This window comes from Pristiophorus japonicus, chromosome 4 (assembly GCF_044704955.1).
Source record: "Pristiophorus japonicus isolate sPriJap1 chromosome 4, sPriJap1.hap1, whole genome shotgun sequence".
Lineage (NCBI taxonomy): Eukaryota > Metazoa > Chordata > Chondrichthyes > Pristiophoridae > Pristiophorus > Pristiophorus japonicus.
The window spans coordinates 268,972,276-269,044,364 of NC_091980.1; the positions used below are offsets into that span (position 1 = coordinate 268,972,276).

The 72,089-nt window shown below is 45.8% G+C and overlaps 1 protein-coding gene across 1 annotated transcript; it reads right to left on the bottom strand.

Annotated features, from left to right (window-relative positions):
- Positions 1 to 2,692: 2,692 nt before the first annotated feature.
- Positions 2,693 to 45,520, bottom strand: dhrs7 (dehydrogenase/reductase (SDR family) member 7). Its single transcript, XM_070877546.1, has 6 exons — positions 45,492 to 45,520; positions 38,730 to 38,836; positions 16,056 to 16,295; positions 15,175 to 15,297; positions 14,531 to 14,746; positions 2,693 to 2,813 (listed from the first exon to the last, which is right to left on the bottom strand). The coding sequence occupies exons 2-6, from the start codon at positions 38,826 to 38,828 to the stop codon at positions 2,766 to 2,768; spliced, it is 726 nt and encodes a 241-aa protein (XP_070733647.1). The 5' UTR covers positions 38,829 to 38,836; positions 45,492 to 45,520; the 3' UTR covers positions 2,693 to 2,765.
- Between the last annotated feature and the right edge of the window lie 26,569 nt (positions 45,521 to 72,089).

Sequence of the window (72,089 nt, forward strand, 5' to 3'; positions counted from 1 at the left end):
AGAGAGGAGGGAGGGGGGAGAGAGAGGAGGAGGGAGGGAGGGAGAGGGAGAAGGAGGAGGGAGGGAGGGGAGAGAGAGGAGGAGGGAAGGAGGGGGGAGAGAGGAGAGGGAGGGGGGGGAGGAGGAGGGGAGGGGGGGGAGGAGGAGAGGGAGGGGGGAGGGAGAGGGAGGGAGGGGATTGGGGAGGGAGGGGAGGGGGGAGGGGGAGGGAGGGGGAGGAGAGGGGAGGGAGGGGGAGGGGAGGAGAGAGGAGTGGGGGAGGAGAAAGAGGGGGGGAGGAGAGGGAGGAGAGAGAGGGGGGAGGAGAGAGAGGGGGGAAGGAGAGAGAGGGGGGGAGTGGAGGGGGGGAGCGGGGGAGGGAGGAGGGGTGGGGGGGGAGTGGAGGGGGGGGTGAGAGAGGGGAGGGGGCAGAGGGAGGGAGGAGGAGGGGAGGAGAGGTGGGGGAGGGGAGGAGGAGGGAGGGAGGAGTGGGAGGAGGAGGTGGGGGAGGATGGGGGGAGGGGAGGAGGGGAGGGGAGGGGAGGAGGAGGGAGGGAGGAGGAGAAGGATGGGAGGGAGAAGGAGGGGGGAGAGGGGAGGGGGGAGAGAGGAGGAGGAGGGGGAGCAGGGAGGGAGGGGGGAGCAGGAGGAGGTGGGAGGGAGGGGGGAGAGAGGAGGAGGAGGGAGGAGGAGGGGGAGGGAGGGAGGAGGAGGAAGGGGGGGAGGAGGAGCTGGAGGGAGGAGTAGGAGGGGGGGAGGAGGAGGAGGAAGGGGGGAGGGGATGAAGCTGGAGGGGGGGGGAGGAGGAGGGGAGGAGGAGGAGGAGGAGGAGGAGGAGGAGGGAGGAGGAGAGGGAGGAGGAGGAGGAGGGGGGGAGGAGAGGGAAGAGGAGAGGGAAGAGGAGGGGGAAGAGGGGGAGAGGAGGGGGGGAGGAGAGGGAAGAGGAGGGGGGAGGAAGAGGAGGGGGGAGGAGGAGGAAGGGGGAGGAGGGGATGGGGGGGGAGGAGGAGGTTGGGGGGAGGAGGAGGATGGGGGGGAGGAGGAGGAGGATGGGGGGGAGGGGGAGGAAGGGGGGAGGAGGAGGAGAGGGGAGGAGGAGGAAGGGCGGGAGTGGCGTGAAGCTGGAGAGGGGGGAGGAGGGAGAGGGGGAGGGGGAGGAGCTGGAGGGAGGGAGGGGGAGGAGGAGGAGGGGGAGGAGCTGGAGAGGAGGGAGGAGGAGGAGGGGAGGAGGAGGAGGAGAGGGGAGGAGGAGGAGGGGAGGAGAGGGAGGAGGAGGAGGAGGAGGGGAGGAGAGGGGAAGAGGGGAGGGAGGGAAGAGGAGGAAGGGGGGGAGGAGGAAGGGGGGGGAGGAGGAGGAAGGGGGGAGGAGGAGGAAGGGGGGGAGCGGGAGCTGGGGGGGGGTGTTTGAGAGAGCCAGCTGAAGGGAGGAAGCAGGAGCTGCAGCCTGATCGACGCCGCCCCAGTGAGCCCTTTCGGCCATAGGGCTAGGGGCGGCGTGCTTGGGCCCCTCCCACACAGCTTTGGGTGCCTGGAGCTACTGCACATGCGCGCCCACTATAGCACGCCTGTGCAGAGGTCCCAGCTCTGGAGGACCTGCAGGGAGCCGGAGAATCTGTAAGTATTTTTTAGGCGCACTTTTGACTGCGAAAAACGGGCGCCCAGGTCGGGGCTGCGCCATTCTAGGCGCGGCCCGAAATTTGGGCCCCATAATGTGGATGGGCGATGAATGTAAAGCCAAGTGTGTGGACTGTAAAGTGAGGAAGGAGTGCTGGGAGGGGTTACTGGTTGTGCAAGTGCTAAGAATGAGAGAAGAGAATGCTGTTAGTGTCTGATGTGAAGACAGCAAAAGAAGTGAGTGTGTTTAGATGAAATAATTTGTCCTTGTAACAAGAAAGTATGTAGGAACACAAGGTGAGAATAAACTTGATTGAAATGTTACCCCATCATCATCATCATCATCATCATCATCATCAAATAGCTTGCCAACATTTACTTCATGTGAACAACAGCTACCTGAGCAAGTTACTGGAGGACTGCCGGTGCCTATGAGCCATACCTCGGTATGAGTCGGTGTATTCTGGATAGAACATTTTTTTTTTACCTTGTCTTATCCTGAAGATGGCTGCTCATAGCTCTAAAGAGCAGCAATTCTTTGTTCCGCAGCTTCAGTGGCCCATGAGTTGCAGTATGGGGTTGTCACACCAGCAGTGTATAGTAATGAGAAGTCCTGGCTGATTTTCCCCTCTAGAGCCCAACCAGCCTCCTTCTTCACCCAGGCTGCATTAAGCCTGGGATCAATCTTGTTGGTATCCTTCAATGCCACATGACTTATTTGCCCACTTAGCTACTGGTAGGAGCAAGACTTCTTCTGGTTCAACAGATGCTTGAATTGGCTGAGTCAGAAGACCAACCAATTAATCTTGTTGCTTTATAAATCTTAAGTTGTAGTGGCAATCCTTCTTATCACAAGAATATGTATTGGGAAAATTCTATTTAATAGGGAAAACCAAAAAAAATTGTAGGTAGGATTTTATTCTCAGTAGCTCGATACACAAAACCGTGACAACACTTCAAGTTTAGGTAACAAAGAAATAATTTGCATTTATATAGTGCCTTTGTGTCCCAGAGGACATGAAAGAATATATATATACACCCACGTTCTTTCTTTGTTCCTTAGTTTTATTTGAATTTATGTGGGGAAAAGACTGTGATGGATAGTAAACAATGGTGTATTTTCATTGGGCAAACTTCATTTTCTTTTGCAACAGAGCATAATGGTCACAGCTTCAAGCCGCTTTAACCTTAATTTTTCCAAAATAAGAGGCATCAGCATCCTGAAATACAAAAAAAATTGAATTACCAAATGGAGCAGAAGGCTGGGAAATGAACAAAAATGCTCCTGTGTACAATTATGATATATTTAAATCCCAGCTGTATGGAAGTTTGACATGGAGCTAGCTATCTGTATACATGAAAGGATCTACTTTGAGGTGCTTGGATTATTATGGAGGATGCACTATTTTATGAACATTATAATCATGTAACATATGATCTATTAAGTTGCTAAAGTGGAGTGAAATTCCTTTAGAGCCATGGGTCTATTTGGCATAAATAGACACCTCCTTAGATCAGTTATACGGTACTTGCTCTTGGGTACATCATTAGGTAAATTAGAGAATGATTATTTCTCTGGAGACTGCTTCTCTTGATATATTAATGACTTGGACGTACAGAGCACAATTTAAAAATGTGTAGATGATACAACACTTGGAAATATAGTGAACAGTGAGGAGGATAGTGATGGACTTCAAGAGGACATGCGCTGGTGGAATGGGCAGAAATGTGGCAGATGAAATTTAATGCAGAAAAGTGGAAAGTGATACATTTTTGGTAGGAAGAACAAGGAGAGGCAATATAAACTGAAGGGTACAAAAGCAAGGAAGTTATGATGAACCTTTATAAAACACTAGTTCAGCCTCAACTGGAGTATTGTGTCCAATTTTGTGCACTGCACTTTAGGAAGGATGTTAAGGCCTTAGAGAGGGAGCGGAAAAGATTTACAAGAATGGTTCCAGGGAAGAGGGACTTCAGTTACGTGGATAGACTGAAGAAGCTGAGGTTCTTCTCCGTAGAACAGAGAAGGTTGAGAGGAGATTTGATAGAGGAAAATCATGAGGCGGCGAGACAGTAGATAGAGAGAAACTGTTCCCATTGGCGCAAAGGTTGCGAACCAGAGGACACAGATTTAAGATGATTGGCAGAAGAACCAAGGGCTGGATTTTCAGCTTTCCCGATTTCAGAGCGGTAATGGCGGCGAGGCGATCCCAATACCGCCTGAAAAAGTTTGCACCCTCGACTGGAAATTTCACCAAAAAATGAGGATCCATGAACGAGAGCATTAAATCAGACGTTACACAACGAACATTGTGCGCCTGAGCTGAAAATCGCAGTGTTAAAAAAGGCGGCCATTTTGCGCATGCACAGACGCGTTTTAATTTCCCCAGACGCGGAGGTATTTCAGGGTGTGGCGACTTCCTGCGCAGATAACCCAGCCGACTTGTAAGAACATTAGAAACAGGACGTGGCTAGAGAACTGGTTGGCAGACAGAAAGCAAAGAGTGGGAATAAACGGGTCCTTTTCAGAATGGCAGGCAGTGACTAGTGGGGTACCACAAGGTTCAGTGCTGGGACCCCAGCTATTTACAATATATATTAATGATTTAGATGAAGGAATTGAATGTAATATCTCCAAATTTGCAGATGACACTAAGCTGGGTGGCAGTGTGAGCTGTGAGGAGGATGCTAAGAGGCTGCAGGGTGACTTGGATAGGTTAGGTGAGGGTGAAAATGCATGGCAGATGCAGTATAATGTGGATAAATGTGAGGTTGATCTGATCATGGACTCAGCTCCACCTCCCTGACCGCACCCCATAACCCTTTATTCCCTTATCGTTTAAGAAACTGTCTATTTCTGTCTTCAATTTATTCTATGTCCCAGCTTCCACAGCTCTCTGAGGCAGTGAATTCCACATATTTACAACACTCAGAGAAGAAATTTCTCCTCTTTTAAATGGATGGCCCCTTATTCTAAGATTGTGCCCTCTGGTTCTAGTCTCCTCCAACAGTGGAAACATCCTCTCTACATCCACCTTGTCAAGCCCCCTCATAATCTTATTTCTTATACGTTTCCATAAGATCACACCTCATTCTTCTGAATTCCAATGAGTAGAGGCCCAACCTATTCAACCTTTCCTCATAAGTCAACCCCCTCATCCCCAGAATCAATCTAGTGAACCTTCTCTGAACTACCTCCAAAGCAAGTATATCCTTTCGTAAATATGGAAACCAAAACTGCACGCAGTATTCTAGGTGTGGCCTCACCAATACCTTATATAGCTGTAGCAAGACTTCCCTGCTTTTATCGGGATAGGTGAGTGTGCAGTGAGCCTTCAGTTACCCTCTTCAAGCTCTGCTTGATAGTTTGCACTGCTCTCTCTGCCATTGGATGCTGGTTTGAACGGGGCAGATTTAACATGTTTAAACCCATTACGGGTCATGAACTCTTTGAACTCGGCACTGGTGAAGCATGGCCCGTTGTCACTCACAAGAACATCAGGCAGGCCGTGCATGACAAACATGGCCCGCAGGCTTTCAGTGCTGGCAGTGGACGTGCTTGCCGACATTATCTCACATTCAATCCATTTGGAGTACTCATCTACAACCACTAGGAACAGTTTACCCAAAAACGGGCCTGCATAATCGACATGGACCCTGGACCACGGATTGGTTCACCAGACTGATTTCTGGGATGGCAGGAATGACATATGAGGAGAGACTGGATCAACTGGGCCTGTATTCATTGGAGTTTAGGAGGATGAGAGGGGATCTCTTAGAAACATATACAATTCTGACGGGACTGGACAGGTTAGATGCAGGAAGAATGTTCCCAATGTTGAGGAAGTCCAGAACCAGGGGACACGGTCTAAGGATAAAGGGTTAAGCCATTTAGGACCAAGATGAGGAGAAACTTCTTCACTCAGAGAGTTGTTAACCTGTAGAATTCTCTACCGCAGAGAGTTGTTGATGCCAGTTCGTTGGATATATTCAAGGTGGAGTTAGATATGGCCCTTACGACTAAAGGGATCAAGGGGTATGGAGAGAAAACAGGAAAGGGGTACTGAGGTGAATGATCAGCCATGATCTTATTGAATGGTGGTGCAGGCTCGAAGGACCGAATGCCCTACTCCTGTACCTATTTTCTATGGACAGTTTCCAATTCAAATTTGAGCCCAGACAGATATTGATGCATTTTCTTTACCCCATAAACACATGCTAACACTTCTTTTTCAATCATGCTGTAGGCTCTCTCAGCCTTAGACAGACTTCTGGATGCATAGGCAACTGGTTGCAAAACACACCTGACCCTGTATGACGACGCATCACATGCTTGTACCAAACGCTTACATGGATCATACAACACAAGCAATTTGTTTGAGCATAACAATTTTCTAGTTTTTACAAAGGTATTTGCTTGGCTTTTACCTGATACTGCGTAAAGGAGACGAATGGGTAAGACGTGCAGTGATTCTAGCAGTGTGCTGAGACCCGGTAAGAAGTTACCAAAGTAGTTCCGGAGTCAGAAACGACAGCAGCTCCGTCACGTTCTGTGGCCTCGGTGCGTTCTCAATCACCTCTGTCTTCGAATCGGTGGGCCTGATGCCGTCCGCCACGATTCTTCCCTGGACCTCCACTTCAGGCGCCAGGAAAACGCACTTTGAGCATTTTAACCTGAGCCCCATGCGATTGAGTCGACTAAGAACCTCCTCCAGGTTCTGCAGATGCTTGACTGTGTCCCGACCTGTAACCAAGATGACATCCTGGAAGACCACCGTGCTCGGGACCGACTTCAGTAAGCTTTCCATGTTTCTCTGGAATATTGCAGCGGCTGATCGAATCCCAAACGGGCATCTGTTGTAAATAAAGAGACCTTTGTGCGTGTTGATGCAGGTGAGGCCCTTCGATGATTCCTCCAGCTCCTACGTCATGTAGGCCGAGGTCAAGTCCAGCTTCGTGAACGTCTTTTCTCCCGCCAGCGTCGCAAAAAGGTCGTCTGCCTTTGGTAGTGGATATTGATCCTGCAGGGAGAAACGATTGCTAGTTACTTTGTAATCACCACAGATTCTGATGGTGCCATCTCCCTTGAGGACTGGAACAACAGGACTGACCCACTCGTTGAATTCGATCGGTGAAATGATGCCCTCTCATTGCAGCTGGTCCAGCTCGATCTTCACCCTCTCTCTCATCATGTATAGTACTGCTCTCGCCTTGTGATGGATGGGTCGCGCCTCCGGAATTATGTGGATTTGCACTTTTGCTCCTTGGAACTTCCCGATGCCTGGTTCGAACAGCGAGGGGAACTTGTTTAAGACCTGGGCACACGAAGTGTCGTCAACGGACGAGAGCGCTCGGATGTCGCCCCAGATCCAGCGTATCTTTCCCAGCCAGCTCCTGCCAAGCAGCATGGGACCATCGTCCCGTACCACCCAGAGTGGTAGCTTGTGCACCGCTCCCTCGTAGGAGACCTTTACGGTAGCACTGCCGATTATGGAAATCAGTTCCTTTGTGTACGTTCACAGTTTGGTACGAATGGGAGTCAGGACTGGCCTTGAGGCCTTGCTGCACCATAATTTATCAAAAGTCTTTTTGCTCATAATGGACTAGCTCACGCCCGTGTCCAGCTCCATGGACACCAGGAGTCCATTTAATTCAACCTTCAGCATTATCGGGGGACACTTTGTGGTAAATGTGTGCACCCCATATACCTCTGCCTCCTCGGTCTGAGGCTCTGGTTCGTTGTGATCTGTCCTCCTCTGTAACATGGTGGTTTTCAGGATTAGCAGGGTTTGCAGCTCGCTTGCACATACGTTGGAGGTGTCCCATTGTTCCACAGCCCTTGCAAACGTACCCTTTGAGGCGGCATGAATGGAATCGATAATCACCCCCGCAGCGCCAACAAGGTATTAATGGCCTTGCATTTATCACCCTTGATGGTGGACTCAGACATCTGCGGATGTGCAGCTGCAGGCATGTGGGGTCTGCCCTGTGCGTTGAGATTTGAAAACAACATCACTTTGTTCACAGTACTTGTAGCAGCACTCGTGTGCTGAGAGATTTGCTTGGTATTGTCACTGGTGGCAATGAACGCCTGGGCTATCGCTATGGCTTTACTCAAGGTTGGTGTCTCTACAGTCAAAAGTTTGCAAAGTATCACTTCATGACCAATGCCAAGCACAAAGAAGTCCCTGAGCATGTGCTCCAAATGTCCTTCAAATTCACAATGTCCTGCAAGGCGTCTTGGCTCGGCAACATAGCTCGCCACTTCCTGGCCTTCAGACCTTTTATAGGTGTAGATCCGGTACCTCGCCATCCGAACGCTTTCCTTCGGGTTCAAGTGTACACAAATCATCATACGTTTCTCTGTGGGTTTCGCTGGAGCAAGCAGATTTTTCACGAGGCCATATGTTGGTGCCGTGCAAACAGTGAGGAGAATCGCCCTTTGTTTGGCAGCGTTCGCTTTTCCTTCCAGCTCATTGGCCACGAAGTATTGGTCCAGTCGCTCCACGAAGGTTTCCCAATCATCTCCCTCCAAAAATTTCTCCAGGATGCTCACTGTTCTTTGCATCGTTGGGTTCATCATCTGTATCTCGTCACCAGTTGTTATATATAAATAAAGAGTCTGACTGAATACTGTGAGCTCAAAGTAAAGTGTGACCTTAGTCTTTTATTGCAGGTCTCCAGAGTGCCTCTCCAGCCTGTGAGGCCTCTTTAAGTACTGGTGCTCCCAAGGGATTGTGGGATCTGTTGGGACTCCAGGGGCTGAGCCCTCTGGTGGCTACACGTGGTATTTACAGGTTTACATGTTTAACACTATCCTTTTGTGTTTCATGCACAAGTACCCCCAGGTCCCGCTGTACTGCGGCACTTTGCAATCTTTCTCCATTTAAATAATAACATCCAGGACTTCTGCAGAGATGGCGCAGTAAGAGGGCAGGTAGTGCGCCAGGTATTTTTCAATGGAGGCTGCTGAGGCCTTAGTCCACGCAGCGGAGAGGAAGTGGACATCACTGCATCTGGTAGGGGAGGGAGGCTCCTGCCAAGCATTTTTATGTGGATATGGCATGAAATTGCACAGGAGGTGTCTGCGGCAGGCACGGTGGCCAAAACTGGCACCCAATGCTGCAAAAGGTTCAATGATCCTACAAGGGTCTTCAGGGTGAGTACCCTTCACAATTATGTATGCCTGTTATCCTTCCAACATGAATGTCCGACACTATGGGAAGTCTTTGAAGGAGCTGCCCCTTAATGTCTTGCAGGCTAAGGTGTGGGGTGCATAATGCATCAGAAAGTTGAAGGCTTACTTCTCCAGCCATTGCCTCTTAATTATGTACATACTCTCTTGTTCCCTACTCATTGAGAACCTTCCTCGCAATACACTGCCACTACTGATATAGGTTTCATAAAGATCACCTTGAGCCCCTATGCTACCTCCCTCTCACCTCTGCCCAATCGCTCAAAGCTCATGCAACATTCACACAGATTGATGTGAAGACATTTGCACATCCACACAGTGGCAGCTATTGAACTATGGAAGGCATATGTGGCACAATAGGAGGTGTACCCGTTCTGAACCCTTCCTATTTTTCTCATTGCAGGCGAAGCTCACACAACAGGCGTGAGCAGCGCCGTACAGGCAGGGGTCCACCTCAGCTCCTCGATTTAACGGATGTGGAGGAACGGGTGTCGATGCTCATGGGAGCCCCAGCTCAGACAGTTGCAGGGGGGCGATGCTGAACCCCCTTCGGGTAAGTAAATGACTTCATTGAGACCTAATATGAAGTGGCCTAGGCCCTTTACATGTACATGTCCATGCCACCTTCCTGATATCACCCTGCCCCCTCCCCTGCTGCTCACCAAACATCTGTTGTTTTCTGCTTGCAGGCGACCAGCCACAATGCGACAGGCGTCCAGGGAGCCATCTACATTTGGCCAAGGGGGGAGATGATGAGACGTGCGAGGAGACGGTTTTGCCCGAGCCGCAGAGCCCACCAGTTGCCCCGTCTGGACAAAACACATCTGGGGACGAGCCCGATTTCCCTGGGTTTGAATTGTTGGAGGCTCCTGGCCCCAGTCGCCTACAGCAACGTTCTGCGAGAGGGGAATCTTGGAGGCCAGCTCTCCAGAGGGCGTCAGCAAAGTAGGTGTGCTGAAGAACACGCAGACATGGAACTGGACTTGGTGGAAATGTCTAGGAAAAACAGAGATACACCGTGAGCTCAAGGGTGCATTGGTAGGATCACAGAGAGCATCGCCAAACTTGGTGTGACTGTTGCGGAGGCAGCGTCACCCATTGTCCGTGCAACTCGAGACTCTAGCGAGGCCATCATTGCCCACTCAGAGGCAGGTGTGTGGCGCTTGCCATTGATCACGTCGCAGCATCGATCGAATTGCAGGCACAAGCTACGTTGCAGCTTGGTGATGTCATGCGGTCGATGACTGGTGCCATCCTCTCTGTCTTCGCCACTGTCGAACGGGAAAGTGACGGTGCCAAAGCAGACCAGCAAGTTGTGGAGCCGCATTGTGCTCTGGATGTTGAGGCCCAGCCCCGTCAAGAGTATCAGTGGCTCCCAGGAAATGGAAGGTTCTGTCCTTCCTCAGCATTCCGGCTTCCATTACTGACTCTCCCAACCATACACCCTACGTGGTCCACACCCGAGCCACCAGAGACTGCTTCCGCCGATGCTGAGGCATAGCAGTCTGTAGCCAGGCCTTCCAGGCCCAGATCTGGTCCAGGGCATCATCATATGCCATCTGCACTCTCTGCCCCCTTAACACAGCAGCCTTGCTCTAGGCACTGAAGCCTCATTGAGGAAGAGCAGCAGGCATGGGAGGGGGTAAGTCTTAATAAGGGGTTGCAGAACCAGGTGCAAATGCATTCACATGTAATGAGTGCTCCTGTAGATAGTAATTTTGTTATAATTTACTTTAACTTGCAGCAGGACGCTGTTTATTGTATAGTTTTATTTTGATGGCTTGAAGTTTCGTTTGCTTTTGCTGTTTTATAGCATCATTTGAAATTGTTTGTTAATTGATTTGTTGCGTTTGTTTGAGGGGTCATGTTTGATACTTTCGTTCATTAAATTATTACTTTGAGCCTTTGACGTTGTTCTTGTGTATCATTGCAAAGCTCAGCATAGATGTGCCTTTATGGCGGCACATAGCGTGGCCAGTATTAGATGCACCCCTCGGCTTCCTCCATTCATGCACGCCTCATCATTGAGCTGGCGATGTGCAGCTCTTACTCCGACAGCATCTCTGCACTTCCTCCCCACTGCTTGTGGTGGCTGTGTAATCGGTGCCTCTCCAGGTTTGTTCGTCTTCGTCATCTTCCTCCTCCTGAGGTGGGCCTTAAATGCCCATTGGCAATGCCTGGTCCCTGCTGTGTGTCAAGTTGTGCAGCATGCAGCACACCTCAAAGAACTTGGAGACCTGTTGAGGGGGATTTTGAAGGCTGCCTCCAGAGCCGAAAAGGCATTGGTATGTCTGTAGAATATATATCTCTGTCAGCACTTCCTTTCAGAAACGCAGCCTTCTTACACACTGTTCCTCAGAGAGCGGGAGGTATGAGCGTTGGTGCCTGTAAACCTGTGGGGAGGTAAGCCCTCCTTCCCAAGATGTCTTCGGCCTCTCCTCATCCGTGGCCTGACATGGCCAGCAGCCCTTCTTCTAGCCTGGCAATGGCAACCAGCATGATATGATGGCACACTAGTAATGCCCCCATTAAATTCTCTCACTGACATTGTAACGGCAGATAAAAGTGTCGTTTGCAAGTCTGAGATTCACGCCGTGTTCTATGCCCAACCGTTGCAGTCAATGTGAGCTGCGATGTAGGATCCTCATTCATGTATTTAAAAACGCCTGTAATACCGCTTGCTGCACCCTGGTAACGCCTGGTTTTTCAGACATTTCCTGGGGCGGATGTTAAATGAGGTGTTGGGGCCAAATTTGTTACCTGGGTGCTAGCGCAGCATTGCACGATGATCGACGTCATGATCTTAGTGAAACTGGAGGGCGAGGCGGTAAGTTTTTGCGTCGCCACAAAACAGTAAGCCTAATTTACCGGCTCGCGCTAAAATCTTTGACGCCTGGCATAATGCCCAGAAACACCATTTACCGCCCCTCTGGGATGCAAACAGAGGCTCGATCGAGCTGAAAATCCAGCCCCAAAGTGCTCCTTACTGGCACAATACTACATAGTTATACATTTTGCTGAATCCATTGACCTACATTAGGATTTGCTGTCATTAAAGAAAACTAAAAAAGCCCAAAGTGCCCTACACTGTTTCTCAGCACGGTTCTGAAGGACGTAATTGGCATTCACAAGACCATAAAGACACTGAGATACATCAATAATTGGGATGGGTGCTCCTTGTATCTTCCAGTCAATACCTTTTGAGATTCTCTTTGAACCAGAGGCCATTATATTGCACCAGCTAGCCCATTGTTCAGATAGGGAATAGTGCCCACCAGGTCCCTGGGCGAGTCTGCCAACAATGCATCATCTGTGAAAAGCAATACTGCGATCTTTCAGAAAGAGGCTATCCCTTAGGTTATCTAACACATCATTGAGGAAGATATTGAATAGTAGTGAACTATTGAATAGTACATTGCACAGTTCTTCTCCCAATATTCTTGAAAGAAATATTCAGTTAATCTTCCACCTACCCTCACAATTCTTGGAACTGTACAACTCTTGGAACTGGCCTGATACTGTGACCAGAGAAGGGAGTTGTGGCAGGGATTGAAGATGATAGTCTTCCAAATGTTTAGCTGGAGGGAGTTAAGGCTCATCTAATACTGGACGTTAGAGATGTAGTATAACAGTGAAGAGACAGTGGGGTTGTCAACAGTGGTGGTGACGAGGTAGAGCTAGATGTTCTTGGGGTATGTGAAGTTGACCTCATGTTGCTAAGGGGCAGCATGCAGATGTAGAAAAAGTGGGGGTCAAGGATAGATCCTTTTGGAGAAACTGATAGTAAACTTGCAGGGATGGGAAAAGTAGTAACTGCTAGAGATACTCTGGTTATGATCAAGAAATTAAAAGTTGAGGAGGGATAATGCACCAGTCACAGAGAATGTTGGGGTTGGTTATGACTATTTGGTGCTGTGGGAGGGGTGGAAGCCAGATGGAGGGATTTAGACATGAGTTGTGTGATGTGATGGGTACGGTTCTGGGAGATAACAACACATTCAAGGACCTTGGAGAAGAGAGGTTGGAATTGGGACGATAGTTAGCAAGGACAGCAAAGTCAAGAGATTTTATTTTTAGAAGGATTGATGGTGGTGTTAAAAGGGAGGGGCAGCACCCAAAGAAGGGAACCCGTTATCATAAAGTAGAATGTGATTCAAGAAGGCACAATGGATGCCCAGGAATTTAGTGGGAATAAGGTCAAGGGGGCAACAAACAAGAAAAAGAAAAAAAGCACTAGAGTGGAGAGTGGGAGGAGACCGGAGGTTTTGCTTGGGAAAGAAAGGAAGCAGCTGAATGGATGGTCTTGATCTTGTTGACTAAGAAATACATGAACTCTTCACACTAGGTTGATTATGAAAATCAGTAAAAGGTAATACAAGTAAGATTCCTCCTGAGCCTCACAATGGTCAAGTGGCAATGCACTCACATTTTGGTGAGTTGAGCTCATCATGCTCTCTGTTGTCGCAAAATTGCATTTGCCAATTGGCTGACCATCTACTCCTGGTAAGCAATCTCGAGTTGGCTCCAAAATGATACACTTAGTGATGAAAGATTGCAACCAAATCAACTCTGACTTGCTGTGCGTTTCCAGCATATTCTGGTTTTATTCAGTCAGTATATGTGGAAAAAGGAAGTGATGTTAATGTTTTAGGTCTGCAACCCTCTGGCAGATTTGGTAGTCCTATACCTGATCTAGGCAGAACCCAGTACACTAGGCACTCTGTTGGTAAGTTGCTTAGTTTTAGCTGGTTAAAGTCCAACATAGACTTGGGGATTTCTAAGCCTTCGCTCTTGTCAACCTGCACCCAAGCTTTCTGGTCTTAACTCAATGGGGTGTGTCCCTACTGTGAAGAAGTGCGTGCACGCTATATGAGGCAAATAGAAACTCTACCTGTGTGAATTGTCAGTAGTTTGTTTTGGAGATTCTTGTATGGCAATGGGTTTCCACTCATGTTAGTAACTTAAAATGGCAATTTAAATCCAGTTTAACACAGCCTAGGGGCGAATGTTATTTAAAGCGGAGCTTTGACACGGCAAGTGAGCCCTTGGTCGGCAGAGGAAACGCTTCAAGGACACCCTGAATGCCTCCTTGATAAAGTGCAGCATGCCCACCAACTCTTGGGAATCCCTGGCCCACGACCGCCCAAAGTGGAGGAAGAGCATCGGGGAGGGCGCTGAGCACCTCGAGTCCCATCGCCGAGAACAAGTGTAGACAGCGGAAGGAGCGTGCGTCAACCCAGGCTTCCCGACCACCCTTTCCTTCAACCACTGTCTGCCCCACCTGTGACAGAGACTAGGTCCCACATTGGACTCCTCAGTCACCTGAGAACTCACTTTTAGAGTGGAAGCAAGTCATCCGCAACTCCGAGGGACTGCCTATGATGATGATGACATATGTTTAAATGAAAAATGTAATTTTGTTGTTGCTAACTACATATTTGAAGGACTACTCCAAGAGAAAAACCAATTTCCATGCAGCAGCATTTCAATCCAAAACAGGCTAGTCATCCCAGTCTCTGGAAGAAGAGAAATAGTGGCTCTGAATGACAGACTAGCCATAGGCAAAATATTTTTTTATTATTTAAATGCAATCATGTCTTTTTTAATTTTTCCAGTTATTAGCCTCACCCATGAGTATTCTTTTAAGCAGTTGACAAACTTTGTAGTTCGTTATAATGCACAAACTTTTTTTTAAAGGAAGTATTAATATACACAGATTAATCTTTCAAAAATTGTACCTACCAACCCACTTTTCAAGTTTTTGACTCTTTTCACAGACATCTTGTTTGCAACCAACCAGGCCCAGGTGGGAGCATACTGCCACAGGTAAACATAAAGTAGCAATGGCTGCTCTGAAATCCACATCTCCTTTAATTCGTTTGCCATTCCAACTAGCATGAGTCGCACACAACGAACTGTTGGCATTTTGCATGATTGTACAGAACTTTCAATGACAGCCTAAAGAAAAAGCAACAGCAAACTTAAAAACAAAGCAACAATGCAATGGGATTTCTATACAGTAATTAAACATACCGGCCAAGCTAGTAGTCTGCCTCAAAGCTAAGTGATATAAATGTGCCTTCAATTAGAAAATTAATTACAGTTATCCTTTATACATCCATAAAAATGTATATTTTAATTCACTGTTCCATTGAATCATTAAGATAAAACTTACTGACTGGTTCAGTCCTAATATGTTGAATTGTTCTCCGCGTTTAGTCAGTCAATTCATTAGCGTGAATATTTTAAACATTGTGAGAGTTCTATTTAAAAGATTGACTATATTTAATGCAAAATAAATAAAAATCACAATTATTATAGAGCATAAACAACAATCCTTCAAACAATCCTGCACTAGTGACTGCTCGTGATCAGTATATCATTACCTTATTTATCTCTTCGGTAAAAGCATTTTTCACAATATTTGAGTGGACCAATCCTGGACAAACAGTGCTGATTATAATGCCTGGGTGACTAGCAAGTTCTGGTCGAAGAGAATTAAAAAATCCCTACAAAAGAGAATTCAGTATAGAATCAGTATTTGTGTTTTGTATGATGTAAGTGGTAACCTTACTATTAAACCATTTCTTTAAAAAGTTTTAAATTTAATTATTCCACTCATCCATTACACGTGATGTTATGTTTGGCAGTATACGCAAAACCATCAGCTTTTAAGTCAAGCCATCAGAATTTTCCTATGAACCACAAATTTTAAAAAAAAATCAAGATTAAATGTCTGTGATTTAATTTATCCCAATGTGATTTATGAAAATCTTATCTGCACTAACTGCTGAAAATCACATTCCAAAATCTCTCTGGTTTTGTGATTGTGTATGTACATGATACACATAACGTACAACACATGGCATGCGTGATGACATCACTAATGCATCTTGGAACCAGGAAAAACCAGAGTGGATTTAGGTTATAATCGGAGGGAGTTGCTTTTTACCAATGCAACATGAAAAAAATCCAGGAATTTATAGTTGAAATTGTTTGTTTAAAAACACGATTTTAATGATCCTTGTAGTTCTCTTTATCCTTTATCAAAGGTATAACACAATCATACTGCCTTCATTTTTCTTAGCTGTAGGATTCAACATTAATGGTTACATTCCAAAAAACAAATGTAACTCAATGTAGTGCAGGAGAATTGTGGAAACTGATAAAAATTAATACATCAGAAAACTACCAATAGAAGAATAAAGGTTAATTAGCTAAATTTGCGACAGCTAAAATAATTACTGTCTGCAGTTAAACCACCTACCTGAAGAGCATGTTTACTACTTGCGTAACCTGTAGAAACAGGTGCAGCAACAAGGCCTGCCAAGCTGCTGACCGTGACTATTTGTCCTTTCTCCTGTTTGATCATCTGAGGTAGAACACACTTGGTCAGTGAGACTGTACCAAAGAAGTTTAGTTGCATTATGGCTTTGTAAACATCAAGGTTTGTGTCCAGGAATAGGGAGCGCTGGGAACGCCCAGCATTATTGACCAAAATGTCAATCTGCAAAAAAAAACACCAAAGCCACTGAGAAATATTAAACAAGCAACAGGATTGGTAGCATAGTGGTTAGGTTATTGGACTAGTAATCCAAAGGCCTGGACTAATGATCCAGAGACATGAGTTCAAATGCCATCAAGGCAGCTGTGGAATTTCAATTAATTTAATGAAATACATCTAGAATATAAAAGCTAGTGTCTGTAATGGTGACCATGAAACTATCGGATTGTCGTTCACTAATATTCTTTAGGAAAGGAAATCTGCCACCCTTACCTGCTCTGGCATATATGTGATTCCAGACACATAGCAATGTGGTTGACTCTTAACTGCCCTCTGGAATGGCCAAGCAAGCAACTCAGTTGTACATAAACACTATGAAAAATAATAAGAATATAACCACCCTGCAAAAGCCTCAGTACCGGCTGCGGCCACAACGGCACACGCAGCCCAGTCAACCCTGCAAAATCCTCCTCAGTAACATCTGGGGACTTGTGCCAAAATTAAGAGAGCTGTCCAACAAACTAGTCAAGCAACAGCCTGACATAGTCATACTCTCAGAATCATACCTTTCAGCCAATGTCCCAAACTCCTCCATCACCATCCTTGAGTGTGCCCTGTCCCACGCGCAGGACAGATCCACCAGAGGTGGTGGCACAGTGGTATATAGTCAGGAGGGAGTGGCCCTGGGAGTTCTCAACATTGACTCTGGACCTCATGAAGTCTCATGGCTTCAGGTCAAGGAAACATCCTACTGATTATCACCTACCATCCTCCCTCAGCTGATGAATCAGTACTCCTCCATGTTAAACACCACTTGGAAGAAGCACAGAGTAGCAAGGGCACAGAATGTACTCTGGGTGGGGGACTTCAATGTCCATCACCAAGAGTGGCTCGGTAGCATCACTACTGACCGAGCTCTGAAGGACATAGCTGCGACAGATGGTGAGCCAACATGAGGGAAAAACCTACTTGACCTCATCTTCACCAATCTACCTGTCGCAGATGCATCTGTCCATGTCAGCATTGGTACAAGTGTCGACCACACAGTTATTGTGGAGATGAAGTCCCGTCTTCACACTAAGGACAGCCTTCATCGTGTCATGTAGCACTACCACTGTGCTAAATGTGATAGATTCAGAACAGATCTAGAAGCTCAAAAATGGGCAGCAACAGAACCGTATTCCACCACAATCTGCAACCTCATGGCACGGCATATCCCTCACCATTACCATCAAGCCAGGGGACCAACCCTGGTTCAATAAGAAGTGTAGAAGAGCATGCCAGGAGCAGCACCAGGCATACCTAAAAATGAGGTGACAACCTGGGGAAGCTGCAATGCAGGACTACATGCATGCTAAAAAGTGGAAGTTGCATGCTATAGACAGATCTAAGCGATCCCACAATCAACGGATCAAATCAAAGCTCTGCAGTCCTGTCACATCTAGTCTTGAATGGTGGTGGACCATTAAACAACTAATGGGAGGAGGAGGCTCCAGGAATATCCACATCCTCAATGATGGCGGAACCTAGCACTGAATGCAAATGACAAGGCTGAAGCCTTTGCAACCATCTACAGCCAGAAGTGCCAGGTGGATGATCCATATTGGCCTCCACCGGAGGTACTCACCATCACAGAAGCCAGTCTTCAGCCAATTCGATTCACTCCAAGTGATATGAAAAAATGGCTGAATGCACTGGATACAGCAAGGACTATCTGCCCCGACAACTTCCTGCAGTCATGCTGAAGACTTGTGCTCCAGAACTAGCCACGCCTCTAACCAAGCTGTTCCAGTACAGCTACAACACTGGCATCGGTCCGACATTGTGGAGAACTGCTCAGATATGTCCTGTCCACAAAATGAGGACAAATCCAATCTGGCCAATTAGCGTCCATCAGTTTACTCTCAATCATCAGCAAAGTGATGGAAGGTGTCGTCAGCAGTGCTATCAAGCAGCACTTACCAATAGCCTGCTCATCGATGCCCAGTTTGGGTTCCATCAGGATCACTCGGCTCCAGACCTCATTACAGCCTTGGTCCAAACATGGACAAAAGAGCTGAATTCTAGAGGTGAGGTAACAGTGACTGCCCGTGACATCAAGGCAGCACTTGTCCGAGTATGGCATCAAGGAGCCCTAGTAAAACTGAAGTCAATGGGAATCAGGGGAAAAACTCTCCACTGGCTGGAGTCATACCTGGCACAAAGGAAGATGGTTGTGGTGGTTGCAGGTCAATCATCACAGCCCTAGGACATGGCTGCAGCAGTTCCTCGAGGAAGTGGCCTAGGACCAACCATCTTCAGCTACTTCATCAATGATCTCTCCTCCATCATAAAGTGAGAAGTGGGAAGATTCGCTGATGATTGCACAGTGTTCAGTGCCATTCGCAACTCCTCAGATAATGAAGCAGTCTATACCCGTATGCAGCAAGACCTGGATGACATTCAGGCTGGGGCTGATAAGTGGCAAGTAATATTGCACCACACAAGTGGAAGGCAATAACCATCTTCAACAAGTGAGAGTCTAACGACTGTCCTTGACATTCATAGAAACATAGAAAATAGGTGCAGGAGTAGGCCATTCAACCCTTCGCGTCTGCACCACCATTCAATAAGATCATCACCTCAGTACCCCTTTCCTGCTTTCTCTCCATACCCCTTGATCCCTTTAGCCATCAGGGCCATATCTAACTCCCTCTTGAATATATCCAACGAACTGGCATCAACAACTCTGTGGTAGAGAATTCCAGAGGTTAACAACTCTGAGTGAAGAAGTTTCTCCTCATCTAGGCCCTAAATGGCTTACCCCTTTTCCTTAGACTGTGACCCCTGGTTCTGGACTTCCCCAACATCGGGAACATTCTTCCTGCATCTAAACTGTTCAGTCCCATCAGAATTTTATATGTTTCTATGAGATCCCCTCTCATTCTTCTAAACTCCAGTGAATACAGGCCCAGTCGATCCAGTCTCTCCTCATATGTCAGTCCCGCCATACCGGGAATCAGTCTGGTGAACCTTCGCTGCATTACCATCGCCGAATCCCTCACAATCAACATCCTGGGGGTCACCATTGACCAGAACCTTAACTGGACCAGCCACATAAATATTATGGCAATAAGAGCGGGTCAGAGGCTGGGTATTCTGTGGCGAGTGTCTCACCTCCTGACTCCCCAATGCCTTTCCACCATCTACAAAGCACAAGTCAGAAGTGTGATGCAATACTCTCTTGCCTAGATGAGTGCAACTCCAACAACATTCTAGAAGCTTGACACTGTTGAGGAGAAATCTCCCTTTCACCCTAGCGGATTCACTGAGATAATGGATCGACGCTCTCGATGTATGACAGACTCAAAGAGATAGGTTTGAAACGATTTATTCCGACATATGCAGGGGAAGGTCTGCTCTTAGTTGCCCAAGACAGAACTCTTCAAAAACCCAAAAGTCAGGCCAGTCTTTCTACAGATTTTAGTGGGCCGGCCTATAACAAATCTTTTGAAGTGACAGTGATCGAGAACGCTACCCGTGACAATAACAGAGATGTCTCTTCAATCTTTGAAATGACAATTTAACTGCCACAAATAACACAGATGTAAAGCAAAGACAAATAACAGAATTTGTTACTGCATATGGTTCAATCAAAGAAAACATTCAATTCACAAAGCAGAGAAACATTTGTTAACATGAAAGACGGGAATTTTAGTTCGATCTCAGCACAGCATTATTTGTTAACGCATTTGTTAACATGAAAGGCGGGAATTGTAGTTCAGTTAAACATTGGTTTAACCCTTACCATACTGCCTGCTGTGTGAGCTGATCCCTTCATCTTCCTGAGCATTTGGCTCCCCCTTGGCTTCTTTCAATGTGTTATCTCTGCCTCTTGGAATGTGTTTGTTTCTACAGGTTTGAGTTTATGGGTTCTTCTCAGCGTGCTCCACATTCTTTAAGAGTTAAACACATAAACTGTTCTATGTATTCCTTCAAAATCTAAAGTTCATTTTCCTATCATAGTTTTACATATTATCTGTTGATAATGCCTTAACCTACAACAACACCATCCAGGACAAATCAGCCCGCTTGATTGGCACCCAATCCACCATCTTAAACATTCACTCCCTCCACCACCAGCGTACCATGGCTGCAGTGTGTATCATCTACAAGATGTACTACAGCAACTTTCCAAGGCTTCTTCGGCACCACCACCCAAACCTGCGTCCTCTACCACCTCGAAGGACTAGGGCAACAGGCGCATGGGAACATCACCACCTGAAAGTTCCCCTGCAAGTCACACATCATCCTGACTTGGAAGTGTATCGCCATTCCTTCATCATCACTGAGTCAAAATCATGGACTGCAGTGGTTCAAGGAGGAGACAGACTCACTACCACCTTCTCAAGGGCAATTAGGGATGGGCAAAAATTGCTGGTTTTGCCAGTGACACCCACATCCCATGAACGAATAAAAAACAGAAAGGCTTGGCTAAAGAAAAAAAATGTTTTTCAGACCTGTTTCTGAACAAAAGCTCCAACATAGATCATTTGTTATCACTACAGCTGTACTATTCTGCTAATTCAAGCAATTCAGCAAGAACCAAGCAGAAATCAGGGACTGATTTAGATTAACAAATTAGATTTTTTTTCTCAACATGTGACTCATCGTTTATTTCCACTGCCTAGAGATGAAAAATGGCATGAATACTTAGAAGGAAAAGTTAAGCTTCCTGTGAGGGAACTCTTAAAAAGATAAGTGCATTTTGATACTCATTTGACATCACACCTGCATAATATCAACTTACAAGGGCTCATTTATGCCTGCAAAAAGTCTCCTAACGAGAAAGATGAAAATGACATCAGATGTGAGCGTTATCATTTTAAAAGGAAAAAAATTGTCACTGTTTTTGCATTGTAAATTGCCTAACTCGTAACAGTAAATACTTCACATGCGTTGGCCAAAAATTGTAGTTGGCGGCGTAGCTCCGGAGTATGCAACCAACCTATGAAAAGAATACGTACTTACCTTGAGCGAGGCCCAGAATGGAGACTTCGGCTTCAGCACTGCAGAGTTCTGCACAGCATATAACATCAGGAAGGCCAGGAGCGCAGCGTACAGCCTGTGCGTAAGGGAAGACACACTCACAAAAGCTGTCAAAACTAAGGCATGCCTACAGAAACTTCTTTCAGTCTATTCCATTGAAATTACATTTTAAAACCTTCTAAAAACTTTTAATTAAACTGGTACTTGGACTTATTTCATATCAGCATTTTGTTTTATTTTTTTCATCCAAACTCACAGGGTTAGAACTTCCATTTACTGTGCCACCGCCCGAATCTTAGCAATATTCCAGCAGTTGCGTCTTTAGAACCGCTGAAATACCGTTAAAGTCCGTTCCCCCGATTTTTGCCAGTCCGGTGTCAGCGGTGGTGCTACCAGGCCAGAGCGGGCAGTAGCATTGCTCCCCCGGCGTCGGCGATCTCCTTGCCTGTATAAAGGCAAGTACGCCCACTAGCAGTGAGCCTCTCTGCACATGCGCAGACATTTTCCCACGATTTCGGGGATCAAGGGTGACCCTGCGCATGTGCAGAGAGGAGAGGAGGAGGAGAGAGAACAGTTGTGAGAAGGCAGAGGAGAAATAAGCATTTGCAGTGTCAATACTTAAAATAGACTAATACATAATTATAAATTATATATAAAACAATTTATAAATGTATATAATTTATACAATTTATAAATATAAAATATGCAAGGAGAAGAGATGGAGGTGAAGAGAGAGCTCGGGTCATGCGATTCTCGGAGGAGGCGCAGGAATCGCTGGTGCACGAGGTGGAGGCTCGTTGGGAGCAATTGACCCGGGGGGGGGGGGGGGGGGGGGTGTGCAGAAAACCCGCCCCAATCGTCTATCAGAGAATCAGGCAAGAGATCGCAGAGGAGGTATCATCTGCTGCGCCCGTCATACGGGGGACAAACCAGTGCCGCAAACGTTGGAATGATATAGTTGGGTCGGTGAGCGTAAGTAATAACTTTTATCATGCACTGACTTATTACTCTTAATGTAGTGTCATGTTTAATTATGTTGTAAAGCTAGGTGTCACGCATTATTTCCCATCATTGATCTCATTGTGCTACTCTTCTGTACTTTGATGTGTTCAACATGCAACACTTGCGTCCTAATGATACATAGATGGTCCACTCATTGACGAAAGGACTGGGGATGGTCAATTGGGGATCTTTATCTATGTGTTCCGTAATACTAGCTGTGAAATTAGTTTACAAATAGCTTTTGTCACCTTTGCAGAAAAAATTAGCCAGCAATAGGGCAGAGCTCCGTAAGACAGGCAGAGGTCCACCCAAGACGGTCGAACTGTCCGACTCGGAGCAGCACGCTGCAGCCCTGACAGGCACCCATGATCGCACCACCACGCTAGTTGGTGCTGAACCGGTGCTCGTGGAGGGTAATGCCCAGGCTGTACTGCGGTCATGTAATTCAGTGTTATGTCAATATAATGTAGAATGTAATATAATTCTGGGAACACTAAACGTTGTTAGAGTGTGATCAGTCAAAAGTTCATGTCAAAACTGTCACTTGGAAAGCAACATACTGTTTGGGACTCTTTTGTTATGTCATGCAGTTTCTGTCTAATCTGCTTATGATTCTCGGTAATATATGATGCAGTGGTGTTGCTCCTCTACATAAGCCTGCGCAACGTGAAGTGTACTCATGTCACCTATGACCCCCCCCCCCTCCTCTCCCCTGCCACTAACCATTAATGTTATGTTTTACGAGTTGCACAAGAGGAGCCGCCTACACCAAACGCCCCTCCCAGAGAGGACTTATTAGAGGAAGAGACGGACACTCCTCAAACTTTTGTGACGGTGGTGGTGGAGGAGAGAGGGATGGCGGGACTTGAAGGGTCCTTTCTACCTGCAGCCACCAGTTCCTCATTGGAATCCAACTTTCCTGGATTCCGGTCCGAGGAAGTGGGACCAAGCGGCATGCAGCAGTGCACACCAACCCCCATGCTGAATCTGCGGTGGCTGATCCGGCAAGGTGGGAATGTTGCACGACAGGTAGATGCGAACCTGGACATGGTGGGACTGGCTAGGACGAGCATCGACTTGAGTCGAGAGCTCCTCCAGGCCATTGGTGGGTTGTCTGCTAACATCGCCATTTTAGCAGCATATCAATCGCAGGACATAGCGGAGCTGATTGTTGCGGTGAGGGAGAATAACCAGTCCGTCAATGCTATGCGGCAATCGATGGTCCTGGGATATGGCACTACACCCCAAGGTGCCATACCACCAATGGCGACAGCACCTGACCATCGGAAATACTTTCTTCCAACTTTGAAGACGGGTCCTCAACACCCCCAGCTTCTCCAGATCCCACAGACATAGCATTGCCATTGCCTCCTCTAAGGTGAAGGGCGAGTTTTCCGTTTCATGTACCGTTGGGAATCGCCGCTCCCGCTCCTGGTTCCCTGGATTATTTCCTCCGATTTCTCCCCTGCTGGTTACAAAAAAACTCCGGTTCTCGCCGGCAGCTGCCCTCCAACCCCGATGCCGCTGGATTGGGGAGGCCCGGTGGTGACCCGGCTGTTGCCATGATGTTCCCCCCTTAACAGGGCCTTCAACTCTGTCAACCATAAAGGATTGAGTGGCCTTCTTAAATTCGGCTGCCTGCAAAAATTTTCACCATCCTCCACCTGCTTCACGATGGCATACAAGCCATGATCCTTACCAACGGATCCACCACAGACCCAATACACGTGCAGACCGGTGTCAAGCAAGGCTGTGTCATCACACCAATGCTCTTCTCGATCTTCCTCGCTGCAATGCTCTACCTCACCTTCAACAAGCTCCCCGCTAGTGTGGAGCTAATCTACAGAACAAATGTGAAATTGTTCAACCTCGGTCGCCTCCAGTCCAAATCCAAGGTCGTTCCAATCTCTGTCATTGAATTACAGTATGCAGACGATGCTTGCGTTTGTGCACACTCAAAGGTTGAACTACAAATCATCGTCGACACCGTCACCAAAGCATACGAGAGTCTGGGTCTTACATTAAAATTCCGTAACACAAGGTTCTCTACCAACCTGCCCCGCCACACACGACTGCCCCCCACCCCGATTATCAAGATCTACAATGAGACCTTGGACAATGTAGACCACTTTTCAGACCTTGGGAGCCTACTGGACAGGTTAGATGCAGGAAGAATGTTCCCAATGTTGGGGAAGTCCAGAACCAGGGGTCACAGTCTAAGGATAAGGGGTAAGCCATTTAGGACCGAGATGAGGAGAAACTTCTTCACCCAGAGAGTGGTGAACCTGTGGAATTCTCTACCACAGAAAGTAGTTGAGGCCAATTCACTAAATATATTCAAAAGGGAGTTAGATGAAGTCCTTACTACTCGGGGGATCAAGGGGTATGGCAAGAAAGCAGGAAGGGGGTACTGAAGTGCATGTTCAGCCATGATCTCATTGAATGGCGGTGCAGGCTAGAAGGGCTGAATGGCCTACACCTGCACCTATTTTCTATGTTTCTATGTTTCTATGTAGGACAGACATCGATGACAAGGTCCAACACCACCTTCAGTGTGCCAGTGCAGCCTTTGGTCGCCGGAGGAAGAGAGTGTTCGAAGACCAGGATCTCAAACCCGGCACCAAGCTCATGGTCTACAGAGCAGTAGTGATACCCACCCTCCTATATGCTTCAGAAACATGGACTTAAAGTAGGCACCTCTAAGCACTGGAGAAGTACCACCAACGCTGCCTTCACAAAATCCTGCAAATCCATTGGCAGGATAGGCACACTAACATCAGTGTTCTCACTCAGGCCAACATCCCCAGCATTGAAGCATTGACCACGTTCAACCAGCTCTGATGGACAGGCCACATTGTCCGCATGCCCAACACTAGACTCCCAACACAAGCGTTCTACTCTGAGCTCCGACATGTCAAGCGAGTGCCAGGAAGGCAGAGAAAACGCTTCAAAGACAGCCTCAAATCCTCCTTGAAAAAGTGCAACATCTCCACTGACACTTGGGAATCCCTGGCCCAAGACCACTTAAAGTGGAGAAGCATCTGAGAACACACCGAACACTATGAGTCTCTTCGCCTGGAGCAAGCGGAAGCCAAGCTCAAACAGTGGAAGGAGCGCATGAAAACCCAAGCATCCACCCACCTGTCCCTTTAACCATCATCTGTCCCACCTATAACAGAGACTGTAGATCCTACATTGGTCTCATCAGTCACCTTAGTGTGGAAGCAGGTCATTCTCGACTCTGGGGGACTGTTTAATAAAGATGTTGCAAGAACCAGGATACCCATGGAAATCAACAATGGTACATCCGTGAACGTAGTACCGGAATAGCTGTATCTCGGCAAGCTACGTGATTTTCCACTGGAGAAATCGAAGATAGAGCTGTGAGGCTACTCAGGAGAGCATATCCCTGTTGTAGGATGTATCACATTACCGGTGAAATACAAGGATCAGTTTCAGAGCTTGCCTCTCATAGTAGTGGCAGGAGACAAACTTGCTTTGTTAGGTAGAAATTGGTTGGGATCACTGAAAGTGGTTTGGAATTAGATTTTTCATGTGGAAACAAAATTTGCATCGAAAGATGACATCATCAAGCAGTATCCGAAGGTGTGTCGCGAAACAGGCAGTCCGATCCAAGACTTCAAAGTGAGTGTCAGAGTGGAGAAGGATGCAAGATCAGTTTATTGCAAGCCACGTCCTATACCATACACACTCGAGGAGAAAGTTGAGCATGAACTCAAAAGACTAAAACCTGAAAACATTATCTCAAAGTAATTGGGCTACACCCATTGCTGTTGTACCTAAATCAGATGGTAAGGTGAGGTTGTGTGGTCATTATAAAGTAACCGTAAACCAAGTTCTAGAGGGTAATCTACCCAATACATTGCCAAAAGTCGAAGATTTGTTCGCGACGCTGATAGGTGGCCAGATCTTCTCAAAGTTAGATCTTACCTATGCCTACTTGCAACTTGAGCTAGATGAGGAGTCCAAATCATGCTTGGCTATAAATATTCATCTAGGCCTGTATCAGTTTAATAGGCTACCATTTAGGAGTGTCTTCCGCCCCTGCCATGTTCCAAGGGGTGATGAACCAGATTTTGCAAGGCATTGAAGGGGTAGTGTGTTATTTAGATGATGTACTCATTTCAGCACCAAACAGGAAAATCCATAATCATAGAATCATAAAAATTCACAGCATGGAAGGAGGTCATTTCGGCCCATCGTGCCTGTGCCGGCCAACAAAAGCTAATCAGCCTAATCCTATTTTCCAGCTCTAGGTCCTTAGCCCTGCAGGTTACAGCACTTCAAGTACACATCCAAGTACTTTTTAAATGTGGTGTGGGTATCTGCCTCTACCACCCTTTCAGACAGTAAGTTCCAGACCCGCACCACCCTCTGCGTGAAGAAATTGCCCCTCAAATCCCCTCTAAACCTTTTACCAATTACTTTAAATTTATGCCCCCTGGTTGTTGATCCCTCTGCTAAGGGAAATAAGCCCTTTCTATCCACTATATCTAGGCCCCTCATAATTTTATACATCTCAATGAGGTCGCCTCTCAGCCTCCTCTATTCCAAGGAAAACAAACCCAGCCTATCCAATCTCATAGCTAAGATTCTCCACTCCCAGCATCATCCTCATAAATTTCCTCTGTATCCTCTCCAATGCAATCACATCCTTCCTGTAACGCGGTGACCAGAACTGCACGCAGTACTCCAGTTGTGGCTTAATTAGTGTCTTATACAATTCAAGCATAACCCCCCCCCACCCCCCCGGCTCTTGTATTCAATGCCTCGGCTAATAAAGGCAAGCATTCCGTATGCCTTCTTAACCACCTTATCCACCTGGCCTGTTACCTTCATGGATCTGTGGACATGCACTCCAAGATCCCTTTGTTCCTCTACACTTCAGTATTTTATCATTTAATGCGTATTCCCTTTCCTTGTTCGCCCTCCCAAAATGCATTACCTCATACTTCTCCAGATTAAATTCCATTTGCCACTGTTCTGCCGACCTGATTGATATCTTCCTGCAGTCTACAGCTTTCTTCTTCATTATCAACCACACAGCCGAGTTTAGTATCATCTGCAAACTTCTTTATCGTACGTCCTATATTCAAGTCAAGATCATTGATGTATACCACAAAAAGCAAGGGATATAGTACTGAGCCCTGTGGAACCCCACAAGATACAGCCTTCCAGTCACACCAACTATTACCCTCTGCTTCCTGCCTTTGAGCCAATTTTGGATCCAACTTGCCACTTTGCCCTGGATCCCATGGGCTTATAACGTATTGAATGAAGTGCTCAAACAACTAGAGATGCACAGAGTAAGAGCAACTGCTCACAAGTGTGAGTTTTTTCAAAACTCAGTGGAGTACTTAGGGCACAGAGTAGACAAGGATGGTTTACATCCAACCAAGGCAAAGCTGGATGCAATCAGAAATGCACCTACTCCCAAGAATGTCACTGAACTTCGATCACTTTTGGTTTTTTTGAACTATTATGGGAAGTTACTACCAAATTTGGCTACAGTATTACATCCACAGAATTACATCCACAGAATGAACTATTGAAAAACAGATCCATTGGAAGTGGTCAGAAGAATGCGACACACCATTCAAGGAGTGTAAAAGCCGGATGGTAGAGAGTACCATATTAGTTCACTATGACATATCTAAGGACATCAAGCTAGCATGTGACACCTCTCCGTATGGAGTTGGGATAGTGCTCTCTCATGTACTAGTTCATGGGGTGGAAAAAACAATTGCTTTTGCTTCATGCACGCTCAGTGCCAGTGAGCTTAATTATGCACAAATTGAAAGGGAAGCTTTGGCATTGATTTTTGGGGTCAAGAAGTTCCATAGATACTTGTATGATCGTAAGTTTATGATCGTTCCTGACCATAAGCCTCTGACAGCAAACCTCCATCCAAAGATCTCCGTTCCAATCCTAGCTGCAGCCCGAGTGCAGAGATGGGCCTTGATTTTTGTCAGTATATACGTATGACATTGAGTACAGATGATCAGCTGATTACAGTAATGCCAATGCTATGTCCAAGTTGTCATCCTCATCACAAGTTACGCCCAATAGGGAAGAAGTGTTCTATGTTTCATACATTGATGAGCTGCCAGTCACAGCTGAATAAATTGGTAGAGCAACCAAACGTGACCCAGTTATGTCAAAGGTGTATATTACATAGCAAATGGCTGGCCAAACCAGGTATCAGAGGAAGATATTCATCCATACTTCGTTTGTAGGAATGAATTGCCAGTGGATAAAGATTGCATCATATGGGGTGCAAGAGTAGTTATTCCAAGTAAATTCAGGTCCAAATCATTAAGAGATCTTCATGAACAGCACCTGGGAATGTGCTTGATCAAGAGTTTTGCATGCAGTTATTTATGGTGGCCAGGTTTAGATAAAGATATAGGGTTAGATTTTCCATTATTTTTGCATACATAACGTCCACTTAAATGCTAAAAGGTGTAGCGCCCAGATATTTCCCATTTAGCCACAAAATGGAAACTGATGCCCATTTCTCGGACACTTATCAGCGAGCGTTACTTTCGTCATGTACCTAACGCCAAGGAAAAATAATACTGCCTGCCCACTTTTTTTAGGCGGAATCATCAGAATGGGCGAACCCAACGCCCATAATATCGCCCAGCGTTACTTTCAGCACGTAATTAACGCTGAGATTCAATAATACCGACTGCCCACTTTTTTTTGTCGTAAAGATCACATTTACTGAAACTAATGCCCAGTATATCTCCCAGCATCACTTTCAGTACCTCACACACAATTCGCCCACAATATCGCTTGCCGAAAAAAACGCTCTGAAAAAGTTGAACTGTTCTGAACTAATCACAGCAATGTGGATGCCATTTTGTAAATCACAGGTCGCTTCATTGAAAAGGCTGCTTCAACTTCGGAGGAATAGTCAGAATAGAACTAGCAGGATAGCTAAGATGAATACGTGGCTTGAGGAGTGGTGCAGCAGGGAGGGATTCAAATTCCTGGGGCATTGGAACCGGTTCTGGGGGAGGTGGGACCAGTACAAACCGGATGGTCTGCACCTGGGCAGGACCGGAACCAATGTCCTAGGGGGAGTGTTTGCTAGTGCTGTTGGGGAGGAGTTAAACTAATAATGGCAGGGTGATGGGAACCAATGCAGGGAGACAGAGGGAAACAAAATGGAGACAAAAGCAAAAGACAGAAAGGAGATGAGTAAAAGTGGAGGGCAGAGAAACCCAAGGCAAAAAACAAAAAGGGCCACTGTACAGCAAAATTCTAAAGGGTCAAAGTGTAATAAAGAGGCACGCACGAAAGCTCGGTGCCTCAATGCAAGGAGTATTCGGAACCCAGGAGAGGGCTCTGAGCTAGTTAGAGTGGATGAGAGCTCAGATGAACAGGACCCCAAGAAAGAATGCAAAAGGCAGGAGGCAACAGAGCAGAGTAGCACTGGGGTAAGTGTAAACCACAAGGTGATAGGAAGGGACAATATGTGTGAATATAAAGGGGCCGCAGGAGGGGTCAAAACTAAAAATCATGGTTTAAAAACTAGTATTAAAACACTCTACCTAAACGCACGCAGCATTCGAAATAAAGTAAATGAGTTGACAGCACAAATCATTACAAATGGGTATGATTTGGTGGCCATTACAGAAATGCGGTTGCAGGGGGGCCAAGACTGGGAATTAAACATACAGGGATATCTGACAATTCGGAAAGATAGACAAGAAGGGAAAGGAGGTGGGGTAGCTCTGTTAATAAAGGATGATATCAGGGCAGTTGTGAGAGATGATATTGGCTCTAATGAACAAAATGTTGAATCATTGTGGGTGGAGATTAGAGATAATAAGGGGAAAAAGTCACTGGTGGGCGTAGTTAATAGGCCCCCAAATAATAACTTCATGGTGGGGCGGGCAACAATCAAGGGAATAATGGAGGCATGTGAAAAAGGAACGGCAGTAATCATGGGGGATTTTAACCTACATATCGACTGGTCAAATCGGCATGAATGGAAATAATGATCACCCCTGCAGTGCCAAGAAGGTGTTAATGGCCTTGCATTCATCACCCTTGATGGTTGACTCTATGAGACATCTGCGGATGTGCACCTGCAGGCATGTGGGGCCGGCCCTGTACGTTGCATTTTGAAAACATCATCACTTTGTTCACAGTACTTGTAGCAGCACTCGTGTGCTGAGAGATTTCCTTAGTATTGTGACTGGTGGCAATGAACGCCTGGGTTATCGCAATGGCTTTACTCAAGGTTGGGGTCTCTACAGTCAAAAGTTTGCGAAGTATCACTTCATGGTCAATGCCAAGTACAAAGAAGTCTCTGAGCATGTGCTCCAAATGTCCTTCAAATTCACAATGTCCTGCAAGGCGTCTTAGCTCGGCGACATAACTCGCCACTTCCTGGCATTCCTTTGTGCACAAATCATCGTACGATTTCTCTGTAGGTTTCGCTGGAACAAGCAGATTTTTCATTCGGCCATATGTTGGTGCCCTGCAGACGGTGAGGAGAATCGCCCTTCGTTTGGCAGCATTTGCTTCTCGTTCCAGCTCGTTAGTCATGAAGTATTGGTCGAGTCGCTCCACCAAGGTTTCCCAATCATCTCCCCCCGAGAATTTCTCCAGCATGCCCACTATTCTCTGCATCGTTGGGTTCGTCATCTGTATCTCTTTGCCAGTTGTTATGTATGAATAAAGAGTCTGACTGGACACTGTGAGCTCAAAGTGTGACCTTATCTTTTATTGCAGGTCTCCAAAGCGCCTCTCCAGCCTGTGAGGCCTCCTTAAGTACCTGTGCTCCCAAGGGATTGTGGGATCCTTTGGGACTCATGGGGAATAAGCCCTCTGGTGGCTACACAAGGTATATACAGGTTTACATATATAACATGCTCCATGCTGCAAAACCTGGCTATCAGAAGGGGACAAGAATTGCCAGAAGGGACCGATGATACACCTCAGGAGAGAGAGGAAGAGGAGGCGGAGGGGCTGGACGCTGACCTTGGGCCAGGCAATCAGGCTGACCATGCAACCATGCCCACGCCCTCCTCCAGACCGCAGGAAAGGGCCCGTGATGGCTACATAGCTGCAAGACTCATACGTCTGCAGCTCATAAATGTGCAGTTTGCCTGAAAGAACGTTGCTGTTATTGACAAAGCTGACACACTGCTGTGTGTGTGCAGCTCAGACATCAATGGTGGGCATCACCTTGGTAGAAACATAGAAATTAGGTGCAGGAGTAGGCCATTCGGCCCTTCGAGCCTGCACCGCCATTCAATAAGATCATGGCTGATCATTCAACCTCAGTACCGCTTTCCTGGTTTCTCTCCATACCTCTTGATCCCTTTGGCCGTAAGGGCCATATCTAACTCCCTTTTGAATATATCTAACGAACTGGCCTCAACAATTTCTGCGGTAGAGAATTCCACAGGTTAACCACTCTCTGAGTGAAGAAGTTTCTCTTCATCTCGGTACTAAATGGCTTACCCTTTATTCTTAGATTGTGACCCCTGGTTCTGAAACTCCCCAGCAACGGGAACATTCTTCCTGTCTCTAACCTGTCCAATCCCTTCAAAATTTTATATGATTCTCTGAGATCCCCTCTCATTCTTTTAAACTCCAGTGGATACAAGCCCAGTTGATCCAGTCTCTCTGCTATTGTCAGTCCTGCCATCCCGGGAATCAGTCTTGTGAACCTTCGCTGTACTCCCTCAATAGCAAGAATGTCCTTCATCAGATTAGGAGACCAAAACTGAACACAATATTCTAGGTGTGGCCTCACCAAGGCCCTGTACAACTGCAGTAAAACCTCCCTGCTCCTATACTCAAATCCCCTAGCTATGAAAGCCAACATGCCATTTGCCTTCTTCACAGACTGCTGTACCTGCATGCCAACCTTCAATGACTGATGTACCATGACACCCAGGTCTCGTTGCACCTTCCCTTTTCCTAATCTGTCACCATTCAGATAATATTCTGTCTTCCTGTTTTTGCCACCAAAGTGGATAACCTCACATTTATCCACATTATACTGCATATGCCATGCATTTGCCCACTCACTTAACCTGTCCAAGTCACCCTGCAGCCTCTTAGCATCCTCCTCACAGCTCACACCGCCACCCAGCTTAGTGTCACCTGCAAACTTGGAGATATTACATTCAATTCTTTCATCTAAATCATCGATGTATATTGTAAATAGCTGGGGTCCCAGCACTGAACCCTGCGGCACCCCACTGGTCACTGCCTGCCATTCTGAAAAGAACCCGTTTATTCTGACTCTCTGCTTCCTGTCTGCCAAGCAGTTTTCTATCCGTCAATACATTATCCCCAATACCATGTGTTTTAATTTTGCACACTAATCTCTTGTGTGGTACCTTGTCAAAAGCCTTTTGAAAGTTCAAATACACCACATCCACTGGTTCTCCCTTGTCCACTCTACTAGTTACATCCTCAAAAAATTCTAGAAGATTTGTCAAGCATGATTTCCCTTTCATAAATCCATGATGACTTGGACCGATCCTGTCACTGCTTTCCAAATGCAGTGCTATTTCATCTTTAATAATTGATTCCAACATTTTCCCCACCACCGATGTCAGGCTATAATTTCCTGTTTTCTCTCTCAACTCCTTTTTTAAAAAGTGGTGTTACATTAGCTACCTTCCAGTCCATAGGAACTGATCCAGAGTCAATAGAATGTTGTAAAATGATGACCAATGCATCCACTATTTCTAGAACTACTTACTTAAGTACTCTAGGATGCAGACTATCAGGCCCTGAGGATTTATCGGCCTTCAATCCCATCAATTTCCCTAACACAATTTCCTGACTAATAAGGATTTCCTTCAGTTTCTCCTTTTCACTGGACCCTCAAACCCCTAGTATTTCCGGAAGGTTATTTGTGTCTTCCTTCGTGAAGACAGATCCAAAGTGTTTGTTCAATTGGTCTGCCATTTTTTTGTTCCCCATTATAAATTCACCTGATTCTGACTGCAAGGGATCTACGTTGGTCTTCACTAATCTTTTTCTCTTCACATATCTGTAGCAGATTTTACAGTGAGTTTTTAATGTTCCCTGCAATCTTCCTCTCATACTCTATTTCCCCCCTCCTAATTAGACCCTTTGTCCTCCTCTGCTGAATTCTAAATTTCTCCCAGTCCTCAGGTTTGTTGATTTTTCTGGCCAAGTTATATACCTCTTCCTTGGATTTAACACTATCCCTAATTTCCCTTGTTCGCCACGGTTGAGCTAACTTCCCCGTTTTATTTTTACTCCAGACCGGGGTGTACAATTGTTGAAGTTCATCCATGTGATCTATAAATGTCTGCCATTGGCTATCCACTGTCAACCCTTTTAAGTATCATTTGCCAGTCTATCCTAGCCAATTCACGTTTCATACCATCAAAGTTACCTTTCCTTAAGTTCACGACCCTAGTCTCTGAATTAACACTGTCACTCTCCATCTTAATAAATAATTGTACCATATTATGGTCACTCTTTCCCAGGGGGCCTCGCACAACAAGGTTGCTAATTAGTCCGCTCTCATTTCACAACACCCAGTCTAGGATGTCCAGCTCTCTAGTTGGTTCCTCGACATATTGGTCTAGAAAGCTATCCCTAATACACTCCAGGAAATCCTCCTCCACCGCATTGCTACCAGTTTGGTTAGCTCAATCTATATGTAGATTAAAGTTGCCCATGATAACTGCTGTACCTTTATTGCACGCATCCCTAATTTCTTGTTTGATGTCAACCCCAACCTCACTACTACTGTTTGGTTGTCCATACACAACTCCCACTAGCGTTTTCTGCCCTTTGGTATTCCGCAGCTCTACCCATACAGATTCCACATCATCCAAGCTAATGTCCTTTCTTACTATTGCGTTAATTTCCTCTTTAACGAGCAATGCTACCCCACCTCCTTTTCCTTTCTGTCTATCCTTCCTGAATGTCGAATAACCCTGGATGTTGAGTTCCCAGCCTTGGTCACCCTGGGGCCATATCTCCGTAATCCCAATTATATCATAATTGTTAATAGCTGCGCGCGCAATTAATTCATCCACCTGATTACGAATACTCCTCGCATTGAGGCACAGAGCCTTCAGGCTTGTCTTTTTAACACTCTTTGTCCCTGCAGAATTTTGCTGTAATGTGGCCCTTTTTCATTTTTGCCTTGGGTTTCTCTGCCTTCCATTTTTATTTTTCTTCTTTCTATTTTTTGCTTCTGCCCCCATTTTATTTCCCTCTATCTCCCTGCATAGGTTCCCATCCCCCTGCCATATTAGTTTAAACCCTCTCCAACTGCACTGGCAAACACTCCCCCTCGGACATCGGTTCCGGTCCTGCCCAGGTGCAGACTGTCCGGTTTGTACTGGTCCCATCTCCCCCAGAACTGGTTCCAATGTCCCAGGAATTTGAATCCCTCCCTCTTGCATCACTCCTCAAGCCACATATTCATCTTAGCTATCCTACTAGTTCTATTCTGACTAGCACGTGGCACTGGTAGCAATCCTGAGATTACTATCTTTCAGGTCCTACTTTTTAATTTAACTCCTAGCTCCCTAAATTCAGCTTGTAGGACCTCATCCCACTTTTTACCTATATCGTTGGTACCTATATGCACCACGACAACTGGCTGTTCACCCTCCCCGCCCCCCAGAATGCCCTGCAGCTGCTCCGAAACATCCTTGATCCTTGCACCAGGGAGGCAACATACCATCCTGGAGTCTCGGTTGCCACCGCAGAAACGCCTATCTATCCCCCTTACAATAGAATCCCCTACCACTATAGTTCTCCCATTCTTTTTCCTGCCCTCCTGTGCAGCAGAGCCACCCACGGTGCCATGAACTTGGCTGCTGCTGCCTTCCCCTGGTGAGCCATCTCCCCCAACAACATCCAAAGCGGTATATCTGTTTTGGAAGGAGATGACTGCAGGGGAGTCCTGCACTACCTTCCTACTCCTGCTCCTGCTCTGCCTGATGGTCACCCTTTCCCTATCTGCCTTTGTAACCTTTACCTGCGGTGTGACCAGCTCAATGACGATGCTATCCACATCCTCAGCATCACTGGAAGCGTCCCTGATTTCCCACATGGCACAGGAGGAGCATGACACGGGTGCCAGTTAAAGTTTAATTTGATTCAAATTAAGTGTAATTATACCTTTTCATGTTAAGGAATCACCAGTGTGTAACGGTTCAGCTATCTGAGACAATGCACAACAAGGTTATGTTGAATAAAAAACATTAAATACGACCATTGGTCTGAAATCATACGTATCACGGGCAAAAACACCTCATCCCCACCCACTTTTTAGAACACTGACATCAATCAAATGGTCAACATGTCCAGCAACACAGAATACAAATGCAAACCAACAGGGTGGCTCCCTCCCCCATACCTTACAACAAATTGCATACACTGAGATGGAGATATAACAAAGCCATCACTTGCGGACATGCACCTCACTTTCCTTCCCCCCTCCCCTTCTTCTCCCCACCTCTATCTCTTCTCCTCCTCGCTCCATGCCACCTGGCTAAGGAGCTCCTCAGGCGGTGCCTCATTGTGGGGGGGATAAAGGCAGAGCCGGTGGTCGCATGGATCCGGGAATGGGGGATACCGAGGTGGATCTTGTTCCTGCCTCTCATGTGTTGTTGGCACTGGGCCTAGGGGTGGAGTGCCGCGCTCTGGGACCACTGGGAGGCGTGTGCTACCAGTATTCCTGGCTATCGCCTCCAGGGCCTCCGCCATCCGCGGTACGTACTCGGTCATGGTGCCGGAGATGCTGTCCAGCTGTCGGGATATGCCCTCCAATGCTTCTATGATCTGTTCACCTACGTCAACAATCCTTGTGTACAACTGTACCATCTCATATGGCATTCGTGGAGCAGACCTGCTGCGTCCCCGAAACCTCCATGGGGTCGGCGCCATCCTGGGGACACCTGGGGTGCCCTGTGGCGAGGTGCTTGGGCCCGGTAACTCCAGAGTGGAGGTGGGATTGGCTGGAGAAGCACTAGATGGCCTTGGGGTGGAATGCCTTCGGGAGCCTGGCAATGCAGGCTCCTTAAAGTCGGCGCTCTCATCCGTGGAGAACGGACCCAGCTGATTGACGGGGGAGAATCGCAGCTCCTCAGCAGCAGATGTAAGATCGGCCGCTGTGTCCGGCCCCGCGCCCCCACCTCCTGGCCTCTGTGCTCTTGCCTTGGGATGCGCTGCTGACTGAGCTGCAAAACACAAATAAGGTTATTAGAGGAGAAGGGAGTGCTATGGTCACAAGGCGAGTCCAGCGCTACACACAGCATATGCACGACAAAAGCACCACAGCTATCAAAATCATCACAGACATCACATTTCATGGCCATCAATACATTCTGCATTGCAATGATTCATATAAGACCAGCATTATTTATAGGACTCTTTTAGAAATCATCCATCATATATGACTGTTTGGATATGAGTGGATGTGGCATTGACTACATCACGCAATGGTGTAAACTTTACTCACGTGGCATCACTTCAGGGTCTGCAGCTGGCTGCGTGGTCGTCCGGGGGTTGCTCCCCACTAGTGTCAGCACCTGCTCCTCAATGACAGTGAGATCGCTGATGACTGGTGGCTCCCCACCCATCCGCCTCTGCTCGGACCTATTCCTCGATAGCTTCTTCTATAAAAAGTAATTCAACCTCCTGCATGAGCGAGGCATTAGCCTCGTCCGAGAACCTCCTCGCTCTTTTTGCGTCCTCCAATTTGCTCCTCTCCACTTCACTGCTCTCGTCAGCGTCAGTCTCCACAGCGTGCTGTGTCGCTTCCTCCACTCCCTCCAATATAGGCACCAAAATCGGGAAAATATCTGGCTGGTAACAGCTAAGTTTTTTGGCACAATTTGCTATAAAGCTCGAAACTCTCCCTCCTTCCTCCCAAAGCAGCCACACCACACCCACACACGCCTTCACTCCCTCTCAGCTCCCTCTCTCTTTGTCTCCTCTTATGTGCATGTAATGAAGACCCTTGACCGCCTGAATCACGGGAATCAAGCGTTGCCATGCCGTTGCTAAGGACGGCGACACTTTACAGCAGAACGTCAGAACGTCAGAGAGATTTAACGCTAACGCCCATTTCAGATCGCTCGCGGTAACGCCCATTTTATAAAATGGAAACTAGGAGATTTGAAAGTGGGCGACAAGCTAGCAATCGGAAAATTTACTGCCGACGCCGGAAATTACGCCCATTTTTGGGCAATCTGCACAAAAGTGTAAAATCTCGCCCATAGAGTACACTGTTAGTCAGTGTACAACATGTCAATCGGTACGTAGAAAACCACCATCAGTACCATTACAGTCATTGAAATGGCCTCCCAGCGTTTGGCAAAGGTTACATGTAGATTTTGCTGAGCTAGAAGGACAGCAATTGTTTATTGTGATTGACAGTCATTCGAAGTGGGTAGAGGTGTTTCCGATGTGGAAAATAACAAGTAAAACACTAGATAATTTGCGAAGATTGTTTTCTTCATATGGTCTCCCAGAAGAAATTGTGTCTGATAATGGGCCGCAATTTTGTTCAAAAGAATTTGCACAGTTCATGAGCAGAAATGGCGTGAAACATACCAAAGTTCCACCATGCCACCATGCTTCAAATGGTGCAGCAGAGTGCACAGTACAAATTGTAAAACGTGCCCTCATCAAGCAAATGTTGGATCCAAATCCAAGGAAATGTCAGTTGTTGTTGGACCACAAACTGGCAAATTTTCTAATTATTTATCGTAATACTCCTCATACAACTACTGGTAGAATGCCAGCAGAGTTGTTTCTCAAATGACAGCCATGAACCATGTTCTCTGTGCCAAGTATGGCTTTAACGTCAGTAGAAGAGAAACAATCAAGACAAAACGAGAATTATGATAGAGGTAGAGTAAGAGAGAGGTGTGAAATTGAATCAGAAGGTTAGAGTGAAGAACCATCACCATAAATGGTTAAAGTAGTTACTAGGATGAGTAGTGAAGATATGTGATCCTCACACGTGTTTGGTCAAGATGTTTGATCATAGGTTTGTTCACATTGATCATATTTTACCTACAGATGTGGAAGGAGTTGAAAGTTGGAATGATTCGATTATTTCTGATGAGGCAGATAGTCATGTTACATGTAGAGTACCAATAGCAAATCCTACATCAGATGTATTAGAAACAAGAGAAAGTCAGAAGTTAAGTGCGAGTCAGGCAGACACAGTCTGAAATTGTAGAGTCAAAATGTAGATCAAGGATTGCCCTTGGAGACAAACTCTTCTCATTATTGAAATGTAACCTTTATTTTTCATTCTTTCTATATTTTATGAATTATTTAATAGGGTACAACAGCTTTATAGCTCTATTACATTTAATAATAGATCATTAGGAAACGTACTTTACCAAAGTGCTGGATAACGCTTTTTGTTGCAGCCTCATGGGAACTGCTTTCATTCAGGTCAAGTAGCAGAACAAGAATATCCTTTTCGTGTAGCATGCTATGATCTACAAAATGAGACATGCACACTCAAAGAAAGGAATATTGAAACAAAAGAGGTTGTTTCTCATACCGATCTATTTTTTTTTTTGGTTTGCAGTTTTTACTATGCCTTATTAAAGAAAAAATAAGCTAAACAATGGCTATTAATAAATGTAGTTGAAGTACAATTATAAGAAAATATGGCAAACTCTGTAACTTGGAAATGTGGAAAATAAAGACAAAATCAACAAAAAATCTAATTTGTTTATTTGGAATTTTTTTTGAGGCATTCCTGGTGAAAACCAGAAATATTAATTTTCACTCCTAGATCTATACAAAATTAAAAGCACATTTTAGCCAAGGGAATAAGTTTACTACGCCACTGAAATACCTCACCTTCAAGTTTTTACCTGCTGCATAGAAAATACTGTATTTTCCAAATGCACAACAACATTATTTCTTACCATACTCTGCCCTGTACACAAATGTTAATATAGCATAAATAACCTGCAATATAAACTAAATCGTACAATTTTAATGGGGGAACAGGAACAGAGATACCTGAGGGTGTATGTACACAAATCTTTGAAGGTGGCAGGACAAGTTGAAAAGGCTTTTAAAGAAGCATGTCGGATCCTTTACTTTTTTAATAGAGGCATAGAGTAAAAAAAGCGAGGGAGTTACACAGAACATAAGAAATAGGAGCAGGAGTAGGCCATACGGTCCCTCGAGCCTGCTCGCCATTCAATACGATCATGGCTGATCTGATCATGGTCTCAGGTCCAATTCCCTGCCCGCTCCCCATAACCTCTTATTCCCTTAGTTATGCTAAACATTTATAAAACTCTGGTTAGGCCTCAGCTGGAATATTTTGTTCAATTCTGGACACCACACTTTAGGAAAGATAAAGGCCATAAAGAGGGTGCAGGACAAATCCAATCCAGCCAATTTCCGTCCATCGGTCTACTCTCAATCATCAGCAAAGTGATGGAAAGTGTCATTGACAGTGCTATCAATCAGTACTTACTCACCAATAACATGCTCAGTTTGGGTTCTGTTGGGACCACTCGGCTCCAGACCTCATTATAGTCTTGGTCCAAACTTGGACAAAAGAGCTGTATTCCAGAGGTGAGGTGAGAGTGACTTCCCTTGACATCAAGGCAGCATTTGACAGAGCGTGACATCAAGGAGCCCGAGTAAAATTGAAGTCAATGGGAATCGGGGAAAGTGGTTGCCGGAGAACAATCATCACAGTCACAGGACATCGCTGCAGGAGTTCCTTTTGGCAGTGTCCTACACCCACCATCTTCAGCTGCTTCATCAATGACCTTCCCTCCTACATACAGTCAGAAGTGGGGATGTTCGCTGATGATTGCAGCATTCAGTTCCATTCGCAACTCCTCAGATAATGAAGCAGTCCATGCTCGCATGCTCCAGGACCTGGATAACATTCAGGCTTGGGCTGATAAGTGGCAAGTAACATTTGCGCCACACAAGTGCCGAGCAATAACTACCTCCATCAAGAGAGAATCTAACCACCTCTCCTTGATATTCAATGGCATTACCATCGCCAAATCTCCCATCAACATCCTGGGGGTGACCAGAAACCGAACTGGACTAGCCACATAAATACTGTGGTTACAAGAGCAGGTCAGATTCTGTGTATTCTACTAGGCACAAGTCAGTAGTGTGATGGAATATGCTCCACTTGCCAAAATGAGTGCAGCTACAATAACATTCTAGAAACTCTTTACCATCCAGGACAAAGTAGCTCACTTGATTGGCACCCCATCTACCACATTAAACATTCACACCCTCCACCACTGACGCATCATGGCTGCAGTACGTACCATCTACAAGTTGCACTGCAGCAACTCGTCAAGACTTCTTCGACAGTACCTCCCAAACCGACGACCTCTACCACCTAGAAGGACATGGGCAGCAGGTGCATGGGAACACTACAACATCCAAATTCGCCTCCAAGTCACACACCATCCTGACTTGGCAATATATCACCGTTCCTTCATCGTCGCTGGGTCAAAATCCTGGAACTCCCTAACAGCACTATGAGAATACCAACACCACACAGACTGCAGTGGTTCAAGTTGGAGGCTCATCACCACCTTCTCAAGGGCAATTAGGCTAGGGCAATAAATGCTGGCCTTACCAGCAACGCCCACATCCAATGAATGAATAATTAAAAATGAAATTCACTTGAATGGTACCAGGAATGAGGGACTTCAGTTGTGTGGAGAGACTGGAGAAGCTGGGGTTGTTCGCCTTAGAGCAGAGAAGGTTAAGAGGAGGTTTGATAGAGGTGTTCAAATTCATGAAGTGTTTTGATAGAGTAAATAAGGAGAAACTGTTTCTAGTGGCAGAAGGATCGGTAACTAAAGGATACAGATTTAAGGTGATAGGCAAAAAGAACTAGAGGCGACTTGAGAATTATTTCTTATGCAGCAAGTTGTTATGATCTGGCATGCACTGCCTGAAAGAGTGGTGGAAGCAGATTCAATAGTAACGTTCAAAAGGGAATTGGATAAATACCTGAACGGAAAAAATTTACAGGGCTACGAGTAAACAGTAGGCAAATGGGATGAATTGGATAACTCTTTGGAATGGGATGACATCCTTCTGTGCTGTATCATTCTATGCACCAGAGGTAGAATGCACCAACCTCCAATTAAGAACATAAGAACATAAGAAATAGGAGCAGAAGTAGGCTACCTGGCACCTCGAGCCTGGTCCGCCATTTAATAAGATCGTGGCTGATCTGATCAGCTCCAATTCCCTGCCCGCTCTCCAGAAAACGGTAGAATTCTTTATTAAGATGGAGAGTGACACAGTTAATTCAGAGACGAGGGTCCTGAACTTAAGGAAAGGTAACTTCGACGGTATTGGCTAGAATAGACTGGCGAATGATACTTAAAGGGTTGACGGTGGATAGGCAATGGCAAACATTTAAAGATCACATGGATGAACTTCAACAATTGTACATTCCTGTCTGGAGTAAAAACAAACGGGGAAGCTGGCTCAACCGTGGTTAACAAGGGAAATTAAGGATAGTGTTAAATCCAAGGAAGAATCATATAAATTGGCCAGAAAAAACAGCAAACCTGAGGACTGGGAGAATTTTATAATTCAGCAGAGGAGGACTAAGGGTTTAATTAAGAGGGGAAAAATAGAGTATGAGAGGAAGCTTGCTGGGAACATAAAAACTGACTGCAAAAGCTTCGATATATATGTGAAGAGAAAAAGATTAGCGAAGGCAAACGTAGGTCCCTTGCAGTCAGAGTCAGGTGAATTTATAATGGGAAACAAAGAAATGGCAGACCAGTTGAACAAATACTTTGGTTCTGTCTTCACGAAGGAAGACACAAATAACCTTCCGGAAATACTAGGACACCGAGGGTCTAGTGAGAAGGAGGAACTGAAGGAAATCCTTATTAGGCGGGAAATTGTGTTAGGGAAATTGATGGGACTGAAGGCCGATAAATCCCCGGGGCCTGATAGTCTGCATCCCAGAGTACTTAAGGAAGTGGCCCTAGAAATAGTGGATGCATTGGTGATCATTTTCCAACAGCCTATCGACTCTGGATCAGTTCCTATGGACTGCAGGGTAGCTAATATAACACCACTTTTTAAGAAAGGAGAGAGAGAGAAAACGGGTAATTATAGACCGGTTGTCCTGACATCAGTAGCGGGGAAAATGTTGGAATCAATTATTAAAGATGAAATAGCAGCGCATTTGGAAAGCAGTGACAGGATCGGTCCAAGTCAGCATGGATTTATGAAAGGGAAATCATGCTTGATAAATCTTCTAGAATTTTTTGAGGATGTAACTAGTAGAGTGGACAAGGGAGAACCAGTGGATGTTCAAAAGGCTTTTGACAAGGTCCCACACAAGAGATTGGTGTGCAAAATTAAAGCACATGGTATTGGGGGTAATATACTGACGTGGATAGACAACTGGTTGGCAGACAGGAAGCATAGAGTCGGGATAAACGGGTCCTTTTCAGAATGGCAGGCAGTGACTAATGGGGTACCGCAGGGCTCAATGCTGGGACCCCAGCAATTTACAATATACATTAATGATTTAGATGAAGGAATTGAGTGTAATAGCTCCAAGTTTGCAGATGATACTAAGCTGGGTGGCAGTGTGAGCTGTGAGGAGGATGCTAAGAGGCTGCAGGGTGACTTGGACAGGTTAGTGGGCAAACGCATGGCAGATGCAGTATAATGTGGATAAATGTGAGGTTATCCACTTTGGTGGCAAAAACACAAAGGCAGAATATTATCTGAATGGTGGCAGATTCGGAAAAGGGGAGGTGCAACGAGACCTGGGCGTCATGGTACATCAGTCATTGAAAGTTGGCATGCAGGTAGAGCAGGCGGTGAAGAAGGCAAATGGTATGTTGGCCTTCATAGCTAGGGGATTTGAGTATAGGAGCAGGGAGGTCTTACTGCAGTTGTAAGAGGCCTCACCTGGAATATTGTGTTCAGTTTTGGTCTCCTAATCTGAGGAAGGACGTTCTTGCTATTGAGGGAGTGCAGCGAAGGTTCACCAGACTGATTCCCAGGACGGCAGGACTGACATATGAGGAGAGACTGGAGCAACTGGGCCTGTATTCACTGGAGTTTAGAAGAATGAGAGGGGATCTCATAGAAACATATAAAATTCTGACAGGACTGGACAGGTCAGATGCAGGAAGAATGTTCCCGATGTTGGGGAAGTCCAGAACCAGGGGACATAGTCTAAGGATAAGGGGTAAGCCATTTAGGACTGCGATGAGGAGAAACTTCTTCACTCAGAGAGTTGGTAACCTGTGGAATTCCCTACCGCAGAAAGTTGTTGATGCCAGTTCATTGGATGTATTCAAGAGAGAGTTGGAAATGGCCATTGCGGCTAAAGAGATCAAGGGATATGGAGTAAAGCAGGAAAGGGGTACTGAGGTGAACGATCAGCCATGATCTTATTGAATGGTGGTGCAGGCTCGAAGAGCCAAATGGCCTATTCCTGCACCTATTTTCTATGTTTCTGTGTTTCTAATCCTTTATTCCCTTATCGCTCAAAAATCTGCTTTTCTCCGCCTTAAATATATTCAATGACCCAGCCTCCACAGCTCTCTGGGGCAAAGAATTCCATAGATTTACAACCCTCCGAGAGAAGAAATTCCTCCTCATCTCAGTTTTAAATGGGCAGCCCCTTTCTCTGAGACTGTGTCCCTTATTTTTAGTCTGCCATATGAATGGAAATATCCTCTCTGCATCCACCTTGTCGAGCTCCCTCCTTATCACCTCTCATTCTTCTGAACTCCCATGAGTATAGGCCCAACCTACTCAACCTATCTTCATAAGTCAACACCCTCATCTCTGGAATCAACCTAGTGAACCTTTTCTGAACAGCCTCCAATGCAAGTATATCCTTCCTTAAATACGCAAGTATATCCTACCAAAACTGTATTCTGTACTCTAGGTGTGACCTTACCAATACCCTGTACAGTTGTAGCGGGACCTCTCTGCTTTTATACCCTATCCCCCCTCCTGATTACTTGCTATACCTGCATACTAACTTTTTGTGTTTCATGCACAAGGACTCCCAGGTCCCTCAGTATTGCAGCACTTTGCAATTTTTCTCCATTTAAATTATAATTTGCTTTTCTATTTTTTTTCTGCGAAAGTGGATAACCTCACATTTTTCTGAATTATACTCCATCTGCCAAATTTTTGCCCACTCACTTAACGTGTCTATATCCCTTTGCAGATTTTTTGTGTCCTCCTCACAATTTGCTTTCCCACCCATCTTTGTATCATCAGCAAACTTGGCTACCTTACACTCTGTCTCTTCATTCAAGTCATTAATATAGATTGTAAATAGTTGAGGACCCAGCACCTATCCCTGTGGCACCCCACTAGTCACTGTTTGCCAAATGAAAAATGACCCATTTATCCCGACTCTGTTTTCTGTTATATTAGCATGGATTGGCTAACTATAACTCCCAAGCCGATGACATTTTATCTTGTGCAGTAACCTTTTATGTGGCACCTTATCGAATGCCTTCTGGAAATCCAAATACACCACATCCACTGGTTCCACCTCATCCACCCTGCAATTATATGCTTGGCAGTTTTCACAGCAATGACCTCAGTCGAGCTCCGAATAAGATAGCTGGAGAGAAGTGCATGCTGCCTTGAGTGCTCAGTGGAAGCCAGACAATTTAGCATTGAGGCTGGAAAAATTGGTCAAACGTCATCACAATGTTACTCTTGATTATTTCCCAGCAACTGAATCAAGAGGGGTATTGACAGCCTTCTTGACCACAGCTGATGCTTGGATAGGAAGTTTTGAATAAGGGAATGGACGAATGGATTGGAAAATGGAAAAGGCCTGGACTTTTACTAATGGGGAAAAAAAAATTAACAGATAAATTGTAGATCCAGTCCACAAGAATAAACGTATTTGTGCATATGAATTACGTGTTACTCAGTAGATATGTCGAATGCCTTTTGAAATCATTACATACCCCTTCAGCCCTGTTTCAATCTGTTTTGACTCCTGAAGCTCCATATAAAGAGGACTTTTGTAAGGATAGCAAACAAAACATTGGTAAATTAATTTCCAGCAATTTGCTTTTCTAAATTTACTCTATCAGTAATCCATATCTGTGGTCATTTACTTACCAAGGCAGTTTTGTTTAACTCGTTGCAGTTCAGCTTCTTTCCGAGCAGACAGTACCAGTAAAGCTCCTAATTTTGCTAGCTGGTATGCCAACTCCTCTCCAATTCCAGTAGAGGCCCCTGTTATCCATACCACTTTCTTGAAGAGTTTGGCTTCTGTCAAACACACAATGCTTGATATATTTATCCTTTTAAGTATCAAAAGACCTTTTACAAATTAATAATTTCCTTTCCTTTTATGAATAAATTGTATGCCTTAAAAGTAGTTCAGATTGTGTATCTACACACGTCTAGATTTTTTGATTGAGAACATCCATTTTTTGGACATAAAATGGGTGCTCCTGATTGGAATGCCAGATCTCCGTCCATTTTTCCTCTGTTGCAATTCTCCAATTGGGTTTTGAAGTACTGCAGGAGACACCTGCCAGTTTGTGGACAGCTACATATAAATTAGTGCATAATGATGTGATAATGCCATACAACCAACTTTTGATGACTTCCAACCTTTGTGCACCGTTTCCTTTGTCTGATAGGTTAAACTAGGCATTCAGGGTTTGTAGACACTGAACTCCAAATAGAAATCTGTTTAAAGAAACTACGACTGAGACTACATCATCAGGCCTTTGCTGAAGCTTTGTGTTTTTTCCTATTGTCTTGTGGCACTGTATTTTTCCATTCCTGCTGCTGTAATGCCACAATGACTTTTCCATTGGAAATTCTCCTATGATTTGGTAAGTTTGCAAGGCTTCACTCCTGGTATGAGCCTTGTTAGCACTGGCTGCTGCAACAGAGATGGGGTAACACTGTAGCCCGAATGTTCTGAACTCAGCTTGCTGCTAGTGAAGCTCTGTACCAGGAACACAAACTCTCAAATAACCCCTTATACGCTCTCATTTTGGAGAAAGAGGAAGAAATAGGGAATCGCAAGCAGGGGTCCGTCTGCACCTGAAGAGATTGGCACCTACCTGCCTGTATTCCTGGGGTGAATATACCTCCACTAGTCCAATGCATATGGAGGCTTCAATTCACCAAGGAAACAGTTAAATCACAAGCTGTAAGGAGAACGGCAGCCAAATCCCATCACAGCCACAGCACTGCCAGTGGCTGTTAAAATCACAATCGCACTCAACTTATATGCATTGGCATCCTTTTGAGCTACCACTGCGGATATCTGGAACATCAGCAGTGCATAAATGTCGGAAGTAATTCACAAATGCATTATTTGCTCGGGCATCACAGTTCATCATCTTCCCTATGGACAACTGACAGGAGTATGAATGGGCTCTAAAATGTTAAGAGTGGCAGAATTCCTGAAAATGCTAGGGATTATTGATTGTACCCATGTGGCTCTATATTCTCCATTAGAAAGCACCACTATTGATATGAATCACAAAGGATTCCAATCTCTGTGTTCATCACAGCTGTAACCATCAGCATCGCATAATGCAAATAAAAGCTTTCCTACCCAGCAGCCATCACAGTGCCTTCATTTAAGGCAGTCCAGGGTCCTGTCAATATATGCAAAACAAATCTCTGGGGTGCTTTTGGGGAATTCAAGATTAAACTCCACAGCTGTACTTTACAACACCTCAACAGTCACTCAAGATACCAGTTTTATCACAAGATATAATGAAGTATACAACTCCACTAGAGTGATCGTCAAGCACACTATTGGCATGCTGAAGCAGCATTTCAGTTGCCTGGATTGATCTAGGAGTGTCCTTCAGTAGAATCTAAAAAGTTTGTTGCACGTTGCACAATTTTGCCCTGCAAAGAGGTATTGTCGTGGAACCTTTGAAGGAGGAAGGCTCCCAGGCGCAGGCGAGGGACCACCAAGAACAACTGGAATAACATAAAGTGGGAATGTGTAGTGTAGTGGATATTGTTATGTGAAACGTTGGAGTTTCACTGAGTTGGTGGCGGGTGGCATGCTGCGGGATGGAATCGAGAACACTCGAGTCAAAGGCAGAGTCTTGATTGAGGAGATTTTCAAAGTGGCCTTCCATCGGGCCCTGACAGTCTCGGTGTCCTTGATGAGTGTTTCCCCGTTCTTGGCAAGGAGTGGGGTAGGGCCTTGGGAGTTTGGACCGTAGGTGGCCTTGACTGCAGTGAAGAATCCTCCAACATTGCACGAGGTTGGCAAAGCCATAAAACAGCTTAAGAATAACAAAGCTACGAGTGCGGATGGAATCCCTGCTGAGGCGCTAAAATATGACGGAGAGGCACTGTTGGCGCGGATACATGACCTCATCTCTCTCATCTGAAGGGAGGAGAGCATGCCGGGAGATCTGAGATGCAGTGATTTGACCATATTTAAAAAGGGGGACAAGTCCGACTGCGGCAACTACAGGGGAATCTCCCTGCTTTCAGCCACTGGGAAAGTTGTCACTTGAGTTCTCCTCAATCGTCTTCTCCCTGTGGTCGAGGAGTTCCTCCTGGAATCACAATGCGGATTTCGTCCCCTTCGGGGCACAACAGACATGATCTTTGTAGTGCGCCAGTTGCAGGAAAAATGCAGGGAGCAGCGCCAGCCCTTATTCATGGAGGGTAGCCAATGTAACCCCACTTTTTAAAAAAGGAGGGAGAGAGATAACAGGGAATTATAGACCGGTCGAGGAGGCGGGAGCTCGGAGCAGCGCGAGTCCGGGGTCGGCGAGAGGCCTATAAAGGCCAGCGGGAGCTCGGAGCAGTCAGTCGAGGAGGCGGGAGCTCGGAGCAGCGCGAGTCCGGGGTCGGCGAGAGGCCTATAAAGGCCAGCGGGAGCTCGGAGCAGTCAGTCGAGGAGGCGGGAGCTCGGAGCAGCGCGAGTCCGGGGTCGGCGAGAGGCCTATAAAGGCCAGCGGGAGCTCGGAGCAGTCAGTCGAGGAGGCGGGAGCTCGGAGCAGCGCGAGTCCGGGGTCGGCGAGAGGCCTATAAAGGCCAGCGGGAGCTCGGAGCAGTCAGTCGAGGAGGCGGGAGCTCGGAGCAGCGCGAGTCCGGGGTCGGCGAGAGGCGTACCGGTGCAGCTACAGGGAGAAGGCAAAAAAACAAAGGTGACGTCACAGCCTAGGGGGTAAGTGATTGGCTGGTGATTGGTGAGTAGTTTTTCTTTTTCTTCTTATATTGGTCAGTAACTTTTAACATTGTTATTACCAGTTTAAGTGTATCTAAGGGTTAAGTCATGGCAGGAGAGCTCGGTCGGGTGTTATGCTCCTCCTGTACCATGTGGGAACTCAGGGACGCTTCCGGTGTCCCTGACGACTACGTGTGCGGGAAGTGTGTCCACCTCCAGCTCCTGACGGTCCGCGTTGCGGAATTGGAGCTGAGGGTGGATTCACTCTGGAGCATCCACGATGCTGAGAATGACGTGAGTATCACGTGTAGTGAGTTGGTCTTACCGCAGGGAAAGGGTCCACAGCCAGATAGGGAATGGAAGACCAACAGGAAGAGTAGAGCAAGGAAGGTAGTGCAGGGGTCCCCTGCGGTCATCCCCCTGCAAAACAGATACACCGCTTTGGGTACTGTTGAGGGGAATGACTCATCAGGGGAGGGCAGCAGCAGCCAAGTTCATGGCACCGTGGCTGGCTCTGCTGCACAGGAGGGCAAGAAAAAGAGTGGGAGAGCGATAGTGATAGGGGATTCAATTGTGAGGGGAATAGATAGGCGTTTCTGCGGCCGCAACCGAGACTCCAGGATGGTATGTTGCCTCCCTGGTGCAAGGGTCAAGGATGTCTCGGAGCGGGTGCAGGACATTCTGAAATGGGAGGGAGAACAGCCAGTTGTCGTGGTGCACATTGGTACCAACGACATAGGCAAAAAAAGGGATGAGGTCCTACGAAACGAATTTAAGGAGCTAGGAGCTAAATTAAAAAGTAGGACCTCAAAAGTAGTAATCTCGGGATTGCTACCAGTGCCACGTGATAGTCAGAGTAGGAATCGCAGGATAGCGCAGATGAATACGTGGCTTGAGCAGTGGTGCAGCAGGGAGGGATTCAAATTCCTGGGGCATTGGGACCGGTTCTGGGGGAGGTGGGACCAGTACAAACCGGACGGTCTGCACCTGGGCAGGACTGGAACCAATGTCCTAGGGGGAGTGTTTGCTAGTGCTGTTGGGGAGCATTTAAACTAATATGGCAGGGGGATGGGAACCAATGCAGGGAGACAGAGGGAAACAAAAAGGAGCCAAAAGCAAAAGACAGAAAGGAGATGAGGAAAAGTGTAGGGCAGAGAAACCCAAGGCAAAGAACAAAAAGGGCCACTGTACAGCAAAATTCTAAAAGGACAAAGGGTGTTAATAAAACAAGCCTGAAGGCTTTGTGTCTTAATGCAAGGAGTATCCGCAATAAGGTGGATGAATTAATTGTGCAAATAGATGTTAACAAATATGATGTGATTGGGATTACGGAGACGTGGCTCCAGGATGATCAGGGCTGGGAACTCAACATTCAGGGGTATTCAACATTCAGGAAGGATAGAATAAAAGGAAAAGGAGGTGGGGTAGCATTGCTGGTTAAAGAGGAGATTAATGCAATAGTTAGGAAAGACATTAGCTTGGATGATGTGGAATCTATATGGGTAGAGCTGCAAAACACCAAAGGGCAAAAAACGTTAGTAGGAGTTGTGTACAGACCTCCAAACAGTAGTAGGGATGTTGGGGAGGGCATCAAACAGGAAATTAGGGGTGCATGCAATAAAGGTGTAGCAGTTATAATGGGTGACTTTAATATGCACATAGATTGGGCTAGCCAAACTGGAAGCAATACGGTGGAGGAGGATTTCCTGGAGTGCATAAGGGATGGTTTTCTAGACCAATATGTTGAGGAACCAACTAGGGGGGAGGCCATCTTAGACTGGGTGTTGTGTAATGAGAGAGGATTAATTAGCAATCTCATTGTGCGAGGCCCCTTGGGGAAGAGTGACCATAATATGGTGGAATTCTGCATTAGGATGGAGAATGAAACAGTAATTTCAGAGACCATGGTCCAGAACTTAAAGAAGGGTAACTTTGAAGGTATGAGGCGTGAATTGGCTAGGATAGATTGGCGAATGATACTTAGGGGGTTGACTGTGGATGGGCAATGGCAGACATTTAGAGACCGCATGGATGAAGTACAACAATTGTACATTCCTGTCTGGCGTAAAAATAAAAAGGGGAAGGTGGCTCAACCGTGGCTATCTAGGGAAATCAGGGATAGTATTAAAGCCAAGGAAGTGGCATACAAATTGGCCAGAAATAGCAGCGAACCTGGGGACTGGGAGAAATTTAGAACTCAGCAGAGGAGGACAAAGGGTTTGATTAGGACAGGGAAAATGGAGTACGAGAAGAAGCTTGCAGGGAACATTAAGGCGGATTGCAAAAGTTTCTATAGGTATGTAAAGAGAAAAAGGTTGGTGAAGACAAACGTAGGTCCCCTGCAGTCAGAATCAGGGGAAGTCATAACGGGGAACAAAGAAATGGCGGATCAATTGAACAAGTACTTTGGTTCGGTATTCACTAAGGAGGATACAAACAACCTTCCGGATATAAAAGGGGTCAGAGGGTCTAGTAAGGAAGAGGAACTGAGGGAAATCTTTATTAGTCGGGAAATTGTGTTGGGGAAATTGATGGGATTGAAGGCCGATAAATCCCCAGGGCCTGATGGCCTGCATCCTAGAGTACTTAAGGAGGTGGCCTTGGAAATAGCGGATGCATTGACAGTCATTTTCCAACATTCCATTGACTCTGGATCAGTTCCTATGGAGTGGAGGGTAGCCAATGTAACCCCACTTTTTAAAAAAGGAGGGAGAGAGAAAACAGGGAATTATAGACCGGTCAGCCTGACCTCAGTAGTGGGTAAAATGATGGAATCAATTATTAAGGATGTCATAGCAGTGCATCTGGAAAATGGTGACATGATAGGTCGAAGTCAGCATGGATTTGTGAAAGGGAAATCATGCTTGACAAATCTTCTGGAATTTTTTGAGGATGTTTCCAGTAAAGTGGACAAAGGAGAACCAGTTGATGTGGTATATTTGGACTTTCAGAAGGCTTTCGACAAGGTCCCACACAAGAGATTAATGTGCAAAGTTAAAGCACATGGGATTGGGGGTAGTGTGCTGACGTGGATTGAGAACTGGTTGTCAGACAGGAAGCAAAGAGTAGGAGTAAACGGGTACTTTTCAGAATGGCAGGCAGTGACTAGTGGAGTGCCGCAAGGTTCTGTGCTGGGGCCCCAGCTGTTTACATTGTACATTAATGATTTAGACGAGGGGATTAAATGCAGTATCTCCAAATTTGCGGATGATACTAAGTTGGGTGGCAGTGTGAGCTGCGAGGAGGATGCTATTAGGCTGCAGAGTGACTTGGATAGGTTAGGTGAGTGGGCAAATGCATGGCAGATGAAGTATAATGTGGATAAATGTGAGGTTATCCACTTTGGTGGTAAAAACAGAGAGACAGACTATTATCTGAATGGTGACAGATTAGGAAAAGGGAAGGTGCAACGAGACCTGGGTGTCATGGTACATCAGTCATTGAAGGTTGGCATGCAGGTACAGCAGGCGGTTAAGAAAGCAAATGGCATGTTGGCCTTCATAGCGAGGGGATTTGAATACAGGGGCAGGGAGGTGTTGCTACAGTTGTACAGGGCCTTGGTGAGGCCACACCTGGAGTATTGTGTACAGTTTTGGTCTCCTAACTTGAGGAAGGACATTCTTGCTATTGAGGGAGTGCAGCGAAGGTTCACCAGACTGATTCCCGGGATGGCGGGACTGACCTATCAAGAAAGATTGGATCAATTGGGCTTGTATTCACTGGAGTTCAGAAGAATGAGAGGGGACCTCATAGAAACGTTTAAAATTCTGACGGGTTTAGACAGGTTAGATGCAGAAAGAATGTTCCCAATGTTGGGGAGGTCCAGAACCAGGGGTCACAGTCTGAGGATAAGGGGTAAGCCATTTAGGACCGAGATGAGGAGAAACTTCTTCACCCAGAGAGTGGTGAACCTGTGGAATTCTCTACCACAGAAAGTAGTTGAGGCCAATTCACTAAATATATTCAAAAGGGAGTTAGATGAAGTCCTTACTACTCGGGGGATCAAGGGTTATGGCGAGAAAGCAGGAAGGGGGTACTGAAGTTTCATGTTCAGCCATGAACTCATTGAATGGCGGTGCAGGCTAGAAGGGCTGAATGGCCTGCTCCTGCACCTATTTTCTATGTTTCTATGTTTCTATGTCAGCCTGACATCGGTAGTGGGTAAAATTATGGAATCAATTATTAAGGATGTCATAGCAGTGCATTTGGAAAGAGGTGACATGATAGGTCCAAGTCAGCATGGATTTGTGAAAGGGAAATCATGCTTGACAAATCTTCTGGAATTTTTTGAGGATGTTTCCAGTAGAGTGGACAAGGGAGAACCAGTTGATGTGGTATATTTGGACTTTCAGAAGGCTTTCGACAAGGTCCCACACAAGAGATTAATGTGCAAAGTTAAAGCACATGGGATTGGGGGTAGTGTGCTGACATGGATTGAGAACTGGTTGTCAGACAGGAAGCAAAGAGTAGGAGTAAATGGGGACTTTTCAGAATGGCAGGCAGTGACTAGTGGGGTACCGCAAGGTTCTGTGCTGGGGCCCCAGCTGTTTACACTGTACATTAATGATTTAGACGAGGGGATTAAATGTAGTATCTCCAAATTTGCGGATGACACTAAGTTGGTGGCAGTGTGAGCTGCAAGGAGGATGCTATGAGGCTGCAGAGCGACTTGGATAGGTTAGGTGAGTGGGCAAATGCATGGCAGATGAAGTATAATGTGGATAAATGTGAGGTTATCCACTTTGGTGGTAAAAACAGAGAGACAGACTATTATCTGAATGGTGACAGATTAGGAAAAGGGGAGGTGCAAAGAGATCTGGGTGTCATGGTACATCTGTCATTGAAGGTTGGCATGCAGGTGCAGCAGGCGGTTAAGAAAGCAAATGGCATGTTGGCCTTCATAGCGAGGGGATTTGAGTACAGGGGCAGGGAGGTGTTGCTACAGTTGTACAGGGCCTTGGTGAGGCCACACCTGGAGTATTGTGTACAGTTTTGGTCTCCTAACCTGAGGAAGGACATTCTTGCTATTGAGGGAGTGCAGCGAAGGTTCACCAGACTGATTCCCGGGATGGCGGGACTGACCTATCAAGAAAGACTGGATCAACTGGGCTTGTATTCACTGGAGTTCAGAAGAATGAGAGGGGACCTCATAGAAACGTTTAAAATTCTGACGGGGTTAGACAGGTTAGATGTAGGAAGAATGTTCCCAATGTTGGGGAAGTCCAGAACCAGGGGACACAGTCTAAGGATAAAGGGTAAGCCATTTAGGACCGAGATGAGGAGGAATTTCTTCACCCAGAGAGTGGTGAACCTGTGGAATTCTCTACCACAGAAAGTTGTTGAGGCCAATTCACTAAATATATTCAAAAAGGAGTTAGATGAAGTCCTTACTACTAGGGGGATCAAGGGGTATGGCGAGAAAGCAGGAATGGGGTACTGAAGTTGCATGTTCAGCCATGAACTCATTGAATGGCGGTGCAGGCTAGAAGGGTCGAATGGCCGACTCCTGCACCTATTTTCTATGTTTCTATGTTTCTATGTTTTTTTGATCTTACAAAGGCCTTTGACACTGTCAACCGTGAGGGTCTATGGAGTGTCCTCCTCCATTTCAGATGCCCCCAAAAGTTTGTCATCATCCTTCGCCTGCTTCACAATGACATGCAGGCCGTGATTCTTACTAACAGATCCATTACAGACGCAATCCACGTCCGGACCAGAGTCAAACAGGGCTGCGTTATTGCTCCAACCCTCTTCTCAATCTTCCTCGCCGCCATGCCCCAGCTCACAATCAACAAGCTCCCCGCTGGAGTGGAATTAAACTACAGAACCAGTGGGAAGCTGTTTAACCTTCGCCGCCTCCAGGCCAGGTCCAAGATCACCCCAACCTCTGTCATTGAGCTGCGGTATGCGGACGATGCCTGCGTCTGCGCACATTCTGAGGCTGAACTCCAGGATATAGTCAATGTATTCACTGAGGCATATGAAAGCATGGGCCTTATGCTTAACATCCGTAAGACAAAGGTACTTCACCAGCCTGTCATCGCCGCACAGCACTGCCCTCCAATCATCAAGATCCACGGCGCGGCCCTGGACAACGTGGACCATTTCCCATATCTCGGGAGCCTCTTATCAACAAAGGCAGACATTGATGCGGAGATTCAGCATCGCCTCCAGTGTGTCAGCGCAGCCTTCGGCCGCCTGCGGAAAAGAGTGTTTGAAGACCAGGCCCTCAAATCTACCACCAAACTCATGGTCTACAGGGCTGTAGTAATACCCATCCTCCTGTATGGGTCTGAGGCATGGACGATGTACAAAAGGCACCTCAAGTCGCTAGAGATATATCACCAATTTTCCACAAGATCCTGCAAATCCCCTGGGAGGACAGGCGTACCAACATCAGTGTCCTCGACGAGGCAAACATCCCCAGTATTGAAGCACTGACCACACTCGATCAGCTTCGCTGGGCAGGTCACATAGTACGCATGCCAGATACGAGACTCCCTAAGCAAATGCTTTATGCGGAGCTCCTTCATGGTAAACGAGCCAAAGGAGGACAGCGGAAACGTTATAAGGACACCCTCAAAGCCTCCCTGGTAAAGTGCAACAACACCACCGACACCTGGGAGACCCTGGCCACAGACCACCCGAGGTGGAGAAAGTCCATCCGGGAGGGCGTTGAGCTCTTTGAGTCTCGACGCAAGGAGCATGAAAAGCCCAGACGCAGGCAGCAGAAGGAGTGCGCGGCAAACCAGCCCTACCGACCCCTTCTCCCGACGAATGTCTGTCCCACCTGTAACAGGGTCTGTGGCTCTCGTATCGGACTGTTCAGCCATCAAAGTATTCACTTTGGGAGTGGAAGCAAGTCCTCCTTGATTCCGAGGGAGTGCCTATGATGATGATGATGATATTGTTATGTATTTAACCCTTTGTAACCTGCATGACACCTGACCACCAGAGGGCCCACCTGTTGGAGTCCCAAGGGATCCCAGCAATCCTTGGGAGCACAGTATATAAGCTGGCCACCCACGAGGTACCTGCACTCTGGAACCTTAATAAAGGAGCTAAGGTCACACTTGCTCATTACACACAGTACTCAGTTTCACCCTTTATTATGAGTGTATCAGTTATATTACTGTATTAATAATCCAGACTCATGAACTAATAATCCAGAGAATAAGAACATAAGAAATAGGAGCAGAAATAGGTCATACGGCCCCTCGAGCCTGCTCCGCCACTGAATAAGATCATGGCTGATCATCGACCTCAACTCCACTTTCCCGCCCGATTTCCATATCCCTTGATTCCCCTAGACTCCAAAAATCTACTTCTCAGCCGTGAATATATTCAGAGACTCAGCATCCACAGCCCTCTGGGGCAGAGAATTCCAAAGATTCACAACCCTCTGAGTTAAATTTTTTTGAGGAGGTAACCAAGAGGGTCGATGAGGGTATTGCGTACGATGTAGTGTATATGGACTTTAGCAAAGCTTTTGATAAGGTTCCACATGGTAGACTGGTCATGAAGATAAAAGCCCATGGGATCCAGGGCAAAGTGGCATGTCGGATCCAAAATTAGCTTGGAGGTAGGAAACAAAGGGTAATGGTTGATGGATGTTTTTGTGACTGGAAGGATGTTTCCAGTGGGGTTCCGCAAGGCTCAGTGCTGGGTCCCTTGCTTTTTGTGGTATACATCAACGATTTAGATTTGAATATAGGGAGTATGATTAAGAAGTTTGCAGGGGACACTAAAATTGGCTGTGTGGTTGATAATGAAGAGGAAAGTCATGGGCTGCAGGAGGATATCAATTAATACTGGTCAGGTGGGCAGAGCAGTGGCAAATGGAATTTAATTCCGAGAAGTGTAAGGTAACGCACTTTGGGAGGGCTAATAACGAAAGGGTACACATATTAAGCAGTAGGCCACTTAATAGTGTAGATGAACAAAGGGACTTTGGAGTGCTTGTCCACAGATCCCTGAAAGTTGCAGGCCAGGTGGATAAGGTGGTTAAGAAGGTATAAGGAATGCTTGCCTTTATTGACGGAGGCATAGAATGTAGAATGAGGGAGGTTATACTTAAATTGTATAATACTTTGGTTAGGCCACAGCTGGAGTACTGCGTGCAGTTCTGGTCACCGTATTACAGGAACGACGTGAGTGGACTAGAGAGGGTGCAGAGGAGATTTACTAGGATGCTGCCTGGAATAGAAAATCTTAGTTATGAGGACAGATTGGATAGGCTGGGTTTGTTCTCATTGGAACAGAGGAGGTTGAGAGGAGCCTGGAATTAGTGGATAGTAAGGGCCTATTTCCATTAATGGAGGGGTCTATTACGAGGGGGCATAGTTTTAAGGTAGTTGGTGGAAGGTTTAGAGGGGATTTGAGGCGGGGGGGTTTCTTTATGCAGAGGGTTGTAGGGATCTGGAACTCACTGCCTGGAAGAGTGGTGCATGCAGAAACCCTCACCACTTTTAAGAGATGGTTGGATGAGCACTTAAAGTGCCGTAACCTGCAGGGTTCCGGACCTAGAGCTGGTAATTGGGATTAGACTGGATAACCTTTTGTTGGTCGTCGCAGATATAATGGTAAAGTACTGTAGGGAATCAAATACAGCCAGGGTGATCTCCTGGACTAGTTTGATAGCCTGGTGTGTCAGAAAGGAATTTTCCCAGATTTTTTTTCTCCCTAAATTGGCCTGGGTTTTTATCTGGTTTTTGCCTCTCCCAGGGGATCACATGGCTCAGGTTGGGGTGGAGTGTAGAAGGTTTCAGTATAAGGGGTGTCACAGTTGTGTGAGGCGGACTGGTTGGGCTTGGTGCTCTTTGCCTTTCCGCCATTGTTCGTAGGTTTATATGTAGCCTTCAGGGCTGCTGACCGAGGGCCGTGCGACTCTTTGTCGACCGGCGTGGACACGATGGGTCAAATTGGCCTCCTTCTGCGCTGTAAATTTCTATGTTTCTATGAGGAAATTCCTCCTCATCGCTGTCTTAAATGGCCTATCCCTTATCCTGAGACTGTGCTCCCTAGTTATAGACACTCCAGCCAAGGGAAACAACCTCTCAGCATCTACCCTGTCAATCCCCTTCATAATTTTGCATGTTTCAATGAGATCACCCTCATTCTTCTAAATTCCAGATATTACAGTCCCATTCTACACAATTTCTCATCATAAGTCAGCATTCTCATCCCAGGAATCAATCTAGTGAACCTTTGTTGCACTGTCTCCAAGGCAAGCACAGGTTGTACCTCTCCAGTCCTGCACCCTTGGGACCTGACCGGTGTCAGACCAGAGAATTTTCCGGACCAAGGCAGGTCACGCCAACCCTAGATTTACCGGGTCCTGATGACAGCGCTCGAGCTCCTGAACGCCTCTGCCACACTCCGGCTGCAAAACTCGGGTCTCGTCCCTCTCCGTGCCGACCCGACCTAGGAGGGAACACCGGAGACAGCGGGGATAAGAGGAGCAGCCTCACCTCCATGAACAGCGCGGGACGCCACCCCCCGCCAGGAATGAAGATGGACCAGGGATGTTTCCGGACTAACGAGTCCCGGACTGGAGAGGTACAACCTGTATATCCTTCCTTAGATAAGGAGACCAAAACTGTGCACAGTACTCCAGATGTAGTCTCACCAAGGCCCTGTACAATTGTAGCAAGACTTCCTGATCCTTATACTCCAACACGCTTGCAAGAAAGGACAACATGCCATTTGCCTTTCTTATTGCTTGCTGTACCTGTGTATTTTAAATGCTAGCTTTCTGTGTATTTTGCACAAGGACACACAAATCTCTCTGAAAGCCAACATTTAAAAGTTTCTCACCATTTAAAAAATATTCTGTTTTTCTCTTAGAAACACAGAAACTTGGAAAATAGGAGCAGTAATAAGCCATTCGGCGCTTCGAGTCTGCACTGCCATTCAATATGATCATGGCTGATCCTCTATCTCAACACCATATTCCTGCTTTTTCCCCATACCCCTTGATGCCTTTTGTTTCTAGAAATCTATCTATCTCCCTCTTAAACATATTCAGTGACTTAGAACATAAGAAGATAAGAATTAGGAACAGGAGTAGACCATCTAGCCCCTCGAGCCTGCTCCGCCATTCAACAAGATCATGGCCTCCACAACCTTCCACAGGTTCACCACCCTCTGAGTGAAAAATTTTCTCCTCATCTCGATCCTAAATTTCCTACCCCGTATCCTGAGACTGTAACCCCTTGTTCTAGATTTCCCAGCCAGGGGAACATCTTCCCCGCATCCAGTCTATCCAACCCAGTCAGAATTTTATACGTTTCAAAATACGTTTTATACTCATAGCCATGTACATAGAAATTATTTAAAAATGGGGGAAATTCTTTAAATTTCTTTGGCTTTGTTTTAATCTGTATAGATTTTGTACAAAAAAAAAAGTTCTCAAGTTAATATTTTTGAATTCTAAATTGGTTGCAGTTGTAAAGTGATAATTACCACACTAAACTAATAGGGCATGTGATTTATTCTGATTTAATTTTAATGAGATCCCTCTCATTCTTCTAAACTCTGGTGGATACAGGTCTAGTCAACCCAATCTCTCCTCATACGACAGTCCTGCCATCCCAAGAATCAGTCAAGTGAACCTTCACTGCACTCCCTCTATGGCAAGTATATCCTTTCTTAGGTAAGGAGACCAAAACTTCAACAATACTCCAGGTGCGGTCTTACCAAGGCCCTGTATAACTGTAGTAAGACATCCTTGCTCCTGTACATAAGTCCTTTTGCAATGAAGGTCAACATACCATTTGCCTTCCTAACTGCTTGCTGCACCTGCATGTTTGCTTTCAATGACTGATGTACAAGGACACCCAGGTCCCTCTGTACATCGACACTTCCCAAGCCATCACCATTTAAATAATATTTTGTCCTTATGCTTTTCCTATCAAAGTGGATAACTTCACATTTATCCTCGTTATTCTGCATCTGCCATGTGTTTGCCCACTCATTCAGCCTATCTAAATTGTCTTGCAGCGTCTTTGCATCGTCCTCACGACTCACAGTCAGTCCCACCTAATTTTGTGTCGTCAGCAAACTTGGAAATATTACATTTGGTTCCCTCATCCAAATCACTAATATATATTGTGAATATTTGGACTTCCAGAAGGCATTTGACAAGGTGCCACATAAAAGATTACCGCACAAGATAAAAGTACATGGGGTTGGGGGTAATATATTAGCATGTTTAGAGGATTGGCTAACTAATAGAAAACAGAGAGTCAGGATAAATGGTTCATTCTCTGGTTGGCAACCAGTAACTAGTGGGGTGCCGCAGGAATCAGTGCTGGGATCCCAACTATTTACAATTTATATAAATGATTTGGAAGAAGGGACAGAGTGTAACATAGCCAAATTTGCTGATGATACAAAGATGGGAGGAAAAGCAATGTGTGAGGAGGACACAAAAAATCTGCAAAAGGACATTGACAGGCTAAGTGAGTGGGCAAAAATTTGGCAGATGGTCTATAATGTTGGAAATTGTGAGGTCATGCACTTTGGCAGAAAAAAAATCAAAGAGCAAGTTATTATTTAAATGGAGAAAGATTGCAAAGTGCCGCAGTACAGCGGGACCTGGGGGTACTTGTGCATGAAACACAAAAGGTACAGCAAGTGATCAGGAAGGCAAATGGAACCTTGGCCTTTATTGCAAAGAGGATGGAGTATAAAAGCAGGGAAGTCTTATTACAGCTATATAAGGTATTGGTGAGGCCACACCTGGATTACTGCGTGCAGTTTTGGTTTCCATATTTACGAAAGGATATACTTGCTTTGGAGGCAGTTCAGAGAAGGTTCACTAGGTTGATTCCGGGGATGAGGGAGTTGACTTATGAGGAAAGGTTGAGTAGGTTGGGCCTCTACTCATTGGAATTCAGAAGAATGAGAGGTGATCTTATCAAAACGTTTAAGATTATGAGGGGGCTTGACAAAGTGGACACAGAGAGGATGTTTCCACTGATGGGGAAGACTAGAACTAGAGGGTATGATCTTAGAATAAGGGGCCGCCCATTCAAAAGCGAGATGAGGAGAAATTTCTTCTCTCAGAGGATTGTTAATCTGTGGAATTCGCTGCCTCAGAGAGCTGTGGAAGCTCGGACATTGAATAAATTTAAGACAAAAATAGACAGTTTCTTAAACAATAAGGGGTTATGGGGAGCGGGTGGGGAAGTGGAGCTGAGTCTATGATCAGATCAGCCATGATCTTATTAAATGGCAGAGCAGGCTCGAGGAGCCGTATGGCCTACTCCTGCTCGGATTTCTTATGTTCTTATGAATAGCTGGGATCCAAGCACTGATCCCTGTGGTACCCCACTAGTCACTGCCCACCACCCCCAAAAAGACTTGTTTATTCCTACTCTCTGGTTAACTGACAGGAAACAATTTTCAATCCATGCCAATACTTTACCCCCAATCCTATGTGCTTTAATTTTGCACACTAAGTCTTATGTGAGACTTTATCAAAGGCCTTCTGAAAATCCAAATACACTACATCCACTGGTTCTCCCTTATCTATTCTATCAGTTACATCCTCAAAAAACTCCAATAGGTTTGCCAAACATGATTTTCCTTTCATAAATCCATGTTGACTTTGTTTAATCCCACTGATATTATCTAAGTGTGCCATTATCACATCCTTTATAATAGACTCCAGCATTTTCCCTACTGCTGATGTCAGGCTAACCGGTCTGTAGTTCCTCATTTTCTCACTCCCTCCTTTTTTAAATAGTGGGGTTATATTTGCCACCCTCCAATCGGCAGGAACTGTTCTATAATCTATAGAATTTGGGAAGATGACAACCAATGCATCTACTATTTCCATGGCTACCTCTTTTAGTACTCTGGGATGCAGATCATCAGACCCTGGGGATTTATCTGCCTTCAGTCCCATTAGTTTCTCCAACACTATTTTCTCACTAGACCCTTGGTTCCCTAGCATTTCAGGGATGTTATTTGTGTCCTCTTCCGTGAAGGCAGAACCGAAGTATTTATTTAATTGTTCTGCCATTTCCTTGTTCCCCATTACAAATTCTCGCGTTTCTGTCTGTAAAAGACCTACATTTGTCTTCACTAATCTTTTTCTTTTTACGTACTTGTAGAAACTTTTGCAGTCGGTTTTTATATTCCTTGCAAGCTTACTCTCATATTCTATTTTTCTCCTCTTAATCAATCTCTTGGTCCTTTTTTGCTGAATTCTAAACTGCTCCTAATCCTCAGGCTTGCTACTTTTTCAGGCAATTTTATATAACTCCTCTTTGGATCTAATATTATCCTTAATTTCTTTGTTAGCCATGGTTGGTCCACTTTTCCTTTTGTGTTTTTACACCAGAAAGGAATATATAACTGTTGCAATTCATGCATTTGTTCCTTAAATATTAGCCATTGCCTTGCCACCATCATGCCTTTTAATTAATCTTCCCAATCTATCATAGCCAATTCATTCCTCATACCTTCGTAATTTCCTTTGTTTAGATTTAGGACCCTAGTTTCGGATTGGAGTACTTCACTTTCCATCTTAATAAAGAATTCAATCATGTTATGGTCACTCTTCCCTAAAGGACCCTGCACAACAAGACTGTTAATTAACCCTTTCTCATTACACAATACCCAATCTAGCATAGCCTGTTCCCTAATAGGCTCCTCAACATACTGGTCTAAAAAAACATCTCATACACACTCCAAGAATTCATCTGCCACAGTATTATTACTAATTTGGTTTGGCCAGTCTACATATAGATTAAAGTCATCTACGATTACTGTAGTACCCTTGCTACATGCATCTCTAATTTCCTGTTTGATGCCGTCCCCTACACTATCACTACCGTTTGGAGGCCTATAGACAACTCCCACTGTAAGAATAAAAGTGTTTATTAATGATTAAAATTGATTCTGTGTATGTCTAAATGTTAAAAGTGTAGGTTATATGGAAAGGCCTGTTTGTATTGAAACAAAATGAAAGCCCACAGTTTGCCAGCATGGACTGAGTTTTGAAAGAAACAAAATGGAAGCCCACAGAGCTACCGCATGGGTTTTGTGTATTGGAAAGCCATTTAAATTAATCAAGAGATGGCTGCGCCAGGCCAGACAGCCACATGTGTGAGGAGAGCCAATAAGGAACTGCCCTGGAACCAAGGTCCAATTGTGAAGCTTTCGGAGGGGCAATGGCTTTTGAGAGGTATAAAGAACTCAGCAAAAGACTTTTCTCTCTCTCCTGAACCAGCCAGCCAAAGGGAAGTAATGTATATCAATCTTTATTATAATCTCATTGTATCTGTTGTAACTAAGGTGGATGTGCATGTGTGTATTTTTTTTAATAAACTGTTCCAATTGTTTTAAAAGAATTGTCTCACTGTCAAATTTAATGCCAGAGATTTAGAAATCTTACACCACCAATGTTTTCTGCCCCTTGGTGCCCCTTAGCTCCACCCAGACTGATTCTACATCTTGATTTTCGGAGCCAATATCCTCTCTCACTATTGCTCTGATTTCATTCTTTACTAACAACGCCACACCACCCCCTCTTCCTTTTTGCTTGTCCTTCTTAAATATCGAATATCCTTGAATATTCAGTTCCCAACCCTGGTCACCCTGCAACCATGTCTCCATAATTGCAACTATATCATATCCATTTACATCTATTTGCGCTGTTAATTCGTCTACATTACAGATGCTTCGTGCATTCAGATAAAAAGACAAATTTAAAAGCATTGTAACATTATTAGACAACTTAACATTATTTTGTACTATAGCACTATTTGTCTTATCGCTTTTTTTCTTACCTGTTAGTGCACTCTTGTTTGTATGCTCTGTCCCTTCCTGATATAATCTGGTTATCTTTACTACAGTCACTTTCCTGCATTGCTTCCTCTTCTTTTCTCTTTAGCATTCGAGATTGCTCTCCACTGCGACCGTCCTTCCCGCCAACCCCCACCCCACCCCCTTATTTAGTTTAAAACTCTGTCTACCTCCCTAATTAGTCAGTTCACTAGAACTCTGGTCCCAGCATAGTTCAGGTGTAGTACGTCCCCAAGGAACAGCTCTCTCATTCCCGAGTATTGGTGCCAGTGCCCAACGAATCGAAACCCACTTCTCCCACACCAACCTCTGAGCCATGCATTCATCACCCTGATTCTATTGACCCTATGCCAATTTGCTCGTGGCTCAGGTAATAATGCAGAGATTATTACCTTTGTGGTTCTGCTTTTCAATTTAGCTCCGAGCTGTTCAAACTCTCTCAGCAGAACCTCTTTCTTAGTCCTACCTATGTCATTGGTACCTACGTGTACCACGGCAACTGGATCCTCCCCCTCCCACTCCAAGTTTTTCTCCAGTCCGGAGGAGATGTCCTTTACCCTAGCACCGGGTAGGCAACACAGCCTTCGGGACACACGCTCTTGGCTGCAGAGAACCCTATATATCCCCCTAACTATACTGTCCCCTACTACAATCACCTGCCTCTTTACTCCTCCCACTTGAATGGCTTTCTGCACCACGGTGCCTTGGTCAGTCTGCTCATCCACCCCGCAGTCTGCACATTTGTCCTCAAGGGTTGCAAGAATCTCAAATCTGTTGGACAAGTGCAGGGACTGAGGCTCCTGCAATGCAACCTCCTGGATCTCCTTACTGCTTCACTTGCAGTCACACCCTCCTGTCCCTGACCACGTGTCAATTCTAGAGTATTTAATCTAGAGGGTGTGGCTGCCTCCTGGAGCAAAAGATCCAGGAAACTTTCTCCCTCCCTGATGTTTCGCAATGTCTGTAGCTCGGACTCTAGCTTCTCAACTCGGAGCCAAAGTTCATTGAGCCGCAGACACTTACCCCAGAAGTAGTCGCCCTGGACCAAAACGTCCAGAAGCTCCCACACACATCTCCTGTTTTCCCATTATTTAATTTAATTAATTCGTTTAGCATTAATCAAGTATTTACCCTATATAGTTTATTAAATTAGTTAAACAAATAAAGGTTAGTTGTTAGTGATACGTCCTTACTACACAGTATAAATGCACACGAGGCCCATGCTTGAGAGAAGGTCAGTCTGTGACCTGTCCTTTATTCCTTAGCACTCAAATGATGAAGGTGGGTGGAGCTTCCCCTTTTATACCTGAAGGTCCAGGTTAGGAGTGTCTCTCACCTAGTGGTCAGTGTTCTCACGGTGTACAACTTAGGTCAGTTTATACATGGATTACAATGCTGGTTGAATACATGACATCACCTCCCCCTCAAAGTCTTATTGGGATCACAGGTTGAGTCTCTCTGGTGGTTTACGCTCCCTTGTAAAGCGCCTGAGTTGGGGCTCCGGTTGTTGGGCGCTGGCCTGAGTGTCTGCTGTTTGCAGTGCCTCAGGCCTGTCCGGACTGCCCACAGTGACTGGGCTCTCCTCCCTTTGGTTCCGATGTTCGGTCACCTATGGTGGAGTGAACGCTATATCGTGTTCTTCCTCTGCTTCTTCTATGGGGTTGCTGAACCTCCTTTTTATTTGATCCACATGTTTGCGGCAGATTTGTCCATTGGTAAGTTTAACTACCAGAATTCTATTTCCCTCTTTGGCAACCACAGTGCCTGCGAGCCATTTGGGCCCTGCAGCATAGTTGAGGACAAAAACAGGATCATTTACATCAATACATTGCGCCCTCGCATTCCTGTCATGGTAGTCATATTGTGACAGGTGCCTGCTCTCGACAATTTCTTTCATGGTGGGGTGTATAAGGGATAATCGGGTTTTGAGCGTCCTTTTCATTAGTAGCTCTGCGGGTGGAACCCCTGTGAGCGAGTGTGGTCGGGATCTATAGGACAACAGGAGGCGTGATAAGCGGGTTTGTTGGGAACCCCCTTGGAATCTGAGCATCCCCTGTTTGATTATCTGCACTGCTCGTTCTGCCTGGCCAGTTGAGGCCGGCTTGAACAGTGCCGTTCTAACATAGTTAATTCCATTGCCTGCCATGAAGTCCTGGAATTCAGTGCTTGTGAAGCACGGGCCATTGTCGCTGACCAAGATGTCCGGTAGACCGTGGGCGGCGAACATTGCCCGTAGACTTTCTACCGTGGCAGAGGATGTGCTTGAATTTAAAATGTCACACTCGATCCATTTGGAGTAGGCGTCTACTACAACCAAAAACATTTTCCCCATGAAAGGACCTGCGTAGTCCACATGGATGCGTGACCAAGGCTTGGCGGGCCATGGCCAGGGGCTAATGGGGGCTTCCTTGGGCGCATGGCCCAGCTGGGCACACGTGTTGCACCTGCGAACACAAAGTTCCAGATCTGCGTCTATCCCTGGCCACCAAACATGTGACCTGGTAATTGCCTTCATCGTGACAATGCCCGGGTGCCCATTGTGGAGTTCTCTGATGAACACCTCTCTGCCCATCTGGGGCATGACTACGCGGTTTCCCCACAGTAGGCAATCAGCCTGAATCGAGAGTTCATCCTTGCGCCTGTTAAATGGTTTAAATTTCTCAGGGCATGCCCTGTACATGGCTGCCCAGTCCCCATTCAGGACACATTTCTTGACTAGAGACAATAGCGGGTCTCTATTTGTCCAGACTTTAATCTGACGGGCTGTCACGGGTGAGCCTTCGCTTCCGAAAGCTTCAACAGCCATGACCATCTCAGCACCATGCTCGGTAGCCCCCTCAGTGGTGGCTAATGGGAGCCTGCTGAGTGCATCGGCGCAGTTTTCGGTGCCCGGTCTGTGCCGAATTGTGTAGTCATAGGCAGCTAACGTGAGTGTCCACCTCTGTATGCGGGCCGATGCATTTGCATTTATGGCCTTGATGTCGGCCAGAAGGGACGTTAGGGGTTTGTGATCTGTCTCCAGCTCAAATTTCCTGCCAAACAGGTACTGGTGCATTTTCTTTACCGCATATACACATGCGAGCGCCTCCTTTTCTACCATCCCGTAGCCCCTTTCTGCCTGGGACAGACTCCTGGAGGCATAAGCTACCGGCTGTAACTGACCCTTGGCATTGACATGCTGCAACACACACCCGACACCATAGGACGACGCACCGCACGTTAACACAAGTTTCTTACATGGGTCATATAGCGTTAACAGATTGTTGGAACATAACAAATTACGTGCTCTATTAAAAGCCCTTTCCTGGCTGTCCCCCTAGACCCATTCGCGACCTTTGCGTAGGAGCACGTGTAGCGGCTCTAGCAGCGTGCTCAATTTGGAAAGAAAGTTACCAAAATAGTTCAGGAGCCCCAGGAACGAACGCAGCTCCGTCGTGTTACGGGGTCTGGGTGCTCTCTGGATCGCTTCCGTCTTGGATGCAGTAGGGCTGATCCCGTCTGCTGCTATCCTCATCCCCAGGAATTCTACCTCTGGAGCTACGAAGACGCACTTCGCCTTTTTCAGTCACAGACCTACCCGGTCCAGTCTGCGTAGCACCTCCTCCAGGTTGTAGAGGTGTTCTTCAGTATCGTAACCCGTAATGAGGATGTCGTCCTGAAAAACCACCGTCCCTGGAATCGACTTGAGGAGGCTTTCCATATTTCGTTGGAAGATCGCGGCGGCCGAGCGAATCCCGAACGGACATCTGTTGTACTCAAACAACCCCTTGTGTGTCGTGATGGTGGTCAGCTTCTTCGACTCACTCGCCAGCTCCTGGGTCATGTAAGCTGAGGTCAGGTCCAATTTTGAAAAAAGCTTGCCACCGGATAGCGTCGCAAAGAGGTCCTCCGCTCTCGATAGCGGGTACTGGTCTTGGAGTGACACCCGATTGATGGTGGCCTTGTAATCGCCACATATCCTGACCGACGCATCCGCCTTGAGCCCCGGCACAATCGGGCTCACCCAGTCACTGAATTCGACTGGCGAGATGATGCCTTCCCTCAACAGGCGGTCCAATTCGCCTTCTATCTTTTCCCGCATCACGTACGGCACCGCTCTGGCCTTGTGGTGTACTGGTCTTGCGTCCGGGTTTATGTGAATCACTACCTTGGCCCCCATGAAAGTGCCAATGCCGGGTTGAAATAATGAGTCAAATTTGTCCAGGACCTGTGAGCATGATACTTGCTCCACAGAGGAAATTGCATTGACATCGCCCCATTTCCAGTTCGTGACAGCAAGCCAACTCCTCCCCAGTAGTGCGGGACCGTCCCCTGGCACAATCCAGAGTGGCAACCTATTCTCCGAATCTTTGTGGGTCACGACTACCGTGGCGCTGCCTAGCACCGGAATGATCTGCTTTGTGTAAGTCCGTAGCTGTGCGCCAATCGGCAATAATTTTGGCCTCATTACTGGCCGCATTGTCCCTTGCAATGGCGTGAATCGCTGTTCAGCTTGCCATTGTCTCTGTCGAACTCCCCCTCTGGGTTCGACTACATGTTGGGGCATGCCTGACTGCCCTTGTCTGCCTGGAGAACTGTGTGCTGCTTTAACAATGTTGAATCTCTGTCCCAACCATTCCTTAACACAGTACCTCTAGTCTGTTCTGCTAGTGGCCATGCTCGCGTGGTTTAAATCCCAGTTTCTTGTCGCCATTGATACATCCTTACTACACAGTATAAGTGCACACGAGGCCCATGCTTGAGAGAAGGTCAGTCTGTGACCTGTCCTTTATTCCTTCGCACTCAAGTGATGAAGGTGGGTGGAGCTTCCCCTTTTATACCTGAAGATCCAGATTAGGAGTGTCTCCCACCTAGTGGTCAGTGTTCTCACGGTGTACAACTTAGGTCAGTTTATACATGGGTTACAATGCTGGTTGAAAACATCACAGTTAGTATCTAGTTATATGCTATATGTTAATTTAAAAGAAAAACTCAGCCCACAATCACTACCAATCACTTACCTGCCTTACCTGTGATGCCACACAGCAGAGTTCTCCTCACCCGGAGCCGTGCGATCTCCTGGGAGAGGCAAAAAACCAGATAAAAACCCAGGCCAATTGGGGAAAAAAATCTGGGAAAATTCCTCTCCGACCCAACCAGGCGATGGAAACTAGTCCAGGAGATCACACTGGCTGGATGCTGTGGTCTGCTGTAGCTTTTATCTCTACTCTCAGGCCTCGGTCTGCTCGCCGCCGCTCTGCGGAAAAAGTTAGGAAAAACAGGGCAGAACACCACCTCCCAGGGCACTTCACCTAACTCTTCCACTTACCAAACTCTTGTTTTCTCACGTGGAGCTGATGCACTTCTTCCTACCAAAGTGAATAACCTCACATTTCCCTACATTATACTCCATCTGCCACCTTACTGTCCACTCACTTAGTCTATCTTTATCCCTTTGTAGACGCTTTGTGTTCTCCTCACAGCTTACTGTGCCACCTAGCTTTGTATTATCAGCAAACTTGGGATACATTATGTTATGTATTGAATAAAGAGTCTGACTAGATACTGTGAGCTCAAAGTAAGGTGTGACCGCAGTCTCCAGAGTGCCTCTCCAGTCTGTGAGGCCTCCCACAGGTGCTCCCAAGGGATTGTGGGATCCCTTGGGACTCCAGGGCATGAGCCCTCTGATGGTTAAACAAGGTATTTACAGGTTTACATATATAACACATTACACTTGGTCCCTTCATCTAGGTCACTAATATAGATTGTAAGTAGCTCCAGCACTGAGGCGACACCCCACTAGTTACAGCCTGCCAACCTGAAAAAGACCCATTTATCCCAACTCTCTGTTTTCTGTCTGTTAACCAATCCTCTATCCATGCTAATATATTAGCTCCAATCCCATGATCCCTTATCTTGTGTAATAACCTTTTATGTGGCACCTCATCGAATGCCTTTTGGAAATCCAAATATACTATATCCACTGGTTCCCCTTTATCTACCCTGCTAGTTACATCCTCAAAAAACTGTAATAAATTGGTCAAACACGATTTCCTTTTCATACTCTGCCTAATCATGTTATGATTTTCTAAGTGCCCTGATACCACTTCCTTAACAATTAATTCCAGCATTTTCCCCGACGACTGATGTCAGACTAACTGGTCTATAGTTCCTTATTTTCTCTCTCCCTCCTTTTTTGAATAGCGGTGTTACATTTGCTATCCGCTGGGACCGTTCTAGAATCTAGGGAATTTTGAAAGGTCATAACCAATGCATCCACTATCTCTGCATCCACCTCTTTTAGAAACCTAGGATGTAGGCCGACCGGTCCAGGGGATTTGTCTGCTTTTAGTCCCATAAGTTTCTCTTGTACTTTTTCTTTACTGATATTAATTACATTAAATTCCTCACCCTCATTAGACCCTTGGTTCCCCACCATTTTAGGTATGCTTTTTGCATCTTCTACTGTGAAGACAGATACAAAATATTTGTGTAACGTTTCTGCCATTTCCTTATTCCTCATAATAATTTCTCCTGCCTCATCCTCTAAGGGACCAATATTTACTTTTGCTACTCTCCTCCTTTTTACATACTTGTAGAAGCTCTTACAATCTGTTTTTAATATTTCTTGCTAGTTTCTCTCAGTCTATTTTTTCCCTTTTTAATCAATTTTTTGGTCATCCTTTGCTGGTTTCTGAAACTCTCCCAATCCTCAGGCTTACTACTATTCTTCGCAGCATTATTAGCTTCTTTCAATCTAATGATATCCTTAACATCTTAAGTTAGCCACGGATGGATCATTTTTCCTGTGGAGTTTATGTTCCCCAATGGAATGTATTTTTGTTGAGAATTATGAAATATTTTGTTAAATGCTAGCCACTGCTTATCTACTGCCATACCTTTTAATCTATTTTTCCAATCTACCTCAGTCAACTCGCCATTCATATCTATGTAATTGGCTTTATTTAAGTTTAAGACTCTAGTTTTGGACTTAGGCAAGTCACTCTCAAACATAATGTGAAATTCTATCGTATTATGATCACTGTGCCCCAGAGGATCCTTTACTATGAGATTTCTAATTAACCCTGTCTCATTACACAATACAAGATCTCAAATAGCCTGTTCCCTGGTTGGTTCCATGACGTATTATTCTAGGAATCTGTCCAGAATGCATTTCATGAACTCCTCCTCCAGACTACTGTTGCCAATTTGATTTGTCCAGTATATATGAAGATTAAAGTCCCCCACGATTATTACATTATCTTTGTTACAAGCACCTATTTCTTGATTAATATTTTGTCCAACAGTATAGCTACTGTTAGGAGGCCTATATACTACTCCCACCAGTGTTTTCTGTCCCTTGTTAATCCTTATCTCCACCCATACTGATTCTACTTCCTGATTTTCCGAACCAAGATCCTTTCTCTCTACTGTCCTCGTCATTGTTTAGCAGGGCTACCCCATACCTGTCTTTTTGAAATGTCAAGTATCCTGGAACATTTAGTTCCCAATCTTGGTAACCTTGCAATAATGTCTCTGTTATGGCTATTAGATCATACCCATTTATTTCTATTTGTGGTGTCAATTCATCTATCTTGTTACGAATGATGCGTGCATTCAGATAAAGAACTTTTAATTTTGTCTTTAAACCACTTTTCCCTACTCTGACCCTATTTGCTGGTACACTCTTATGTTTGTACGTTCTGTCCCTTCCTGTCACACTCTGATTGTCATTACCCCTAGTGCTACCCTGCACTATTGCCTTATCCTTTCTCTTTAACGTTCTAAATTTCCCTTCATCTGAACTCCCCCCCCCGCCACAACTACTTAGTTTAAAGCCACATGGGAGTTCAAAATTCCACCATGGTAGTTGAAAATTTAAATTCAGTTTTATGCATCTGGAAATTTTTAAAAAGCTGGTTTCAGTAAAAAATGACTACAAAGCTGTCGAATTTTCATTAAAAACTGGTTCACAGATGTTCTTTAGGGAAGGAAACCCATCAGTCTGGCCTACACGTGACTTTATCCCCGGTGTCTTGGCCAATATTTATCTCTCAATCAACATCATAAAAAACAGATTATTTGGTCATTATCACATTGCTGTGTGCAAATTGGCTGCCGCATTTCCTACATTACAACAGTGACAAAAAAGTACTTTATTGGCTGTAAAGGGCTGAGAGATGTCCGGTGGTCATGAAAGGAACTATATAAATCCAAGTCTTTCTTTCTTTTTACTGTACCACACCAAAGTTGACTCTTACCTGACGTCTAAAGTGGTCTAGCAAGCCACTCAGTTATATGTGCTACTGGGATGCGCAATAACGGTTTTCCAGCAACAGTCACATCCTGATCATTTTTTTTTTAAAAAGAGAGAGAACACTTTGCCAGGAGCAAGAGAATTGCACACACTTTCATAAAGGAGACCTTCTAATCTAATCTGAAAATCTGACATTCCACTAACAGTCCTGTCTACATTTTCCCCTGGCCTCTGCACAAATGAAGAACACAACTCACAAATCTGCCACTTGATGAAACAGCTTCCAAACCTTGCCAAGATCACTCTACAAAAACAACAATTGTAGTGCAATCACATTTATAATCTCGATTGTGTGTGTATATCTACTGTTTTCTCCACAGTACTTACTCTTTTAGACAATTTGTGAACTATAGTGCTTCATCTTGGATACTTCCTTAGAGGAGGAGTGCACAATGTGCCAATAGGCACTTTTGGGATCAAAGTGGCCCTCCTCTCA

Bases quoted from the DNA above. Each gene is read 5' to 3' on its own strand.
- dhrs7 (XM_070877546.1), bottom strand. From the start codon at position 38,828: ATGCTACACGAAAAGGATATTCTTGTTCTGCTACTTGACCTGAATGAA. The intron at 15,298-16,055 runs GTAGGTGGTTTA...TCTCTTTTGTAG, and splicing joins GTAGTAAACATGCTCTTCAG to GGATTTTTTAATTCTCTTCG. The intron at 2,814-14,530 runs GTAGGTACAATT...TTTGTATTTCAG, and splicing joins AAAACTTGAAAAGTGGGTTG to GATGCTGATGCCTCTTATTT.